General features: G+C 37.0%; 1 protein-coding gene and 2 long non-coding RNA genes across 3 annotated transcripts; all 3 read right to left on the bottom strand.

Annotated features, from left to right (window-relative positions):
* Positions 1–23,302: 23,302 nt before the first annotated feature.
* Positions 23,303–32,497, bottom strand: LOC149783139 (uncharacterized). Its single transcript, XR_016413558.1, has 2 exons — positions 31,019–32,497; positions 23,303–24,134 (listed from the first exon to the last, which is right to left on the bottom strand). It is a non-coding gene; the product is annotated as an uncharacterized LOC149783139 (long non-coding RNA).
* A 24,450-nt stretch (positions 32,498–56,947) lies between these two features.
* LOC149783138 (uncharacterized) lies at positions 56,948–61,180 on the bottom strand. Its single transcript, XM_089933076.1, has 2 exons — positions 60,829–61,180; positions 56,948–59,554 (listed from the first exon to the last, which is right to left on the bottom strand). The coding sequence occupies exon 2, from the start codon at positions 59,550–59,552 to the stop codon at positions 59,163–59,165; it is 390 nt and encodes a 129-aa protein (XP_089789202.1). The 5' UTR covers positions 59,553–59,554; positions 60,829–61,180; the 3' UTR covers positions 56,948–59,162.
* A 4,029-nt stretch (positions 61,181–65,209) lies between these two features.
* On the bottom strand, positions 65,210–68,144 carry LOC149783137 (uncharacterized). The gene is made up of 2 exons (XR_016413556.1): positions 67,944–68,144; positions 65,210–65,868 (listed from the first exon to the last, which is right to left on the bottom strand). It is a non-coding gene; the product is annotated as an uncharacterized LOC149783137 (long non-coding RNA).
* Positions 68,145–72,089: the final 3,945 nt, after the last annotated feature.

Raw genomic sequence — 72,089 nt, 5'->3', positions numbered from 1 at the left:
CCGATGGTAAAGCCACACTGAAAATGGCCCACGTCTCTCCTCCTCAAGGGACTGGACGCAAAAAGATGTTATTGGTGGACGACCTTCGCAACACCAAAACAAGTCTCGTCCGAATTAATAACCCTCAAGACCAGATGTGCTTAGCCCGTGCCATCGTGGTGGGACGAACCTATGCCAACAAGAACGACACGGTAGAATGGAAAAGAACCTGGGAGAACATTCGAAAATCGAACCGAACCAAACAACGAAACGAAGCAGAACTTCTCTTGCAACAAGCTGGCCTGTCCAAAGGCACACCCTGTGGCATTCCTGAGATGCAAAAATTGCAAGATGCCCTAGCTCCACGCTACACCTTGAAAGTGCACCCTCAAGAAATGCGCGGGCCTCTGTTGTTTCGAGGCCAAGATTTTAAGGACGGAAAATACATTCATGAATATTATCACGATGAACATTTCGATACCATTACCAGTATCACTGGATTCCTGGGATACGGTTATTATTGTGAGAAATGTGACTATGGTTATAATAATCGAGAGCAACACAAACATTGTGGATGGAAATGCTCAGGATGTTTGGCCTCTCCACCCTGTCTGAGCGAAGAACCAGTACCTTGTTCAACTTGTCTGCGCACGTTTGTCAGCCCTACCTGTTACCAACAACACTTGAAGACGCAAAGCTCACAGAAGAAATGCGCTTGTCAACTGCTGAGATTGTGCCACGCGTGTAGACAAGGCATACGTACCAATAGTACCAAGGAACACGTATGTTCAGGAAAGAAAAAATGTCACATTTGTCACCACATCGTGGACTTGGAACACCAATGTTACGTGCAAAAATACCAACCCCCACCAGAGAAAGAGGACGGTCACAAGAAGAAAGGCAATTTCATCTTTCTCGATTTCGAATGCATGCAAGAGACCGGCATTCACATTCCTAATTTCTGCGTGGCTCATCGAGCGTGCGAGAAGTGCATTCAAGAACCTATCTTCAGTCATTGCCCTTACTGCAGCAAGATTCCTGGAAAGCGTGAAAAAATCTTTCGGGGACCGAACACGTTAGCCGATTTTGCCCAATGGGTCTTAGACCCCATCGACAAGACGTGGAGCCAAGAGGACATCGAACGTTACGGAGATTGTCATCGTCATGCCACGGTGATGGCTCACAATTTCTCCGGATACGATGGACAGTTTCTTTTGAGGTACTATGCGGAACAAGGCACCGAACGTCCTAAAGTGACTTTGAACGGAGCCAAAATCATTTTCATGCAAGTGGGACAAGTACAGTTCAAAGATTCGATGAGTTATTTGGCCATGCCTTTTAGTCGAATGCCTAAAACGTTTGGAATGACAGAAATGGCTAAAGGGTACTTTCCACACTTTTTCAATACGGAAGCCAATCAACACGCCGTTCTACCCCATTTGCCTGAGGCTCACTATTACGACCCCGACAACATGCGTACCGAACAACGAGAAGCTTTCTACGCTTGGTACCAGGCTCACGCTTCGGACCCCTTCGACTTTCAGGAAGAAATGCTAAAGTATTGTCGTTCCGACGTGGACATTTTACGACGTTGCTGTGGAAAATTTCGAGAACTGTTCATGGAACACGGAGGGGTCGATCCTTTGAAAGAAGCTTGCACCATTGCCAAAGCGTGTTCCTTAGTGTACCGACAACGATTCATGCCTGAAAACACTGTAGCTGTCATCAGCCCACAAACGACCCACTATGTCAAGCGTCAATACTCGGTCAAAGCCCTACGTTGGTTACATTACTTGTGCGACAAGGAAGACAAATGGATTCAGCATGCCCGCAACGGAGGAGGCGAAAAGACCATCGGAACGTATTCGGTAGATGGCTGGGACTTAGAAAACCCCAAGATCGTGTACGAGTTTAACGGTTGCTTATGTCACGGATGTCCCGTCTGTTACCCTGACCGTGGCACTAGAAATCAGTTTTTGCAACGAACCATGGAAGACTTGTACCAGGACACTTGTCAGCGACGCCTAAAGTTGGAACAGCAAGGATACCAAGTGGTGGAAATATGGGAACACGAGTACGATCACCGTATGAAAACCGATCCCGAGTTTAAACGCCTCGTGGAAAGTTACCAGTTCATGGACCCACTGAACCCGAGGGATAGTTTGTACGGAGGAAAAACCAATGCCACCTGTTTGCTGTACCAAGCCGACGAAGAGAAAGGAGAAGAAATGAAATACTTAGACGTGTGTTCGCTGTATCCCTACGTGTGCAAATATTGTCGCTTTCCTGTAGGGCACCCACAATTGCTGATGGAACACATCGACCTGAAAAACATTCGACAATACGAAGGCTTGATCAAGTGCAAAGTTTTGCCTCCCACGAACCTATACCATCCCGTCTTACCTAACCATTGTCAAGGCAAACTGATGTTTCCCTTGTGTCGTACTTGTGCCGAAACGTGCAACCAAGACCAACCTTGTCAGCACACCCAGGAAGAACGGGCCTTGACGGGAACCTGGGTCAGCGTAGAATTGTTCAAAGCTCTGGACATGGGATACCAACTGTTAGAAGTGTACGAAATTTGCCACTTTCCCAAGACACAACAGTACCACAAGGGTGATCCCAGTCAGAAAGGCATTTTCGCCGACTACGTGGATGCCTTTTTGAAATTGAAGCAAGAAGCCAGCGGCTATCCTTCCTGGTGTCACACTCCCGAAGACCAAATACAATTCAAAGAGAAATACTACGAACAAGAAGGCATCACTTTAGACCACATCGAGAAAAACGAAGGCAGACGGTCGTTTCCCAAAGTGATGTTAAATTGCTTGTGGGGTAAAATGGCACAACGACCGTGTTTACCCAAGACGGAATATTTGACAGAACCTTCCCGCTACTTCCAGATGATTCACGACAAAACCAAATACATGAAACACGTGGACGTCGTTCGAGAGGATTTGATCTTGGTCAATTACGAAGAAGATCTGCACTTTGTACAAGACGACCCTTTTGGAAATGTCATCATTGCGGCTTACGTGACAGCCCATGCTCGCTTAAAATTGTACGAAGCTTTAGAACTGTTAGAAGAACGCGTCCTGTACTTTGACACGGACAGTTGCATTTACATCCATCACCCGATTCAACATCACCCTGACATCGAAGGAGACCGTTTAGGAGCCTGGACACACGAGCATCCCGACGACAATATTCTAAGTTTCGTCAGTGGTGGTCCCAAAAATTACGGCTACGAATACCGGGACAAACAAGGAGAAGTGCACACGACGTGCAAAGTGAAAGGACTGACTCTGAATTATCGTACCAGTCGAGTGGTCAACTTTGGGGTATTGAAAGAAGCCTTGCAATCGGGAGAGGATGGAAATTTTAAAGTGACCACCTATCAACCGAACAAGATTGTACGTTTACCCACTCACCACATCGTCAGTCGGCCCCTGGAAAAAGTCTATCAAATCGTATACCAGAAGCGAGTGCGACTTCCCAATCATTTCACCTTACCGTATGGACACGTCGGTATTGGTCTGTATATAAAAAGGAACCCTAGGCAAGATCGATAGTTCATTGGGACTACCAAGACCGAGCGAACAAGATGAATACTTTCAGAGAAACACGAAACATGTTGTTTCGAAAGGCACAATTCAAGTGAGAGGCTTCGGAAGTGGAATGCGATTGTGAGCCTTGCGATGGATACGATGCTGTACCTTGTGACCTGAGCGATGGCGTAAAGCATCATGGGAACTTTAGTGTCCCTACCCCTATCATGGAAAGTGATGCTGTGCGTGTCAAACCTGTGGGATGCGAAAGTGATGCCGCTCGTCCTCTTGGACATTTTACTGAGTTTCGTTTTAAAGGGGAATGTTCACCTTCACGTCTACCCCCCTACGGATGTCATCCAGCCCTGAGCAAACTCCTGTTCATGTCACCCAACCCTCATCGAAACGAACCTGTGAAAGACGAATATTCGTTTCCTGTGCGTTTGTCGGAATACTGCGACTTTGAAAATCGTCTTCAATCGTTCAAAGGAAAAAGGCCTAAGTATCTGGGAGGACCGACTCCCGAAGAATTAGCCAGAGCCGGATTTTTCTACTTGGGCGAAGGAGATAAAGTCAAGTGCTTCAGTTGCGGTGTGTCACTTCACCACTGGGAACCGCAAGATTCGGCCTACGTAGAACATGCTCGATGGTCACCGAATTGTCATTACTTACCCTTAGTGGGACCGAGACATTGAAGTAACTTCTTACCATAATCTGTTCATGGATACTTTACAAGAGAACATTCGTGCTTTGCCTGTGGAGTTGAGAGAACGCATTTACAGAGAGCTGGTCAAAATATAAGTGAAACGTAAAGAACAATTGCATCCGTTACGTCACCGGTGTTTGAACCACTGGTACCTGAAGGCTATACAAGGACTGATTCAATTGAAAGTGTTCCATTGGACAGACATTGATCAACGACCCCTGGTTATAAAAAGGAATGGTTCGGTATTGACGATTCTATCTACTACATCATTGTAAACTTACTGCATCGAATTCCAGAGGAAGAGTTAACGAATTACCAACATCTTGAACACAATGTCAACTTAGTGAAAGAGGAAACTTCTGAACGAATTGTAATGTGCAGCTTAGTGACTAAACGATTTAAATTCGGCACTGAAGTAAAACCATGTTTGTGTAAAGAGTACATTTCTTGTGTCAGACCAAAGAGGATTTAGTATGACCTATTCATGGATACTTTGCTAGAGAACATTCGTGCTTTGCCTGTGGAGTTGAGAGAACGCATTTACCGAGAACTGATCAAAATACAAGTGAAACGCAAACTCAAAGTGATTCATCCGTTTTTAAATTATGCTCTGTTCCAAAGTACAAGAAGACTGATTATGAGTGGATATTACATTAGGCACAAAGTTAAACCAGGCTATTGGACACCACCCAACGATTCCAAAAACAGTGTATATACTTATGGATACTTTACAAGAGAACATTTTGGACTTGCCTGAGGAGTTGAGAGAAAGGATTTACCGAGAGTTGGTGAAAATCCAAGTGAAACGTAAAGAACAATTGCATCCGTTACGCCACCAGATCTTTAACCACTGGTACCTGAATGGTATAAGAGGACTGATTCGTCAGAAATTTTGTCAGTGGTCAGACCTTGTTGAACACTTTCAGTTTGTGAATGATGATGGACCAGACGTTCGTAATTTTGGTTACTTCGAGATTCACTTACTGCAACGTATTGAGGAAGACGAGTTAAAGGATTACCAACATTTGTTACATGGAATCAGCTTAGAAAAAGACGAAACATCTAGACAAACTCTGACGTTTCAGTTACAGTATGTAACATTTAAATTCCCTACTGGAGAACGAACGTGTTTGGTTAGAAATTACCCTTATTGCTTCCGAAACAAAGACACTATAAAATCAAGTTGCCATGCCACGGATTATGTCACATATCATTCAACAGATTCCGTGGAAGGTACTCAATGACCATATTCAAACCGTGGATCATTACCATCGATTATTACAAGAATTTTATCCATTCAATTTGGGACGACAAGTGGTGTGTGTCTTAGTGACTTGTTTTCTGGGATTTCGTTTACCAGCCGATTCTTTGTGGACTCTTTACGATCAGTACTTACCACCTCAATGGCCTTAAATGGTCACGAAAAACTCCTTTTGCTCAAAGCCTTGCGTTTTCATCTGGATACTTCTCGACCTCAACAGGAAAAAAAGATTCGTCAACTTTTAGCTACCCAAGACGTGTATGACGATGTGTGTGTAGCTTGTGACTTACATCCCCATTGGACAGATGTCCGTGCCTGGAAAGAATGGGGTTTTGAGGCTTGGACCCAAGAAGTGGCCCAGTATGCACGAGAGTTGTTCAAGGAAAAAAGTTACTTTTCAACCCGTGTTAGTGACGGTGCCAGAAGAACCCGTCACCCAGGACAGGACTGTCGTAGACAGGCCTGAAAGACCCTTTCGGGAGGACACTTGTGTGACCTTACCCCCTACTATAGAACTGGTTATAACATTACCCAAAACATGTTCTTGTACAGACACTTGTTTTTATTCCACGTTAATAGTTATCATGTGCCTTTTATCCTTGTACTTAAGCCTTTGGCTTTTATGTATTTTTGTCTTTCGTATTCATGTTTGAAAAAAAACATTCAATAAACGTGTTCTGAAAAAGTATAGAAACACTTGTCTTGTTTGTTTTCGTGTCACAAGTGACATTTCTCACACAATGGCTACCTCTGCTGTCTCTGCTCCCTCTTCCTCTACTGTCAAAGTCATCGACGAACACTTAGATCGTGCCAGTTGGGAGGCTTTGTATCTTCTCCATCCCTTTAACATGCTCATTGCCGGACCTAGCGGTTCAGGCAAAACCGAATTCGTCAAACGTTTGATCGAACATAAACATCATTTGATCGATCGGCCACCTCAACGGATCGTGTGGTGTTACAAAGAGTGGCAATCGGCGTACAACTTCTTGCGAGAAAGTCAAGGCGATTCCATCGTGTTTGTGGTAGGCATTCCTAAAGAAGACGACAGCATCGTCTCTGACTCCCGTCAAACCCATTTGGTCATTTTCGACGACATGTTAGGAGAAGACGAAGAAGAAATTAAACTGTGGTTCACGCGCAAAGGGCATCACCGTAATGCCAGTGTCGTTTACATCACCCAAAATTTGTTTCAACAAAGTAAAGCCCATCGCACCATCAGTCTCAATGCGCATTACGTGGTCTTGTTTAAAAGCCCTCGAGATAAATCGCAAGTGCAAGTCTTAGCCAAACAGTTAGGAACGCCTTGGCTGACTCAGGCGTACGACGATGCCACTCAAACACCACACGCCTATTTACTCGTCGATTTGAAACCTACGACTCCCGAGGATTTGCGATTTCGTACCCACTTGTTTCACCACTGGTGCCAAGACGGAGGGCCTGTCCTGTACACGTCTCCGTCCTCGACTTCATTTCACTCCCCATAAAAAAATCTATAAAAACCTAAGACCCTTTTTCGTCTGTCTCACACAGTGTGAACATGACGTCCCTTCAGTCGCATCTTCCCGTCAAATTGATTCGTGCCTTGTATGGCATCAGTCGAGAAAAAAATCCACAAACACGAGCTCGTGTCTTAGAAGCTAGTCTCAAAGAAATCTTACGATGGTTCACGGTGACGGCTCGTCAATTACTCCAAGGAATCATTCAGATTCCTCATCAAACCAAACGCTTTTTCGATCGAAACAAAGTCGCTTTGGTCCAACTGGCCGATCCCCGCATCGACACTCAAACCAAAAAACAAATCATTTTGAAGCCTGGATGGAGCGGTACTCTAGGAGGGGTCATCATTCGCTCACTCTTAAGATGGGATCCTAATGCCCCCAAAGTTATCCCCAAGAAAAAAGTCCAACGAAGCCCCAAGAAGAAAAAGAAAAAGACCAGGTCCCCACGAAGAACTTCTCCAGTGGCGGGACCCTCCTCTTACCAGACACCACCCCGGAAAAAGAAAAGAAGCCCCCAGAAAAAGAAACAGAGAAAAAGTCACCAGAAAAAGAAAAGTCCACAGAAGAAAACTAGTCGCAAGAGAGGCACTTCGGCCAGGACGCAACCTTACACTCTAAAACCACGACCTGCCTCAGCGGTGACTGCGTCTCCGGCAGCCTCACGTTTATCCACTTCTCCGTTAATGACACCCAGAAATGAAAAGTACTTGCAGACGTTGATCACACCAAGAACTTCTCCGTTGATGACCCCCAAAAGAACTTCCCCAGTGGCAGGACCCTCCAATTTAGCGGCAGTGGCTGCTGCTCACAAAGTACCTTCTCCCAAAATCAAAGTCCATGAAAGATCGGGCATGTTACAAAGTTTACTAGATTTGTCCAACCAAGAACTGGCTCGATTTAGTCCGTTACGTACCCCTGCACGACGTGTCATGCCTGTCCTCAAACTGATACGATGTAAAGACAATCAGTGGCGACGCGTTCCAGTATAAAAAAGGCCTGTGACCAAGTAGGGTATCAGTGTTTTTTTGGTGCTCCTGAAGACTCAAAGATGTCACCCTCCAGAAAACCCCAAGGAAAGAAAAGGAAAGGACTGCCACCACGTTTAGTCAAACATGGGGATCTGTTATCTGTCCTGTCCAAAGCTTCTCCACCCCTACGAAAAAACTCATTCATACGGCCTCCAAAGAGGTCATCGATACCGTGTGCGAATGTTGTTTGAACGTTTTGAAAGGCACGATCCCTTTGTCCAAACACCAGAAACATTGCTTACGTAAACATCGTCACGTTCTTCGGAAAATGGTTCAAAAGAAAATTCCCATTCGTCAAAAAAAGAAGATGTTAGTGCAACGTGGAGGCATTTTACCTCTCTTGTTAGGCCCCATACTGAAAGGAGTCTTGGGAACCATGTTGGGAGGACTGGTGGGAGCAAGATAAAAAGGCCCTCGGAAGTCCCAAGATCTCAGAATCGACCGCTGACAACCCCATGGAAGGACGAAAACTAGCTTTAGTGCCTTACAAACGATGGATGGAATACCATCGGTGGCAAGAACAACGCACCCCGCATTTACCTCCCAATCCCAATTTGAGCGAGATGTCCCAGTTACAACACGAATTGCAGTCCTTGATGGATCGCCAAGATTTGTCCGAAACAGAAAAATCGCAAAAGTACGGTCAACTTTTGCAACGACTGCAACTCTTTCACCAGAAAGCTTTAGACGAAACAGCTCTACCCACTCTGAAAGATTTTAAGACCTTGATGAAAAGTCCAGTACCATCACCAGTACCAGTACCAGTACCACCAGTACCAGTGACCAAGACAGAAAAAGGAGAAGAAGAAGAAGGGTTTCAAACTCCACCAGAAAAAGTACGCAAGTAACAACACCACCTACCTCCAGAATTGGATGGATTAAAAAGATGATGGCCACCCCTTCTTCATCACAAGAGAAAAAGAAAGTGAAGACAGAAGTGAAGACAGAAGTGAAACAAGAACCGATATCCCCCGCTCAGACATCCTCCACCTCTTCAACACCTATTGCCGGTCGCACACGCAAAGCATTACAATCCAAGAAAGTACCCCAAGAGAAAAAGAGTAGCATCATCCAAGAGTGGGTGCCTTATTAACACATAAACACACACAAAAAAAAAACATGGAAAAAGTCTTAGCCAGCATTTACTACGATCCCTCGCATCCTGCAGGTTACGCTGGAGTTCAAAAATTGTATCGTGCTGCCAAAACGCGACTGAAAAGTCTCCGTTTACCTCAAGTGCAACGATGGTTACAAGAACAAGCTACCTACACTTTACACAAACCCATTCGACGCAAGTTTGCCAGAAGTCGCACCGGAGTGGAAGGCATCGATCATCAATGGCAAGCCGATTTAGCCGATGTCTCTCATTTGGCCAGTTACAATCGTGGCTACAAATATTTGTTTTGTGTCATCGACGTCTTTTCCAAATTTGCCTGGGTCGTGCCCTTGACTTCCAAATCCAGCAGCGAGTTAGTGCGAGCCCTGCAACGAGTGCTGAAACAAAGCGGTCGTCACCCTCTTCGATGGCAAACGGACAAAGGCACCAAATTTCTGAACCAAGCTTTCCAAAAAGAATTGAAGAAACGTGACATTCACTTTTTTACCACCGAGAATCCCGAAACCAAAGCCAGCATCGTGGAACGTTTTCAACGCACTTTGAAAGAACGCATGTGGAAATATTTTACGCATCACCACACTCTGAAGTACATCGACATCTTACTGCACCTGGTGCAAGCGTACAACCAATCTTACCATCGAAGCATCGGACGTGCCCCGCAAGACGTGACTCCCGACAACGAAGTGCTGGTGGTCGAGCGTCTGTTTGGTACGTCCCCGACGAGGGCTGTCCCCAAGAAAAGTGGAGAGTTGGCCGTAGGAGATTGGGTGCGCATTGGCAAAACCAAACGTACTTTTGACAAAGGTTACTTACCTAACTGGACGACCGAATTGTTTCGCGTCACTGGACGAGTGCATGGCCGTCATTCTGCCGTCTATAAATTGGAAGACATGAACGGAGAAGTGCTCAAAGGAACGTTTTATTTGCCCGAGTTACAACGTGTCACCAAAAAAGAAAACGACGTGTACGACATCGAAAGCATTCTCGAACGCAGAACCCGTAAAGTCGGCAAACGACGTGTCAAAGAAGTCAAAGTACGTTGGAAAGGATATCCACCCAGTTTTGATTCTTGGATCGACGCTTCGCAAGTCATCGACTATAAAAAGAAGTGACCATCATGCCCTTTCACACAGACGCAGCTACGTCGACCACTCCTTCACCTAGTTCTTCTGTGCAAGATTTACAAAAACAACCCTTGTGGGTGTGGTGTGGAGAACGTGTGCCTAAAACGCAAATCGTCTTTTTCTGCCAAATCTTCGTGATGTATTGTGTCATCGGGGCAGCCATTGCCAATTTGAGTTTGCAACAAGGAGACAAACAATTGTGGACCATTTTATTGAGCAGTTGCATCGGTTACCTACTTCCCAATCCCTCCCTGAAATTCTCCTCGAACGGGAACCACGGGAACTTTGTGTCCAGTGCCAGTGCCAGTCACCAGTCCAACCACAACCAGAACCCCATTTTGGGCGGAGACACGCCTCTGACGTCCAGTAACCCCTTGGACAGCCACAGAACTCTGGAATTATGAGTTACCAAAACCAATTTTACTTAACCTTACCCAGTGACAGTTCCATGGAGGTGTTTCCCCACAACACGTTGTGTTGTTACACGGCCAAATTACCTCAGGCCATCCCCTTAGATCACGAAGCCCATTGGGAAGTGGCTTTGGTAGAAATGATTCACCCAATGCAAATCAAAAACATCACTGAAACTCAAAACACTTTTGACGTCGAAATTCTGGACCCAACAGTGCAGCAAGCCATGACGGCCACTCCTCAACATAAATCACTTCCCAAGGCCCCAATACTCAGCAGTTACACTTCTCCTCCTCTTTACGTGTATCACTTTAAAATTAACCCAGGCCATTATTTTAGTGGTCAACATCTGGTGGAGGCCATCGCTGACAAATTCTATGCAGCCTTTGACAAAGTTCTGACCAAAGTAGGTAAACGTGTCACCATGGAGTACCACAAACAGTCTCACCGTCTACTCATCAAATTTGATAGTGAGAAAAAAAGTATACGTATTAAATTTTACCCTGGATTGTATGACATTTTGGGTGGAGACCTCAATTTGGTCACGGATAAGCAGACCAAAACGATTAAAATGGCAGAGATTGACAACGACGGGCATTTTGCGAGGTATTTTCGTTACCAGGTAGAACTGAACCAAGGACTGAATTTGATCTTCGTGTACTCCGATGTGGTGGAGTACAACGTGGTGGGACACACCTCCGTACCGTTACTGCGTGTCATTCCTTTCAAAGTAAATTCTGCCACGGTCACTGACGAGGAAGGTGGAAACACTTACCACGTCCACCGCGAATTTGTCCATCCTCACTATTTGCCTGTCAGCAAGTCGTATTTGGACACGGTCAACATTGCTATAAAAGGAGATTTGGGACAAAATATTCCATTCACCAAAGGAAAAGTCACGGTGAAACTCCATTTTCGAAAACGGTTCTCTCACGACTCGTAAGTCATGTATCCAGTGTACCGAGGAGTTGCTCGACAGCGATTACATGGTTAGGAGATATGTTGAAATCGGCCTTTCGTTCGGTGGCTCCGGTGTTGAAACCGATGGTGACACGCGGATTGCACGCCTTGAAAGATGCGGCACTGACGCAAGGCAAAGAATTTCTCCAAAATTTCATCATCGACAAACAAAACCCTAAAGAAGCCTTCATGAGGGCAGGCAAAAATGTCTTGCTACAAACGGGCAAAGACATTTTAGGCCGACGAGACACACCTATAAATGCCCTGCACGCTACCGAGTCAGGCATTCAGCAAGGACAAGGCAGAAAGAGACGACGAAGAAAACACCCTTTCACCAGACTTCAAGCTAGAAAGATCAAGAAAAGAAGAAGAACCGTTCGAGACATAGACGTTTTCGATTATTGAGACACAGCAACAAAAAAAAATGATGCACCGAGAGTCTTGCGCCTGTTCCAAGACGGAACTGGATCTGTTTACCATGCCCCCCACCATGATGACCATGCAAGAATCCCAGTGGGTGGAATTTCACCCCGTCTCCTCATTGGCCGATTCCGCTCCCATCGAGTTTGAAATCAAGGGACAGCCCGAAGATTATATCGATCTGAATAGCAGTTACTTATACTTGAAAGTCCAAGTTCTAGATAAGGATAATGATAAAGTAGATGACGCTGATAATATAGCTCCCGTCAACAATTTCATGCATTCCTTGTTCAGCTCAGTGGACTTGTAGTTGAATAACAAACTGGTCAGCAGCAGCATGGATACTTACCCTTACCGTGCCTACCTGGAAAATCTCTTGACGTACGGAATAGATGCCAAGGATACTCATCTCAATGCCTGTGTGCTGTGGGAACCTGACGAAGAGGGCAAGCTCGACCTTGTAGATGGAACCAATAGCGGCTTTGAGGAAAGAGAAAGCAAAATCTTAAATAAGAAGAGTTTAGAACTGATGGATCGTTTGCATTTGGACATGTGGTTGCAAGAGAAATATTTGCTGAACGGGGTCAATGTCCGCTTGAGACTGAATCGTAGCAGTACCGCTTTCCATTTGTTGGCCGATAAAACTGCTGGCAATCCCAAAAGCAAAATCGAGGAGGCCAAACTCTACGTACGACGCGTGGAAGTGTTACCTAAAGTGGGAAACGACATCAGTCAAACATTGAGCAGAACGACCGCCAAGTATCCCATACGACACGTGGAAGTGAAAACGTTCACCATTCCCGCTAATCATCATTCCATGATCGAAGATCATCTGTTCCAAGGACAGTTACCCAAGCGTTTAATCCTTGGTATGGTCGAGAATGAAGCCTTCAACGGAGCCTTCCCTAAAAATCCTTTCAACTTTCAACACTTCAAGGTGAAGAAAATCGAAGTCAGTCGCGATGGCAAGACCTTGTGTACCCGACCTTTCGAACCTGACTTTGCCAAGAACAATTACTTGAGATCGTACTTCTCCTTGTACGAAGCCACGGGACAGTTAGGAACCAACACCAGTCACGGGATTACGTACGACGATTACGCAGGAGGCTATGCTTTGTGGGCTTTTGATTTCACTCCAGACCAAGGCAGCGACGAGGGACATTTCCACCCTATAAAATCCGGCCAGATTCGTGAGGAACTTCAGTTTGCAGAACCACTGGACAAGACAGTGAACGTCATCCTGTATGCAGAATTCGATAATACCATAGAAATCAACAGTTTGAGAGAAGTCATTCTAGACTATTAGAAGCTATGGAAGACTGTTATCACTCTTTACCTAGTGGAGAAACTTTAGATATGAAACGTGAGGAGACTGTGGAAGAAGAAGAAGAAGTGATCATGATGAAGTCGAGATGGCCAGAACAAGAAGCCCATTTAGTCTCCTGTTTTGCCAAACACTTGGTCGAAAAAATGACGGAATTGATCAAGAAAAATTGCTGTGGATGTCAAAACGATCATCCCAGTCAAATTCAACACGATAAATGCCTGATTTTGAGTCAAGAAGAAAAATTGGACGAGTATCTGGACGAAGCTTGGAGTCTCATCTCGGACAAAGACGTGTTGCACCAGTGGTATAAAGACTTGCGTGAACATTCTTGTCCGCCATTAACCACTCAAGAGATCCATCGTATCGAAGCTCTCCTGAATCAGAGTGAGGAAACAGAACGAATAACCGTTTATTCGTCAGACATTTTCAAGCAAAAAGTCAGGATCGAATTGACAACTTATTATTACCTGTGAAGAAGAAGAAAAAAGCACACACAAAACATGGATACCTGGGAACTTTATTACCTTTTGAACCACAGTTCGTATACGGCTTCTTGGAATCCTGTCGTCTGTGCTAAAGATGAACTCCCTCATCGCAAACCTAAAGACCATCAAGCTTACGTGATCAACACGGACGAAAGTCATCTCCCAGGAACCCACTGGGTAGCCGTTTACTTTCCTCAAGAAGGATGTGTGGAATATTTCGATTCGTACGGATTGCCCCCTGTGGAAGACGATATCATCGACTTTATGAGAAGAAATGCTCAAACCACCCGATTCAATAATGTGAAATTACAAGGCACAGATTCCTTGGTGTGTGGACAGTACTGTGTGTATTTTCTGCATCATCGCAGCCTGGGCTATTCCTTAGAACATTTAGTGACTCATTTTGATCCTCGTTCTTCTACTAGAAACGATGTGAAAGTAGATCGATGGTTTTGTGACCATTATGCTTATCTTTTGTCTCAAGCTAGGAAACGTAGTGTCCATCAATGGCCTAATGATTTCCAACAGTGGAAATCACAATTTCATTCACAACGTTGTCAGCCCTGTTTAAAGTAGATTGTCAATTGAGAAAAAAATGTTTGTGATTTGAAAAAAATTGTTTGATGTTATCATGTTGGATTATTGTTAAAAATGTTAGAGTTGTTGTTTAGTGTTAAGTGATTTTTGAATAAAAAATGTTGTGTTTTGAAACAAATGCCTTTGTCTTTTGTTTAGCTAGAAGAATGTTGGATTGATGCTCTTTCATTTCTTACTATCCCTCTCATGACACTCACTGAACGTTGCGGCTCGAAAACCGTGTGGGGGATGTTTTCCTTCACGTCCGCGCTTTGACTTTAAGAACCGGGGTTGTTTCCAGTCTAACCATCCGTTGTCGACTCATCCTCCTAAGAAGATGTGCTCCAAACTAGCTAAGCTCAACGAAGCCTACGTGAATTTGCATAGGGTCAGACACAGTCTGATACCGAAGCCAGAAGAAATAGAGAATGTGAGAATGTTAAATGTCACTGAAGACCTGATAGAAGAGCTCTTCAGAGAAGAAGTGAATAGGGAGAAAGAAGAATGGACAGAGAAGTACAGACTTCAGAGACAGCAGCAACAGCAGCAACAACAACAACAACAGCAGCAGCAACCTGAAGCTGACAGAGGCTTTGTCGATTGTCGTATCAACACCAAAGAGTTCTTCTTCTCTTTCCGAAGAAGCAGACCTATCGCCAGAAAGTCTATCCTCAGAGGACATCGCATTCTTAGAAACTAAAAAAGATTGCCATAGCAAACAAGAAACAGCCCTTTTCAGGGCTACCCCAATACTCTAGAAAAGAAATAACTATTAATTTGCCAATGTGTGTAGGTAGAGTAGTGTGAATATAAACACTAACTCTTTTATAAAAAATGTGAGGGTATGTGTTAGAGTGTTTGTAAGTGTTAACGTAAGCTGGTGTGGATAGTAGATTAATATGATGTTTTTTTGGTGTTTGAGGTGTATATTTGGGGTTAGATTGGATTGCTTTGCGTATGTAAATAGACTATTGAAGTGATTCATGAAAAAATTTTTACCATAGTAATGGGTAGTATAAAAAAGTGAGTGAGTGTTTCTTTTAGGTCCGCGCGTTGTTGGGTCATTATCTAGGTAAGATCAATTTTATGTTCTTAGGGGGATGTTTTCCTTCACGTCCGCGCTTTCAGTATAAATTGAAACTCGCTCGGCAGTCTAGCTACCCTTGTTGATTGATCAACACAAGAATGAATAGCAGAATAAGCAAACTTCTTGAACTCCAGATACATCTGGAATATGTCAGGCGCCTGTTAAATGAACTGGCTGCGGAGGCTATAGTAGAAGAGGAAAGAATAAAGAAGGAAGAAGAGGAGAGATGACAGAGGGAAGAGGAGGAAAAGAAAATAGAAGAGAGGATGTCGTACAATATTCCCGAAACAGAGGATTGGGGTGTTGAAGCGAATCATCCTCCCTCTGCGCTCCCCAGAAGAAAGGTGAAAGGAGACTGGGGAAGAAGATGCGTGTGTGGCGCCAGGCCAGGAAGGTGCCATCATTAGATAGGTGTATCTGGAGTTAAAAAAAACAGCCCTTTTAAGGGCTACCCAATACTCAAGAAAAGAAATAACAATCAATTTGCCAATATGTGTAGGTAGAGTAGTGTGATTATAAACACTAACTCTTTTTGAAAAAAAATGTGAGGGTATGTGTTTGTAAGAGCTCAGGTATGGTTGTGTAAATAGTAGATTATGGGTTTCTTAGAGTATGTGGAGAGTATAGTTTGGGTTTTATTATATGAAATGAGAAAAGTGAGGGGATGTTTTCCTTCACGTCCGCGCTTTGTTGGGTCATGATCTAGGTAAGATCAATTTTGTTTTAGGGGGAAGTTTTCCTTCATGTCCGCACTTTCAGTATAAAATTAACAGTGTTGGCCATTGGAGCCCATTCTACGGAAAAGGCAAACAAGAAGATGCCAGCAGCTTCAGCTTTATACAACTATCTTATGGAAAGTTGGTATTGGATGGTGGATGGATTGAGTGCAGCAGAAAGGGTTGAAAAGGAATGGAGGTATGCAGTGACAAAAGACTTCGTCTCAAAACAAGTAACCAGCCTCCACTTATCCGTCAATATTGTGAAAGAAATGATAGAGGATGAGGAGAAGAGAATCAGAGGTTTAATTAACCCACCGTATGTGAAAGTGGGTAAGTTAAAAGAAGCGATAGTTCATGTCACGAGTGCAAGGTGCTTTCTAGAAGACATTGTAGAATGGACAGATTGGTGTTTCGCGAAGTGGGGGTTAGAAAAACTTAAGAAAGCGGAAGAAGTAATGAGGAATGTGCTGACCGAAGAGGTCAAGAAGATCAAAGAAAAGTGGTCAAAGGAAAGAAAAGAAGAAGAAAATAGAAAAAAAAAGGATGAACTAGAAAAACTTAACACAAACTGGATGAAAATCCAAGAGAAGTTCCGGGCCATGGGCCACCCGGACTGGCTGCCGAAAACAGAAAAGAAGAAGAAAGGAATGATGAACAAAATAAGAGGATGGTGGAAGAAGTTAAGAAGTTAAAGGAAGAAGAAGAAAAACCCAAAAGCCCTTTTCAGGGCCACCCATATTTCTCGAAGAGAGATAGCCTTTCAATTGCCTACCCCTTTTTTAAATTTAAATTTAAATTTAAATTTAAAAATTTTTTTTTTAAAAAAATCCCATGTTCAATTCCCCTTGTCCCTAGACAAACCCAAACTCTATGTTAAATTCCCATTGTCCCTAGAGTGACCCACGATTTTTCTCCATGGTAAATTTCCATTGTCCCTAGAGTGACCCACGATTTTTCTCCATGTTAAATTTTCATTTTCCCTAGATTGTCCCAGGGGTGTTTTTAATTCTAAATCCCATTGTCCCTAGGGTATCCCCATTCACTACTTACATTGAATTGTAAAAACTAATTAATTGAACAGACTACCTACTTGTTACAGAAACCAGCGAGAAACGATTTCTATATGGAACAGTTCATGTCAGTCACCTTGATGATCCGTGGCAAACAGATATTGTTGCCATGCAACCATATACACAAGACAATGACTGATATAAATATAGTTAGGCAGTGATATATACTTTATAAAATTAATCATCAGCTATGTAAGTAGTATCCATCCTCCTTTGAAAAACATTCCATGATTCAAAACCAGAAATAATTGGTTGATGGAGGAAACAGAACGTTATATAATATAAGTAGAGGAGCTTCATTTATAATTAACCTAAAATTCTTGTTTACGTTTGATCGAATTTTGTTGATGGCTACAGTAATGCACATCGCCGTTAATTAGACTCGACTCCGATTACAGCAAGAAAGGCAAAAGACATACCAAAGTTATGGGCCACCCTACTCTGTTACACGAAATTATTATTTATAATAACTAAATTTAAAACATGCGAAATAAGCTAAAATTGCAATGTACCGTGTATGTTTGGAAACATACACTTAATTTGGGGTGATCCAAACGTTTACAAACAAGAGAACATGAATTAAGACGATACAGAGAGCACATTTTGCAAACGAGAGCGGCCTTTGACTTATATAATGACATCCATAAAATGATTTATTTAAACCGTCGAAAGTTAAACAGCATGTACGCGAGAAATGGAAAATATATGATGAACCGTTGAACAGTAGAGAAACAGATAAAATATTATGTCACTCAGGCAAGTAATGTGCCAGTATCACATATCTGAAACCGAGATTGCGGAAGAAATCTACACAGATGTAAGTAAAACGAAGCATAAAAGATTTCGAGCTTTTGAAAGATAACGAGTTTCTGAGACGTAAAAAATGTGGAGAAAAAACAGCGAATTACAGCAAGAAACTATTCAAACATAGTTTTACGTGAATTTATGTATATTACAATCCTCTATGAAATAAGAAAGTGTACCGAAACTCATCACTTCTGCAAATCAAAACGACTATGTAGTCAATAGCGGTATTTCGAAACCTGTTTAATAATCTCTAATGTTGCGAAAAATACTGAGAACAAAGGAAAGAAATTATGTGTACATATATATATGCACAGAAGAATGATTATGCTTATGAAGTTCCTGCTGTCAGATCTGCCAGTGTGATCCAATGATCTGACGTTCAGGTAATGCATCATAACTTGTAAATCTCAGTAACAATATTGGCCATACAATATAAAATAAGGAAACAATAATTTCTATTTGCGTTAACTGTATCAGAAGCCATTCACTTCCCTTTTTGAAATTTTGCAAAATCACTTTATCAATTCTACTTCGACGACTACCCTTTCGAAGTAATACCTGACCTGCAGTGATAAGCTTCGCGAAAACTAGTTCTGCTAGATACTTTCTTTACGCTATTAATCAACAAATTATCATCTTCTTCTTCATCATCATCATCATCATCATCATCATCATCATCATCATCATCAACCCCTTGACCCAAGACGTCGTTGGGGCACCACTGTTGACTTTATAACCAATTTACGCCATCTTTCCCAGTTCCCTACTGCATTTTGGGAGTCTCAAAATCACATGCCTGTCCACATCTTAATGTTGTCTTCACATTTCTTTTTCTGTCTGCCTCTTTTTCTGCACACTCGCACTGTATCAAGCAAGATTGTTTTTACCACTCCAGATGATCTTGAGACATGACCGTACCACTTCATTTTACGCTTTTTTACAGTGGTCAAGAGGTCTTCATATTATCCGATGGCTCGTTGGATCCTGTTGTGGACTTCTTCGTTGGTTATATGGTCAATGTATGAGATGCCCAAGATCTTGCGGTAGCATCTCATTTCGAATGTTTGAATCGTTCTTTGTAGATCTGATATGAACGTCCATGTTTCACAAGCATACAGAAAGATGGATATGACAATCTAGTGCATCAGCCTTATTTTGGAACCAAGAGCAATGTTGGTATCTGTCCATATTGGTCTCAACCCTTTTATTGCTGATGTCGTCCATCAACAAAAGGAAACCCCATAAATGCTAAACAAATAACATAACATTTTCTGCAATGATAACAATAACCTGTCAAATTGTTTTCAAAAGACAGCCTTTACACTGCAAACAGCACCGCATCTACCTGATATTGCCTTTAGGCTAACCGAATTAAATGATTACCAATATTTATTAGACCTTTTTATCTTATCATCTACCTAATCATTTCTGCCACCTAATGAAGTATTTTGGCCTCTCAGATTACCGCATCCCCTCCTAAACTTTGTACAAAATTTGATATCGATGGTAATGCAGTAAATAATGTTATACCACCATCAATGACTAATAATGTTATTTTATTTTTCAAATAGTTCATATTATCTCAATCCTATGGTTATTGTTTCTAACTACTTCATTAATTATTTCAATGTTGACTGTGAAAACTCCCTCCAACCGCGTTAAATATCTAGTACGTGAGCTTTAACGCTTTCAAGACTTTCCATTCTCTTCGAATTCTTCCAAGGTATTATTTAACTAAATTCACAGCTTCACCTACCTGCAGGTACAAGGACTCGATTTTTCTAATTGTTTAAATTTATATTTCAATAGGTACTTTCACAGTTTGTGTTTATACACCAATGTGTTAAATTGGATATTAGGCTTGGTACCTTAACAATGTGTCCTCTTCGGTAGTTTTCAAAAATATCCTTTCCAGTCTGGCATTATTTAAAGCTAGGCTCTAATATGATCTTATTTCGAACATTTAATTACCATGGTCTTGCAATCAGAATCATATTCTTCACAGTATAGTCTTTTGTTTTAAAATTTTTGTGTCATTTCGTCCAATTCCAATTCTGATTCATTTCAATTAAATCGTCTCAATCTGCATTCTGAACACAAATCATTAATCAACGCTGTCTAAGTTTGTTCAACCTGTTCGAAGAACCTGCCTCATATCGTTTCGGCAAGATATATTACTTTATTTGTACTTTTTAATACGAAGTCGAATTATATCGCAATTTACTCCAAACCTACTAATATCTTTTAAAATTGTCGAGTTCATTTTATCCGACTATGGACTTGAAGCATTACCGGAATGAACTAAACATCGTCACCGTTTGTACTTATACAGTATTTACAGGTGAAGATATAATGATTGCGGGAAAGAAAGTGACAAATTATTCCTTGAAAGAGTGCTAATAAGAAGAAATCATCAGTAGTCATACCTTGAAGAAATTTACAAACCGTGATTTACAAAAAAGTGATCTGTACAAGAATTTCGGCTTCCGTTACTTTCTGCTATAAATTATACTTCTAACAGAAATTGACATTAATTTACTCGATCACGATTACAGATCTTTTAGGGTACTTAGGGTTTGAAATGAACTTTTCTAATCTTCTTAGGTATTCTTTTTCTCAGAATATATATGGGTACACCAACCAGAATTGCTTCATTTTACTGTAATCGAATATTCTTTGTTATATTTTTTAAAGCAACAATTATTTTTCACATAACACAAAAAATTAAAATGTGATTATGTGTAATTGACGTTCCGTATATATGGTGGTTAGAAGCGTACTTGACGTTCCGTGTCTATGGCGGTTAGAAGCAATATTGACGTTCCGTGTCTATGACGGTTAGAAGCATAATTAACGTTCCTTGTCTATGGCGTTTAGAAGCATACTTGACGTTCCGTGTCTATGGCGGTTAGAAGCATAATTGACGTTACATATCTATAGCGGTTAAAAGCATAATTGACCTTCCGTGTCTATGGCGATTAGAAGCATACCTGACATTCCGTGTCTATGGCGTTTAGAAACATACTTGAGGTTTCGTGTCTATGGTGGTTAGAAGCCTATTTGACTTTCCGTGTCTATGGCTGCTAGAAGCATATTTGGCGTTCCGTGTCTATGGCGGTTTGAAGCATAATTGACGTTCCGTGTCTATGAAAGTTAGAAGAATACTTGACGTTCCGTGTCTATGGCGGTTAGAAGCATAATTGACGTTACATATCTATAGCGGTTAAAAGCATAATTGACCTTCCGTGTCTATGGCGATTAGAAGCATACCTGACATTCCGTGTCTATGGCGTTTAGAAACATACTTGAGGTTTCGTGTCTATGGCTGCTAGAAGCATATTTGGCGTTCCGTGTCTATGGCGGTTTGAAGCATAATTGACGTTCCGTGTCTATGAAAGTTAGAAGAATACTTGACGTTCCGTGTCTATGGTGGTTAGAAATATACTTGACGTTCCGAATCTATGGCGGTTAGAAGCATATTTGACTTTCCTTGTCTATGGCTGCTAGAAGTATACTTGCCGTTCCGTGTCTATGGCGTTTAGAAGCATACTTAACGTTCCGTGTCTATGGCGGTTAGAAGCATAATTGACGTTACATATCTATAGCGGTTGAAAGCATAATTGACATTCCGTGTCTATGGCGATTAGAAGCATACCTGACATTCCGTGTCTATGGTGTTTAGAAGCATACTTGAGGCTTCATGTCTATGGTGGTTAGAAGCATATTTGACTTTCCGTGTCTATGGCTGCTAGAAGCATATTTGGCGCTCCGTGTCTATGGCGGTTAGAAGCATAATTGACGTTCCGTGTCTATAGCGATTAAAAGCTTAATTGACCTTCCGTGTCGTTGGTGGTTAGAAGCATAATTGACGTTCCGTGTCTATGAAAGTTAGAAGAATACTTGACGTTCCGTGTCTATGGTGGTTAGAAATATACTTGACGTTCCGAATCTATGGCGGTTAGAGGCATATTTGACTTTCCTTGTCTATGGCTGCTAGAAGTATACTTGGCGTTCCGTGTCTATGGTGGTTAGAAGCGTACTTAACGTTCCGTGTCTATGGCGGTTATAAGCATACTTGACGTTCGTGTCTAAAGCAGTTAGAAGCATACTGGACGTTCCGTGTCTATGGTAGTTAGAGGCATAGCTTTTTAATCAGATCACCTTTCGACATCTCGACTTCTTGTCATATGATCTATTTCTGGACTGATTCCAACATGTGGTGTTATTATTGAATGTTTATCCGAAGGGAAAGCTGTGTTAGAGATAAAGGTGAGTGGAGAGCCAAGAGAATGATTTTGTCTATATCGAACATAGTCGTATGAATGCAGTCAGTGCAGTTATAAATGGTGATGGTGATGAATTTAATAATAATGATCACGTCACTAGATGCTAATAATGGGGGGGGGGGGCATTTGATGTCATAATTAATAGCTTAATACATATGATAAGGTAAGTGGCAGACAGAACTCTAATTTGCTATATATCGAATTTGGAAAGTAAATACTCATCATTAATCTTGTAATTTTCTTTTATCGAAAGGTGTAGATAATAACTTTCAAATTTATTTTTTTTAAACTTATTTACTATGCATCACGTGTTAAGATTGCAATGGTCTACCTGCCTATGCGACGGCAACTGGTTGTTGTAACGATTTTCCTTATTGTTGTAATACGACTGTTCCCATTCCAACAAATTTTTAAATCGTCTCAAGGCTAAAATTGTTTCATGTTGCAATGGTAGTGTCACCGTTGTAACGGTAATTTTAATCGTCAGCGATATATTTTCATCTTTAAAATTAGTGTCACTGCTGTAACAGAAATGTGTATCGTCAGCGATAAATATTAAATCGATAAAATATTGCATTGCACCTCCATGTGCATCACTTTGCGACTATACTTGAATATCGTTAAAACGTTGTTTTTGGATTCCGTTACAACAATTATAAATTCCATTGCAATGACACTAGTGTTTGTGATACCATTATATCAACACCATGCAGCGTTGTAAACATGATGCGGTACGATTGCAATGGTACCAACAGTTGTAACTCGTTTGGTACATCATATAGGCAAATTACTACCTTTCAGCAAACAGTAAAAGCATTTATTGCATTTTATATGACTTGTATGAAGTGCACAAGCCGACGATACACACAGATGCACACAGATAAGACGGCTCATATCAACTTTAATTATTTATTTATAAAAGTAAAATGTTTAGTGTAGAACTTGATTTGCAAACACTATGGTTCGACCAGTCGTGTGAAAGAGGTCAACATTATCGCCAAATATGTTAATTTAATGAAGGGCATCTGCAAGTCCCATCTGACCATTAGTTAAAATGCACAAGCACACATACAAAAACATATACACACACCAAACAGAAAGTGGACAAAGGGAACAAAATTCTATTCAAGGACTTTACTAAATTGTGAAGTCCAAGATGAAACGATCTTTCTTGCATTATCTGTGATAGGAAGGAAAATAAGAAGGCTTAGAAGCTTTATCATCTCTGTGGCAATATTTTTTGCAATAAATACAAAGTCATGCCTGTTATGCCATTTGAACTCGGTTTACTTTGCATTTGAAACGCACAAAATTTTACTGCCAATAAACTATACGGTCACTGATCTAATAATGTTCTATTTTCTGTTACAATTTGTAAATAAAAATGGCAAATGTTTCCATTGCAATAAAACCTAAATAGTGATCGAAAAGAAGTAATTCTTATTTATTGTTTCTTTTCTCTTGTTTTTTAATTCTCAGCCACTGTTGTCGCTTTAAGTATTTGGAACCTGCTCTGCGCCTATACGATTGAGACGAAGGTTGCATCTGCATGCCAACATGCCTGTAATTTGAAAACAGCTGCCGCCGAAATCCCTACATTTCCCCCTTACGTCCCCAATGTCATGACAATGGCCAGACCGGTATCTGCACATCTATCCGTCAGTCTCTGCCACGAGGATCCAGAGAAGAATGGCAATCAAGGAAGCTGTATGCATCTTAACCAGGACCTGAAATTAATACACTTTGTTCACTCAGTCGCAAACAATTTCTAACTATAGTTTATAATTCCCAACCAAGTGCCACCAGAGTTAAAAACAAAACAAATGGTCAAAACGATCGAAATTTCAAAGACCCAATTTTAATTCGCTTTTAAGCTTCACTTTGAGATCAACAAGATTATTCATTCCTCCTTTCAATATAATTCCTCGATCGTTTACTGTTGTTACCATACATAATTAAGAGGAATCATTTATTTAAATTATTCATTAGAATTACAAATTGGCCATTGACTGTTTTGATTCAAACATTATATTGGAATATTGTGAATTCATTCAAAGAAATTCAGGATTATTTTATAATGATTCACCAAGAAAGGTGGCATATCAACATTCAAAGCTAAAGGTACATCACCACAATGAACACCTGGAATTCATTTGGGAAACTAAACATTAGGGCTTGTGGCAGAACTTTTAGGATCATTTGGGATTTACTTCCAGTACTTTAAGTTATTCTGAAATTCTCACGCTGTATTTGAGGCGAAAAATATTTGCTAAATTTCATTAAACTTGCTGTTGTTGTTGCTTTTCTCTTACTTAATTTAAGACCATAAAGTCAAAACAAAAACTATTTGACCATTTGAGTTAAACGTTGATTCCGAAACAGAAGACATTTGGTATACTTATATCTCCAGTAGTATTGGTTATGTTTCTCCGAAGTTTTACTAATACCTTTTGACATTGACATTAAACCTTTTCACTACCCAACTTCAAATGATAACCAATTTACATATAAATCAAATCGCTTGAAATAATTAAACCTGATATGTTTCCAGCAATTCAGCCCTTAATCTTGAAAATGGACCATTGACCTGCCCTTGCTTATGCTTTTACACGTCTCGGCGAGCTTTGATAAAGACATACCTAAGAAATAGTTTGCTAGACTACTACCTTAACTTTATCAGTTGACCCAGACTGGTCTTCATATTTGGCTCCTTGTCCTTGAAATAACCAGTAATCTTTCCACTCACCTTTATAAAAGTTATATATACAGTCTGATCACAGTTTGTACACTAAAAAATACAGATATCGTATTCACTTTAAAATCATCTTTACCCAAATGATGACTTGAAATAATTTCAAGAACAAATAAACAAAATAAACAACATCCACTTTATCAGCTGAAGTTCGCTTTTTGCGACAGATTTTGTTGAGTAAGACAACACTTTTTTATGATCATTCTCCGATGAAAAACTAATACTTTCCTAAAACTGAATTTGGTAATTTTCCTTAAACTCTCGACAATATTATCAACAGGCTTAAAATACTTTATCCCTTGACCTTGAGTATTGACTCCTTAATCCATCATACCTATTCCATTTCATGCCAACCGAAAAACGTTTATGTAATATCAAATGACGAGTTATTCATGAAAATATAAAAAGGAAAACCTAACATATTTTGATCACCTGATTTTTAATATTGCTCACCAAATGCTTAAGAGAACTATTTATTTCCTGTTCTGCTGTAAATCCCTGTGCAGTGTCTGATGCCAATGAATCACATCCAGTAGAACTCAAGATCTTGTCAAACGTAACCCAAATTATTTCATTCTCGTCGTATTTTCTTGTTTACAAATTATTAATGGGAACCGAAAGGAAGAAAGACTGAATATTCTAACAAATGACTTATTTTGTAATGCCCGGACCACCCATTTCTAACCCATATTCTAGATCGCGTGCTTTGGAATTGAGCTTCAGACCCTTCGTCTCTTAGAATATTAAGTTATAATCTTCAGCGGATGCCATAGCCGTGCCGGCTGCGAGATGTGCAGTTGTGACTTCAATCTAGACGATCAGATGATTCAAATAAAAGAAAAACCCTTACGAAAAAACAACGGACTAAAATTTACTAAAAATTAACATTAGATGTATGAAAGGACTACAGAAGGGGGACTTAGTCGACATAACAATATATACATATCGTTTTAATTGAGCGCGTTTTCTTGTGTTTGAATGAACGTAAACAGCCACTTCAAACTGATCAATACATTCTGCGGACTTCTTTTAGTTCCCTGTGTTTTGGTTATTTTATGTGACATTTTTTCTATATCAACTCCTTACATCATAATAATAACAACAATAACAGCGTAAAACAGCCACCCCTGTGATTTATGATCGAAATTTTAACCCCCAGACTGAAATTGTCAATTAGATGTTAAAACCATGTAACTGCACAGACCTTCCTGCACTCCAACAATCACCAGTTTTGCAGAAGAACGTATATGGCAGACTTTAGAAGCCAATCTTCAGAAGTTTTGCATTTCATTTCCAAAATATGTTCCAGCAGATGTTATTAAAGGTTATGGTCATATGGCTATCAAGGGATTTCACTAAAAATGAACACGATTTTGCGTTTGAAAGATCAAAATGCACAGGACGCAAGAACACGGAAGAACAACGATTCCCATAACAGCACGTGTCATTCACAAGCGTAATGTTAAAAAAAGGAATAGCCTGGTTTAAACGGTATCAACCATTTTTAAATTAATAAAACTTATTATCACAAGCTCTTAGACAACTGTCATAACCCGCTCTGACACTCTGCTCTGTATTACTTCATAAAAGTCGACCATTGTAGGTTAACGAAGATTGGGCTATCTATTCTGTCGCAGTGAATAGGCTAATGAAGCAAAGTTTCGAGCTACTACGAGTGAACGCTTTTTTAATAAAATATGCCGATACGATGACAGAAAGTAAATTGGAATTATAAGGGTTAAATGATCATATTTTGGTATTAATCGATGCGGAAAATATTGACTAAACATTCACAGAATTAACATAAAGTCCATCGAAACTCTGTTTCATTAGGACTTTTTAAACTAGGACTTAAATATTTTAATTCTTGGATTATTTATGGATTATTTTTTGATTTGATTCGTAAAACCGTAAATTCTTTTTCTCATTTTACCTTGTTTTTCTAGGGAAATAAATTATTTGTTAACTTTTACAAGTCTTTTTGTCTTCTTTTTAATGAAAAACCCTAAACACGTAACAATGTATGTATGTATGGATAGATAGATAGATAGATAGATAGATAGATAGATAGGTAGGTAGGTAGGTAGGTAGGTAGGTAGGTAGTAGGTAGGTAGACAGATAGATAAATAGATAAGCTATTCTTTATTGCCGATTCCTACTTTAGGATCATTTTATGGAAATGAAAGTATTCTTAATAGTTTCTACATTGTACGTAAATATACATGGTTATTATTGCAAGATTGTCCTCTCGTTTGTTCAGTTCTGTTCTTTTATTTTTCCCGTACAGCAGCCATGGTTACTTTCTCAATCAGTCTCACACCAGAATGCCTTTGAATATTCAAAATCCGATCGATAAATGAAGAGATCAGTGGACGGACGGACTGATGGACGGTATAATTGATGAAGTTACATACTTATATTAATAGATACAGATATATATTTGCACATACGTAGATAAATAAATGCATGGACGCAAGCATACAAAAATACAGGCATACATGAATATGTACGTGTATATACATTCATGCATGTGAACAACATTTTGAAAACATAATGCCAATACAAATACCAGTATCAACCTTCTCCTAAATGTATTAAAATGTTGGCGGTGTTTAATCGTCATGATTGAATCATCAAACCTTATTTACTACGGACTAAAATTGCAAAGCCTGCTTTTTATTTGTTTCATCTAGTGATGGCATACATTCTTGAGACAATAATAATGATTCTAAATGTTTAATAAATGACTCTAAATGTTTAATAAATGACTCTAAATGTTTAATAATGATTCCAAATGTTTAGTAAATGACTCTGAATGTTTAATAAATGACTCTAAATGTTTAATAAATGACTCTAAATGTTTATTTAACGCAGGAATGCAGCATTTATATTTGATCACCTTTACATATCGCTGACACCTGATCTTTTTTCTAGACGTCTTGGTTCGGACAATGTGGGTATGTGAGAAAGCTTGCTGGCACTTTCCCGTGGGATATTAGTTCTTCCCGGGGCTGTTCTGGGTTTATCCTTCAATAGATATACTGGTTGCAATGTACGGACTAGAGTGTGCCGAGAAAAGGGGTCAAACCAACAAATCCAAATCATGATACTGATATTTACTAACAAATCTGTATTCATCACGCTTTGCCTGTTTGAATAGATGACACATTCTAGGACAGGGGGCACGTGGTCGCTATGGCCTCGTAAGTGTATATATATATATATATATATATATATATATATATATATATATATATATATATATATATATATATATATATATATATATATAGTTACTTAAACCATACAACTTTCCACGATCTATCTGCGAAATATGTTCAGTTTCATCTACTTTAAGTCACTTGAAATGACCTGAGCAGTGAGGTTCCAACATTTATGATCATGAACTCGACGGTGGACCTTTGACCCGCAATTCATTACGATTTTACACATATGTGCCAGCCGCTATGTACACCTTAGAAGGTATATCTGTACCAATTGCGCAAGTCCAGGTGGATGGAGCTTAATGTGCAGGAAACATTGCATTCAGAAAAAAAGAACAACACTAGCTGTGATTTGTGCGTTATGTAAGAGTTGTACTTTCCGTTAGGCTTAAAAAAAAAAAGTTCAGCCTCTTGACAACATGTGAGATTATGTTAATTCCTATCTAGATCATATTTTGTATTTTTTATGATTTTTTTTAAAATGTGGTACACATGGCTGGAACTGAGTCTGTTGTGACTAGATAACTCTTACCCCTGTCTAGTTTCAGCAGAGTTATCTCTCTTCAATGCAATGGAGTACCTGGCTTTGTCCTTGTCAAATTGACAATCTAGCATTGTTCTCTATGACAGTGTGTGACATGCATGCTGAGGTAGGATGGAAAGTATACTTATTTCACAAAGCATTAGCATTGAGGTATATGGAAAAACAATTGGTACCGTGATACCAGAAACCTGGTTAGGTTACTCCTAAATTTCACAAGATGCCCCAGCTGTCTCTCACACTTGTGTCCTTGAAATTAGTAGAGATATGTCAGTTCCTCTTTAAAGGTAGTATGCAAAATCTGTTGAAAACTTACTGACATTTACCGAATATGACAGAGAATCGAAATGTTTGAGAGACAACGACAGACAATAGTAAGGTATGAGAGACACTTAAATTGCTATATCTCGCATTTTCGAAAATTTTCTCGGGTAATACCAAACAACTTTATGATTATTTATCCGTGGAAAATTAATACTTTTCTAAACCTGAAGTTCGTAAAGTTCGTAAAACGTTCGACTAAATACGCAACAGGATAAAAAAATAGTGTATCCACTACCTGATGACATTTAAGATCCTATCCATTGAAGGGGTACGGTAAGGGCGGAAGTTCTGAATTTCTTAGTTAAATTTTGATAGTAGCATCAACATAACTATCGCTATATCTCATTTTTCATACTATTTAAGTTAAGTGTAAACAAAAATATTTTAAATAATTACGACATTGCGATATAAATATGAGTGCAAGAATGTCCTCTCATCTTTTCAGTTTTTGCTGGTATAACTTCGAGACTACCTCCATCACGGTTCTTCTTTTCACTATTATCACACCATATCGCCTCATGAAAAATTAACCACAGTTCTGAATCCAGAAAGTAAACAGATGGAGGGAGGGACAAAAGGTTTGAATAATGGATGGACAGATGAACAGTGAAATGTGTGGATACAATTGTAGGTGTACAAGCATACATACATACATACATACAACATTTTAAACACATACTGCCTCGTGAATACAAATTTTAATTTTATCTCACATTTTAAAATTTTGTAGCTATCTTATGAAATGACAAATGGAAAATTAGTTATAATGAAAATAAACAAGGGAGCACGGTGGGACACTAAAACACGAACGTAACGCGGGATACTTACTAAAATAAACAAGGTTACAACTTGGTATTTTAAAATAAACAAGTGAAGAACCGGATATACTAAAAAAGGTGGAACAACGTAGAACACTAAAACACCCAAATAAAGTGGGATACTAAAATAAAATAAGGGAACAGCGTGGGACTGTAAAATAGTGGACAACGTGGGATGCTAACATAAACAAGTGAACAACGTGGGATACTAAAATAAACAAGGGAACAATGTATGATACTTAAACACTACATTATAAGGATCATTATATTTTATCTTAGGGAAACATGGAGGAAAAGATAATATTTGGATGAAGAAGGGACAATGGCGGATTCATAATCCACTGGAGCGGCTATTACATATTTGAGTGCGGCAATAACGACAATCCTATAGAATGAAAGATGTAAAATTATTAGTACTGAATAATTGTTGTCATTAGGTATACATTCAAAATTTTAATAATGTTCCTATTACTGAAAGCAGCAACGTTAGACTGAATAAGAATAAGATTATAATGTGATAATTGGTGATAGTCTTTGTAGTTACGATGAAGTTGTTAGTGTCTCTGCCTGAGACTACGCTGTAGACGACAACGACGACTGCAGAGAAGTAATATTGATAATGGTGCTTATAAATATTATTTCACTCAATCAGATAGAACAAAACACAGACCGTATAGCTACAATAGCAAACTATCAAATGCAAAATGATCGGATATGAGTGTCACAATTAAGGCGAAACAAAAATTACTAATTCTCCTACACGCATGCCTGATATGTCAATTAATATACAAATAGCTTCCTCCATGTGTGCCCTCGTAAGTGTACAGTGCATAGTAAATGAACTGATTCAACGCATGTATCGTAGAAGGCTTGTATTATAAAGATAAAAAAAAAGGTTAATAGAAAAAATATGTACAGCATGGATAGAGAGAGAACGATAGGAAAAGATTACCTGATGATATTCGAAGTAGGTTTCCTATTCAATGGCGGCAATATAGGCTTTGTACTGAACAGCTATGAGCTATATAAACTCTGTGACCTAAATACGTATTTCCCGTTTTGCGTCTGATATTTGATGCTACTTGGTTAAATAAGAGCTCTGTGTGTTCAAGGCACAGCTTGTATAAACAGAACAGAACTGATGCAGCTTTCATCTGCCTTCCATAACAAACTTCAGAAACAGCAGCGGATGCTATTGAGATTTAAAAGTTACATATTTTTGGATGCCTATAAATTAATCCAAATATACGAGTATCATTCGTCTTACTTGACAAGTCGATTAAAGCTCATAGCAAAATGTGGGTTTGCTCCAAGCCGCAAATTCATATATACATTGTTCATGCCCAAAGTTCATTTGTGACACAATAATGTTCACGGTGTAAATGCAAACTCTTTCCATATTTGCCAGTAGCCTGAACCCATCTTGTCCACTACTGTTAGTGGTTAGTTCTTTTTTAGCCGACTATTGGTACATCACTTTTAAGATTCTATAATGCACCACCTACCTCATATCAATTTCAGAACAGAACATAATGTTTATTCAGTGCTGTAGACCTCAGGCCCATAATACAAAACCATTATAAAACAGAGTATATTACACAGAGCGCCATGAACAGTGTAGTCCAATACATTTGTTTAAGTGCCGATCATGATACTTTTAACAGCTTATTTCATCGTAATTAGGCTTATTGTCTGATTGGACATTAACTTTAAACGTTTATCTATTGAAGTGCTGATACGGTACATCCCGTCGGAATAATTCAGTCTTAAATTGGCATAAGAAATGATACTCATTTTCAACGTACTTAATGTTCCTTTAAAACATTATTTACAAACTATTTCATCTCTTTCAATTTTAGCGTGTCTTCTTCGTTCAATCTTTATATCATGTTTAGAACATCGAAAAGATGCAAATGCTTTACTGAAACTGAAAGGTACATCTAATGTTACAAATTTCTCAATACCCAATAACAACTTGCATTCACTATAATAAACATGTTTTTCAGAGAAGCCAATTCTACTGCCAAGGTCTGTAACCAGCAAACTAATGGATGTTGTCTGAATATAGCTAGAGCACTATTTCATTCATCCATTTTTGGCAAAGCAATGCATACCCAAAACAATTAGAAAATGAAAGATTTGCGACTTTACTGACCCATGTGCTTTTGCCTGCATCATCCATATTTTTTTTCTAAAAATATTGTAACATAGGAGAGAATTTATGCTTGTCGGCATATGTATAATTTTCGTCCAGCACTTTTTAGTTCTGAAACATGTAAGTTGTACTCGGAACAATTTCAAGAACAGCACTAGTCCTAAACACACAGTTCGCAAATACATTAACATGTTTAATTAGTGAACGCTAATAGCTGAAACGTCACGTAATAACTTTAAGTTAATATGTATGATAAGAGCGAAACTATTCTGTTTTCCGTACCTTCTAATCGTGTAATTAATTCCCTTTGTAGTCTGATGAATGCACAGCTGCTTCCGTACGTGAGTTGTTCACGTGGTTTTGTCAGGGAAGTATTTGATGTAAGACTGTGACGCATTACTGTTCTCGTGGACATGTAGTTAGTACGTTGTACGTGTAAGAATATCCTAGATTACAGATCCACGATCAATCGATTTCATCTTGTCTAAGCATGCAATCATGTTTGCAATTTAGAACTTTGTTCCAGAGAAGATGCAAGAGTTTGTGTAGAGAATCATCCTGATATCTGTATAAAGAATATTCTCGACATGTTCATAATTTGCGAAGACAAATATTATCCCCTTTGTTTCTATCTGTTTAATGGGCCATTCAAATTCTGAGTTTATATCCATCTCTTTACTGGGACATTTAATATTCAAATTATTAATTTCCATCCATCTCTTAACTGGGCCATGTCATCTTCAAATTTTGAGGTTAAATCCACCTGTTTACTGGGCCATTTAATTTTCAAATTATAAATTTGTATCCATCTGTTTAATGGACCATTTAATATTCAAATAATGCTTTGTATATATCAGTTTACTGAGTCATTCAATATTATAATATTGGCGTTGTGTCCATCTGTTTACTGGATCATTTAATATTCAAATTATGGCTTTGTATCCATCTATTTACTTGTCGTTAAAAATGCAGTTTATAATTTTTACTCAGCAAAGTAAAGTACGTTATCTTGTATGTAATTATATTTACATCTGCAATCATTGCGATAACAATCAAATTTTCATTCTCAATTAAATGGAAGGGGAACAACCTTTAATAATTGAGAAATAAGTCACCAGATAAAGAAATTGTAGAAAAAGCAAATATAAATGAACTTGGCAGATCATTTAGAAATATTCACATACATTTTGGTATAATCTTAACATGTAATTACACCTATATTTTACACCTAACAAATTACACATTTTTGCCAAGCTTTCTGTAACAGTCATGCAGAGTAATTAAGTTCGCATAATGTGATATGGGCAAAATTGCAAAATATTAGTGTTACAACAGAGGTATGGACTTACTTATACACTGGTACATCTTTTATTAAGACAACATAGAAAGTTCAAGAAAAAAGAAAAAAATGAGTGCATAGCCATTAATGCATCAGTTATAAGTTTACAAACTTACTTGCGTGCATATTACAAAGCTACATAAAGTCGGTGTTCATATATATAAAAAAAATTTTGTATCAAATCTCAAACTGTATCTCGGAAATGTTCAAATTTTTCCTAGCAACAAGCTGCAAATCGATATTAAAAAAGAAATCGGTATAATACATAATTTGTTTCCCCTTATATTATTCACGGAATACACACAAGAAGATTGTTTACGTAGAAGCATCTGGATACATCAAAACTCTTATTGTTCTAGTCGTCGTACACCGTATGTGCTTTATGAGTTTGGAACCTAGTCCGGGCCTATTGCATGGTACACATTTTAGTCAAGCAAGAAGTCGTTTCAGGAAGTAATACAAACATTGATTATGTATAACCGTGTTATCAAGTCCTCATCACTCTTGTCTTTCCAATCCCGGTACACCCTGGTACGCCTTGGTACACCCTGTCCATTCTTCTTTAAGTACCTCGAAACTCGTCGAGACCTAAAGCATTCTGAGGAGAGCTGCACTTGCATTCCAGCATGCCTGTAACTCGAAAGCACGTGCCGCCCCAATCACCACATTTCCCCCTTAAGTCCCCCTTGTCATAACAACGTCCAAACCTGTACCAGCACTGCCGCCCGTCCGTTCGAGATATCAGGATACAGAGGAGAATAACAGCCATGGATGCTAATCTCATCTTGACTGATCTGAAATAAATATATTTTCTACTATCCATCTTATAGAATGCCTCTTTACTGTATAATTCTATCAAAAATAACCAGAATATACCCCCTCCCTTTCAAGACCGCTCCTCTAGAACGACATAAATTTCAAAAAACCTGAGTTTGCAACAATTGCCATTTAGTAATTATTATTGCTCAGACCCCTACGGGTAAAAGCACATTTTCCTAAGTCCCAAGATGGGTTTTCTGTGTTGGAATTAGTTTTTAACACCTGGCAATATTTCTGGTAAATCAAGAAAAGAGCGGTCGATCAAATTATGTGTGGCATCTATCATTTAAATCAACTGTTCACAAGCGTCCTGTTATAGGAGGAGTTTTCAAATTATTATTTACCTCTTTTCACGTAGCCATACGATATGCATTCAAAAATGATAATTGGGGTTAGAACAGTAGCGAAGGACAAGAAGCTAAATATGACTATGAACTTGGGTTCTTAAATGAGGTCTGGTATTGAAAACTCTGCCCTCAAACACGCTTCGCCATCGGCTAGCATTAATCGTACATGATTTGTATGTATCAATCTCAGTTTTGAATAAAACATGGATTCCAAAGCAGCGGGAATCCTATGATTGATATTAGCTCTGTTTTTCAAACATTTAGCTGATACCTTGTGGCAGTGACCTTGACTATTTTCGCGGTTCATCTTTTAAAGATATTCAACCAATATCTACCTAAACAACTTAATCCGAAAGGTTTCAGCAACTCAACACTTAGCCTATACTTATAAGGTGGATTTTATGACCCAACATTCCTTACGATTATGAAGTCCAATTGTAACAAACACCTGTTTAAAAAACGTAATTTTGTCACCAACCAAGTGTCCACGTTTTACATCGCGACCTTAAAATATGTGGAGATTTTCAATACTCCGTAATTCGAGTAACATCCAAAGTGTGTTGGCTTTGAAACGATCCTTGCCCTAAAGACGACAACAGGGACGGGCAAGTGGAGTAATCACTATAATCATAATTACTTTAACCGATACATTTCGCTTTTCAGACCGTTTTCTCAGGCACACCCAAAAATCGCATCATCATTCACTCACAGGCAACTGAACGTTTCCTAAAATTGCGGTTTCGAAGTTCCTCAAACCGTCGACAACCAGACCAGCTGTTTGAATGATGCATCCAGTGACATATACCATTTACGTTTTTATCCGTCGTCTTTTTAGATATTTCATACAAACTAGAGAAAATGTGTGCAAATTATGATAACAACTAATTGAAGAAACTATGTAATAGAAAACATAAAATATCTATGGTCACCTGTTTTCTGTTAACTTTGTGTTTAACTTTTCTCATCAAATGCTAATGAGATATATGTATTACAAGTTCCGTTTAAACGTATCTTACGTGGCAATAGACTCGAGCTGGTTACCGAGAACACGATATATCTGAACATACCGCGATTGAACGTACCACGATACTTACCATGGAATACCGCGGCAATTCTGAATGTACCGGGATACTTACCTCTATATACCGCAATTTTATTAGAATCAACAATTATACGTTCGATGAAAGGGGCCTGACACATTTTTATTTAATTTTTGTCTAATGGAACTGGCAATAATAAATTCTATGACAAACTGAATGTAAACGGCGATGATGTATTCAAAGTAATATTAATGCTAGTTTTCACGAAACGGAAAGATAAATAAATACAAGCCATAATGCTCGACAAATATGACAAATATAAAGGCAAAGAGATCAGCTATGATTGCCACAAATTGGGTAACATAAAATACTAGGACATAGTCTTCTACAGGCATGCTAGCATAATGATTCAATTCTAAATTCTTCGTAACTATTTCTCGAAACATCAAGAAATGCTTGACATTAAAAATGGTTGTCTGCAATTATCACAAAGATTCGCATTGTAGAGATGCAAAAACGTTCACACGCTATTCACAGACAAGATACATACCAAATGGCAGTCAGAAGCAGAAATTACCGGAGAAATCTGCGAAGTAGTTTCCCTCTTGAATGGTAGCAACATACACTCTGTACTGAACAACACTTCCAAAGCTCGTGACCTAACAACACATTTCATGCATTCTTCGTGATATTTGATGTTAATTGGCTTAGATTAGAGCTTGGTTTAGATATCAGATCTGATAGGCTGTGTTCAGTAACAGATGTTTGTCTTGTTTTGATTTCCTTTTACAGTTTGGATTTGACGCGGGTATGGCAACAGTTTAAAGTGGTGATTCCACAGGTCTTCCTCTAGGAACAGCATTGTATAAAACTGTTTTGTTACCGTTCCCTAATGGAAATCGCGCGCGTGCGTGTGTGTCTATGTGTGTGTGTGTGATTTGAATTTATAACGTAACTTTACAATCTTTCAGTCATATTGCTACGATGTCAGCAGTGTGGCAGTTTACAGGGATGTCCAGCACTGGGGCATCATGCCGCAGACATGTAGCGTGATGTCTCATCCAATTTTATTATCCAGACACCATCCCAATAGTCCTAACACTAACCTGTTAATGCTGAGCGCCAAGCGAGGCAGCTGCATATACCAATTTGTATAAGTATTAGGTATGACTCGGCCAGGGTTCGAACCTGAGACCTCTCGCATCCTAGGCGGACGCTCTAACCACTGAGGCTAACAGAGCGGTAAGGGAAATCTAGAATGTTAGTAGGTAGTTATTTGGATCCAAAGCAACTCAATTTAAACTTTTATGATCCCGTTTGTAGCCAAACTGTCACGCTTGTATTGTTCAATGCAAACGTTATTGTCGTATTAAAACACACATATTCCCTCCACCAAAACTATCTGGACTTACGTATAAATCATTGCCGTCTGTGTCATTTTCCAATTTGTAATCTCTTTTTTGAGAATGTGTTAAGAGTTGTTGAAGACCACCATTAGCTTATCATCTATACGGGAACACTTGTGGACCACTCATATTTAAAATATTTCGAAATACCACAGGCATAAATCGAACACTTATTTATAATTAGTACCGATTATATGTTTCTTTGAGTGGTTTTTATTTTTTGTGGGGTTTTTCGTTTCGTTTGGAGTTTTCTTTTCATAAACTCCATGAAACAAGTAAAGCTTATTATACACTTGTATATCCGACCAGTACCAAACCATATTTAATCTGTTTTGAAAAGAACAACAGCTAAAGACGAAAATATAAAGTCTGGCCGTATGCACTTAAGCTCAAGCCACCACATAAAGTATCAAGCTCTACTGCCGTCTCACCTGGAAGTATGCCACGAATACCACACAGATCTGTTTATGATTAAAACCATGAACTAGAGTAATTGACAGATTGTATTTGCCACCAGCTCTGGGGTTATGAGTTGAAATATAAGGATCAAAAGTTGTTAAGTAGTACCTCTTGCCAAGCCTTTATTTTCTACCGTCATATCAAGAGTTGTGTTTTATGATACTTATTGCTGTAACTCATTATATATTGTTACACCGCTCTCAATAAACAGCTCTTTCCGTCACACTAACGACTGATTCAAGGTTATTAATATATAATCTCAACATGTAAATCTGTTAAACGTCCAACTAGTTATTATTGAACAGCTTCCAACACCTTTTTTTCACGTCACAACTTTAACAGCTACCATAAATATAGTTTTTGAATTATACTTCGTACATCTACATAACCATACTCGTTCTTAGATCTGATTGCATGCGATCAATCTCCTGACCTGGACCTGTTTGGAAGATGACTACAATCTATCGATCAATATGTTAGTCATCACTACACAAATATACATAAGAAGATATGCCACCAAACTACAAGGGCCAGAGCAGAAGAGGAAGTTAAACAATACAGACTGGAAAATGGTTCAGTTCCTCTTAGAATCAAATTCCATAGCTGATAGTTTTACAATGTAGCTGATCATATCGCCTTATTTACAAATAAATCCTTGATGATCCTGGGTATACTAGCAAGTTTCGTATATTCCTAGACGTGTCAACAACCATTATGATCATCCTTGCAAAGACGGCACCAGGAAACGGAGAAAGGTCCTGTAATATTTTAGTGCCGATCCAGTAACTGAAAAATCTCAACAAATACCGTATATACCGCAATAAACACATCGGGAGGAAAACTAGGATATAATAATAATAATGATAATAATAATAATAATAATAATAATCATTTAGTACAGCGCCAAAATTATATAACACATAAAACATATATAATGACAATATTACAAAAAGAAACACCATCAAATTACAACAAAAAAAAAACCATACTGACAATAATCAAAGGCGGAAACATTATTAAGTCTTTAAGTCTGTTCTTGCAGACAAAATACATGCTTTTTAAGTGCGCTCTTTAATGAGATCACATTTACCTTGTGTTTAACATCTATTTGCAATTCTTTCCTCATAGCTGGGCCCTGGTTCCCGGTCTCTCAAATTCTTCCAGACTGCATATCTTGGACGACTTATTTAACGAGACAAATGTCTTGTTAATTTCCAAGAAGTGCCTCAGACTTACCGTCTCGCAGATAGAACTGGGCTGCCGAATTTCGCAAGGGGAATTACTTAAATCTTTGAATTTCCTCTTGAAAACGCACCATCACAGTTAGCTTTGCCAGTCAGGATTAATTTTCTCTAAACGAAAATATTATAACACTCCCATCCTATTCGCAGAGTGGAAAGGTTCCAAAGCAACAGAAACAAATCAATCTTATGGAACCAGGTCACCTATTTGTGGTTGAAAGATTTGTAAAATACACGGCCAATCAAATGTGTAACAGATCTATTTACAAGCTTCCAACTAGTAACTTGTCAACTAGGATTCATCCTCCTTCAAATTTTAAATAATTTTTCAATAAGTAATATCTATGCACGTGTCAACCATATGCAACATCTCATCCATGTAAGTATAAAAATATGAATTGCAACACACACACACATATATATATATATATATATATATATATATATATATATATATATATATATATATATATTAAAAACTGATAAAAAAGAGGCAACTAAATTTGTTTCATTAAATTATTATCAATTATTTCATAAGTACATTTGGTACTTATTTAATTTATTGTATACGAGAGGGATAGGAGGGGAGAGAGAGAAAAGAGATTTACAATTAATAATGAATGTTCAGTTACCACTTTAAATCAACTGAGGTTAATAAGGTATTATTGTACTGCAAGAAAGAAAGAAGCAACATTTAATATTCAGCTAAATGTTAAATTAATATGTAATATACCGAATTCTAAATTTCCCTCACGCATGAGAGAAGGGGGGGGGGGGTGAAGAAGCAACGTTATTACTGAGCCTAGCACTGCCTAAACGTTCTAAACCGTACTTATGGTTTGCATATTTAACCAGTTTTACATTTATAAATACGGAAGAGTTTAGTGTATTGTATGTGCATTTAAAGGCAAAGAGATATACCTTTGTGAATATTTTCAGATGTATGTGAAATAAAGCTAAGGAAAACAATAATGGGAATCCATTTAGGGGGATTTTCGTGTGCACAAGTAGAAAAAGTAAACATAATTTGCCGTGCCTAATTGTCATTATCGTTTTATTTGCATAATTAACATGAACATATTTGACATTTTAATGTCAAACATAATCTCGCATGTAGTAGCATAGACCGATATTATTTTCCCATAATTAAACTAAATAAACGTAATATATATTTAGTGTGTTTGTGTGTGTGTGAGAGAGAGAGAGAGAGAGAGAGAGAGAGAGAGAGAGAGAGAGATTGCATGTCCATGTGTACTAGTTTTACATATTGGTACACAAATATATAAATAAAATAAATATTCAAATAATAGTGTGTGTATGTTTGTGAAAACTTAGAGCATTTTTATATATCAATGACAGAAAGACAAAATGGCAGACAAACGTGACAAGGCGTTTAGATTAATGATTTTGTGATCTTCGATTTGATTAAAAGAGGTACGTGACTGAACATGACCTTTTCAAGAGAAACAGATGAGGAAAACGGAGGAAAGGAATGAACCAGCGAGGTAGGTTGCCTAACAGCTATCTCGAGATCCCGAGCAACCTTTTGTCTTCAAATGCACATCACATAAACTATACAAGACACGAAAGAAAAATGTGCACAGTTTCATGAATATGTGTGAAAGTTTAAGAAGTTATTGAACAAACAAAACAATGTGACAGATCGACATGCGGACTCTAATAATACATAACCAGTTTCGTTTAATACATCACACTAAAGTCATATCTATGTTACAGAAAACAACGGGACTGTAACGATTCATAGACACACCAATAATCATGACATTTTGACAACGATACGATACACGATACGCCATTCCCGTACGAAGATAATTCCACAGATATACAAAACTTCACAAAGTACATTTAACGGTCGATGTCTTTAAGCGAACGCAAGACCATTAGAGACCACACACAAAGACGGACAGACAATATGTATGATCGACCGCAATATATTCATAGAAGAGCATCTATACGGACACATAGATATAAATCAGCCTTGCAATGTTAATATTAAAAACAATATGTGTTCAGGTGCAGTATTAGCACTAAATGACACAACGATGACAAATATCACAATTTATTCCTTTCATTGGCAACAGTGATTTCAGATTGGGTTTTACTAGTGGAAATAGAGCCGGTAAATGTAGTGAACGCCAGCAAAGGTCATTTCGTGGCATTTACTTGTGTTTGTGGTGTTATGTACGCTTTAGGTCAACACGTGGAATCTAATTCCTTCCATAGTCAATAATTCAACCATTATCCATTATGTTTTAACGTTCCGACCGGGAGACGGTAATATGTAGTGAAATATACAATGTTACCTCCCCTGTACGCAGAATTTTCTAATTTTCAACATTCATCTTATCTCTTGCCGCGTGTGATCCCGTATCTGTAACGAATGTATATTTTATTTTACGTACCTGGTTCTGTTTTGTATTGTGTGCATGTGCGAAGTATGTGTGTATACTTTATGTTGTGAGTGTATATGACTCTGATAGGACTGTATAGTTGTCTGACACAAATTGCATTTTCATGAGCATGATATTTCTTATCTTGCAATATCCAATTCATGTAAATATGTCGAAGTAGACGTTATACAATGGTCATTTCCCACTCTATCGCGTCAATAAAAGTCATTTAAACAAATAAATTAATTGAGAAAAAAAAACTGACATGGTTGCCACAGCTTTCAAGTTGTTTAAATTATTCGATACAAGTCTGCTTTAAATACTTCCTAAGTGAAATTCTTTTGAACCAGTATCAATACTTTTGATTAGTGTTTATTTCTAGTACCTAGAAACAAGAATGTAAAAAGGGAAATGATGATGCATTAAATGCAAGTCATAATCAAAATGAAATTTGATTGCACAACGTTTATTTAGGTTTCAAAACTAAACTATGTCCTGTCATACTTTTCGTTGAACAAAACAACCTTTCCGCCATCTTGTAATAATCTATTTCTTTGTTAAATTTGTCCAAACTTCGTGCCATAAAAATTCTAATTTTGAATTGCAAAAGAAAGCAAACAGATATAACCAAAAAGAGAGCATCATCTAATGTTTTCTATTCATTTTGACGACTGTCTTCATTTCCGGAAGGGAAATAAACGTCGACATTGCATATAGTTACGACGTTATCACTTTTGTTCTCCTAGTCTTTGGACCCTTTGCGTCCATGACGTTTAGGGGTCCGGTAAAAGGCATATGAAGAAGAACTGCATTTGCATTCCAGCTTACCTGGAAGAAGAAGGCAGATGTCGCCTGAATCGCCATATTTGCCCCTCATGTCCCCCTTGTCATAACAACCCGATACTAGCACTTTAGTCCATCCGTTTCAGCTATGAGAGTACACAGTCTCACACAAATCAGGACTGTCACAGAATTGGACATAATTTTAACTGAGATCTAAAATGGATATTTTAATTAGAAAAATCAGTAAATTCATTTTTCTTGGATAGCGCCTTCTATCAGCTGTTATAAAATTCGTGATGTTTTGAGCTTCTCGAAAAAGAGTCAACATTTACGATCAATTAAGAAATATACATTATACGTTATCTATTAGTTCTGAAGACCAAAGAAAACACTGGTTGATATTAATTATTTGAAATTACAAAGATTTTTAACAAGAATCCACACCAGTCACTGTGAAGCAGAATGATTGAAAAATCCATTTTATGTGCCTGGTTGCGTCTCACGCTCTAAATCAATAGATTGTGTTTGGGAAAGAGGGATTTGACTTACCTCTCTAATCGGGAAAGAATCATTTCTTTTGTTGTGGGATATCGTCTTAGTTTTAACATTTTTGTTGTGTTATTATATATCAGTCCTCTAAGGTAAGGTATTCTACCTTGTCAAATGTTTTATTTGCTATCTTGTACATGGTATTTGAAAAATGAAAACATCTTCTTTGAATATTTCTCATTCTCAGACAAATCAAGAAAGGCGCAAGATATGTCGTGATCAGTATGAATGCCGTCATCATTATCAATGTCAACATCATTGACGCATTTAGATTTGCCATCTTCAGTAGAAATCAACAGATAGTATACCTAATATTTTCAATGCAGTGCCTAATGTGATGTCCCATAATGTAGATCAAATTGACAGTAATCAGACGTTATATGCTGTCTTATGTTTTTACCTTATCATGCCTAAATATAAAAACAATGGCGGATAGTTGCCATCTTGTTACCTCTCGGTAAAATCATTACGAAAATTATTTGTTGCAATCCTGTCACCCATCCTTCTAAAACTTTTTCTTATTTTCTATCCACATTTTATAAATGTTCAAATAAATGTTCAGTGATATTGATTCAATATATTTCGTATGCTTGCTCGGCGAAGAGAAAATAGATTTTCATCTTCTTCTCCGTCTAAAATTGGTCGATTTATAATAGTTAAGTCCGCCCGTACCTCGAAGTCTCTTTATATACGGCACTATGTTTCCATTTTATGGACATGTCATAGCTAACAAATGAGTCAAAAGCTCTGTTAAAAACCACCGCTCACCGGAGGTACACGTTCATTTTCGCGTTTTTGTTGTTTATGGCATATATCTTTTCTCACAATTGCAAAGCATAACATATATGTATTTTGAACAGACTACATTAAAGATTTGCAGCGTGTGTGTGTGTGTGTATATATATATATATATATATATATATATATATATATATATATATATATATATATATAACATGCAATACAGACATACAATTAGTTGTCATCTTGCTTGTCATAGTATAACTTTCATTGCATGCGGTTTACATTCTTAGATATGCAATCTTATGGTGTGTTTACTTTCGATTAAAATGTTTGTCAGAAGGGATTTCAGCTAGATTGGCGCACGTTGTCTCTGAAATCATAGATTTCACATTCAATAACCAGAACGTTTTACACCTTTACTTTCTCGAGAAATTTGTTATAATGCCATATACTGGTTACCTCATAGAAATATCAAACACAAAGAGCTAGTGTCATTGAATTCGATATGCAACGCTTTCAGCATTCCACATGATCATGAGTGGAGATCGTTAAAGGAAAAACTAAGGATTTGATCTTTTATGAACCAGAATAACGTAAAGATGTACACCGTGATTTTGTTAACCCTACGCGTGACTTGCGTTAACTGTATACAAACGTAAATATGGCTATGGGGCAGTTAATGTTGTGCACAGCAGACGTAAATTAGCTGATGAAATTAGTTCTATGGCAGCAAAAGGATTACGAAACAGGTTGAACTTACTTCTCCAAGACAGCAATAGACTCACGAAATACTATCTAAATCAAATCAAATTATCATTATATATGCAGTCGGCATCTCATATGGACAGGTATGAGAGGAGCAAAGATGTCCGAGTCTGTTTCTACTATTAACGGTACAACTACAAAGAGCCCATTATGGTACAGTTTTGAATGATATAACACATTCAAAAGTAAAGTTGATCTGTACTGTTGTTAACGAAGGAGTCTTTATTTTATCAAGGGATATGGCTATAAACTTTAGTACTATCTTTAGATACATCAGCTTAAGAAATCGAATGGATACGTTAAATTAGGTTTAGGTCTAGCATAAATGTCAGTATTATCGATGACGGCATCTCCATTGATTAAAAAAAAATTCTGGCAAAATAATATAAAGGTTTAAAAAAAATCGTGTGTTAAAAATATACACAGAAGAAGAAATATGTTGGTGATGTTCGTATTCTCAGATCTACCAATGTGATTCGATACTCAGACGTTCGGGTAATGCATCACAATTTTGGCCATAAAATAAGCAAAGAAAATAGCTTATATTTGTTCTCAATGTAGCAAATTCTGACTGATTTCTTTCCTTCTTGAAATTGTATCAAAAAAATCAGTTTTTAAAGACTCCTGCGACAATGACCTTTGGAAGAAATATCTTCAGTACTATGATAGACCTTTTCTAGTCAATAAATAGGAAACACAAAAATACTAATGATGTAACACATCATTTTTCTGCAATGAAAACAATAACCTGTTCAATTCTTTTCAAACGGCAGCTTTTTAGTGCAAAAACCACAGCATCTACTTCATACAGCCTTTTTTGCTAACAGGAGCAAATGATTGCCAGTACTGATTAGGACTTTTTTTTATCATCGACCTAATCAACAGTATCTCAAAATGGAGCTACATAACAGTGTCTAATAGGATATTAAGTTAGGCTTCCTTAACAGGGTGATGTCTCCTTCGGTATTTGTCAATCAGTTTAAGCTATCCAAAGGTTTCTAAAACGGATTCATTCCAATTTGGCATGTTACTAAGCTAGCCGCTATCATCCTCTTGATGTTATCTTTTCTCGAAATTTCAGTTACCAATGTCCTGCAATCAGAATCACGTTTCTACACAATACTTTTTTATGTCAATTCCTATTCAGCTTAATGTTTTAAAGTCTTTTTCTAGTCTGCTCTTTAAACACTAGCCAGTAATCAACGCTATCGAATTTGTTTATCCTGCTCGCAAAACCTGTCGCTTTTCACTGTGGCAAGACAAATTATGCTGATACGTTAGGCAAACTCACAATTTCATAAAGATACGTAATACATTATGAGATGATACTTACTTGTACATTTTAATACGAAGTCAAATTATATCGTAATTAAATCAAAACCCACTAACATCTTTTTAAACCTTCGATTTCATTTCCATCCAACTGTCAACTTAGATTATCGGAAAAACTAATCAATGTCACCGTAAGCACTGTTACTGTATTTAAATGTGAGGAGCTTATAGATATGACGGCAGTGTCTATTGCGTGAAAGAAAGTTAGATATTATTCCTTGAAAGATTGCTGATAAGTAGAAATCATTAGTAATAATACCTTGAAGAACTTTACAAACCACGATTTACAAGATCTAGACTTTTCATGATATGATCTGTTTTGGAATTGATTCCAAGATGTGGTGTTATTGCAGGATGTTTATCGGTTTCGGGAGCTGTGTGCGAGATAATGGGGAATTGGGTGCCAACTTGTAGAAATGGTTATTTTGTCTATATGGAAAAAATCGCAGACAATGAGATGAACAGTGGTGATGGTGATACATTTAACGATAATGATCACGCCAGTATACACTGATATTTTGGGGAGGAGGAATTTCATATCATAACTACATTCTTAATACATATAATAACGTACGTGTTAAATAGGATGCGAATTTGCTACGTATGGCATTTGGAACATAAATATATTGGAAAGTAAATACTCATAATCAATCTCACGATGTTCTTGTATCAAAAAGTGTAGAAAATAATTTTAAAATTATTTTTTTAAACCTTTTATTTACTCTGCAACCAGAGTTAAAGTTGCAATGGTCGACCTACATATGCGAAGGCAATGGGGTGTTGGAACAATTTACCTTATCGTTTAAATACTAATATCATCATCGATAAATTATACAGTTTCAATGACAAAAAATACCATTGCATCTGTGGATACATCATATTGCGACTGTACCTGAATGTCGTTGCAACGGGTTATGGAGGTCGTTAAAAAAATTATAAATTCCATTGCAATGACACTAGTGTTTGTAATTCCGTTACATCAACAAAATGTAGCGTTGCAAACATTATGTGATACCGATGCAATGGTGCCACACTTTTGACTCGTTTGGAAGACTGTATCGGCAATTTACTTACCTTTGTGACAAGACGTTATTGCATTTCCTCAAAAATGATGATTGGTCTCTATCAGGTATGATGTGGATAAAGTGCATAAGCCACTGATGAACAGAGATAAGATATCACACATCACTAATGATTAGTTATCTATAAATGAACAAAATGCTTAACGTGAAGCTTGATTTGCAAACACTATGGTTCGACCATTCGTATGAAATAGGTGGAATTTATTCTTCAAATATGTTAAAGTAATGTAGGGTATCTACAAGTCCGTCGTGTCCGCTAGTGAAAATGCACACAAACACACACACACACACACTAAAAGGAAAGTGGGAAAGGGAACAAAAGTCCAAGATGAAACGATCCTTTTAGCTTTATCTACAATAGGAAGGACACTAAAAACGATTAGAAACGTTATCATCTATCTAGCGATGCTGCAATAAATACAAAACCATACATGTCATGACAGTTTGGATTCAGTTTATTTTGCATTAGAGACGCACAAATTCTGACTGCGTAACATTATGCAATTAGTGATTCAATAATGCTATATTTTATGTTATAATTTGTAAATAAATAGCAGAAATTTTCCATAGCAATAAAATCGAAATAGTTATTTTGCATTTGAAACGCACATATTCTGACTGCGCAACATTGTTTGATCACCGATTTAATAATGCTATATTTTATGTTATAATTTGTAAATAAATATGAGGAATCTTCGATAGCAATGAAATTGAAATAGTTATCCGAAAGCAGCGATTATAATTGATTCTTTCTTTCTCTATGTTTTAATCAATAAAATAAATACAAATATTCATTATATTTAAGCATCTTGCTAACAACTCTTGTCCTTCTAACTCTAAGACACACCATGTGTATTTGTGTATTTGGAATGTAGTCTGCATCAATAGCTATCGGATGTGTGCTGCATCTGCATAACGACATGCCTGATATTCGAAGACACCTGCCACCCAGATCACTACATTTCCACCTTACGTCCCCAATGTCGAGATAATGGCCAGAACGGAACCTGCACACTTCTCCGTCAGGTCCTGCCAGAGGATCCAGAGGAGAATGACAGTCAAGGAAGCTGGCCTGATCTTTAACAGGACCTGAAATTAATATATTTTACTCTCTCCGTCGAAAGCAATTTATCGATTTAGTGCATAACTCCTATCCATGTCCCAGCAGGGTGTAAATATCACAAGGTAAAAACGATCGAAACTTCAAAGAACCAATTTTATTTTGCGGTAAAACAGACAGCATTGCTATGATATCTCAGTCTAAGAGATAAAGTTCCTTAATGCCGTTGATTAATTTGTGTAAGTCTTAGAAATCCGTTTTTAAAATTTAGTCATTTATCTGCTTAACCATAGCAGAATGGTGTATATAAATGACGAGTGGAAACCATGTGCAATTTACCGGCAGGATCTTTTAACAACTTCCGTATATGTTTTCTCGAATCTAAATATCAACTACATAATTAACTTTAACATCCGCTTTCACTCAAGACGCATTATATCCCTAGCAAGTTACCAGGAGAGACGGATATATGTATGCAATATTTCATTTATGAAATAGCTAAAATATTTTAAACATTCTTGCCTTCAAAACATCGTTAAAATTGCAAAAGATTTCTGCACATATTTTTATATATCGCTGTAATGTATGTTTAATTTATTTCGTGTGCTTGTCCTTATGTCTATGACTGATGATAGAGTTTTGGTGCGTACCTAGATCATAGAAACGAATTTGATAACATACTGCTGCAATTTTCTATTAAGATCATGTTTCTGGAAACGGTTATTCAGTTATTGCGACATAGGTTCAGTGGGTATGTATATCAGTCAGAGATGGACAAGATTGTTAATTCCTGCTTCTAATATCACTCTGAAATTATGTGTTGTTGTGTTCATACATAATTGAGAGAAATCATTTATTTATATTGTTCATTGGAATTAAAAATTTGTCATTGAGTGTTTAGAATAAAACAGTTTATTTGGATTATTGTGAATTCATTCAAAGACATTCAGGATTATATTAGTGTGATTCATCAATACTATTGGCACATCAACTCATTAATTGATATGTGTACATCATCTGATTCAAGACCTGGAATTCCTTCGGAAAACTCTATACACTAGAACATGTGAAAGAATTTTTAGGATTATTCGGGATTTACTTCACACTACCTTAAGCTCTTTTGAAATTTGTATTGGAGGAAACTATATTTGCTGAATTTCACTAAACCTTTTCGGGTTCGCTTTTCTGTTACTGTGTGTAAGACGCTAGATCAAATCAAATGACAATTTTTTGAGTTAAAAGGTGATTCCGAAAGAGGGGACGTTTGGTATTCTTATGTCTCATAGAATGTATCTTTTGCTATGTTTATCTGAAGCTTCGCTAATACTTTGTGAAATTGACCTGAAACTTTTCACGACCCAGCTTCAAATCATGATAATTTACGTCGACTTCAGATCGCTTGAAATAACTGAACATGAGATTTTCCAACAATTCAGCCCTTGACCTTGACGGTCAACCATTTGACCTGCCATAGTTTATGCTTTTATACATATGTGCAAGCTTTGATATAGATATATCTAAGACAAATTGCGCTAGATTGACATCCTGTCCTTGAAATAAGCAGTGATCTATCCGCTCATTCTTTTAAACGTAATACCTACAGTCTGATCAGTTTGAACACAGTAGAAATGGTAGATATCGTATTGACTTAAAAATCATATTTACCCAAATAATGACGTGAAATAATTGGAAGGGCAAACAGGAAGAGGAAATGACTTGATCTGCTACACCTAGCTTTTTGCGGCAGGTTTTATCGAGTGGAACAACACATGTTTATGACCATTCACCAAAGAAAACCTAATATTCCCTAAAATCGTTTTTGATAACGTTCCTAAACTTTAAGACAATGTTATCAAAGCAGGCTTAAACCAATTTATCCCCTGACATTGAGCAGCGACATCTTCATTCCTATTTATATTTCATGCACAAACTGAGAAAATGTTATGTAATATCATTCGACGCGTCATTCATAGAAACAGAAAAATGGAACACCTAACATATTTTTGATCACATGACCTTTAGGTGTCTTCACCAAATGCTTAAGATTTCTGTTTATTTCATGTTCTGTTGTAAACATATGTGCAGTGTCTGATGACAATGAATCATAGCCAGTATAACTCAGAACGCTGCAAAAAGGAACCCCAATTTACTTCACTCTCTTCATATTTTCTTTGTTTTACAAATGACTACTGGGAACTGAAAGGCAGAGAGACTGAATATTCTTCTAACAAATGACTTTTTTTGTAATGTCCAGACCACACACCACTAGCCCAAATACTAGATCGCGTGTTTTGGGAATATCGCTTCTGACTTTCCTCTCTTTAAATTATAAGTCCTAATCTGCATCTGAATGTGGGGTTGTGCAGGTTGTGAACCGTTCCAGTTGTGATTTCAGTCTAGACGATCAAATGATGCAAAAGGACAACACATCTGCATCTGAATGTGGGGGTGTGCAGGTTGTGAACCGTTCCAGTTGTGATTTCAGTCTAGACGATCAAATGATGCAAAAGGACAACACATCGGCATCTGAATGTGGGGGTGTGCAGGTTGTGAACCGTTCCAGTTGAGATTTCAGTCTAGACGATGAAATGATACAAAAGGACAACACATCATAGACGATGGAAATAATGGACTAAAACTTTGTTTTTTATAAAAAGGCACCAGAGGTATGAAAGGACTACAGAAGGGGGCGTAGCATAAGAAGATATATATTTCAAATGACTGCGTTTTCTAAAATTTGATAGGATGTAAACGGTCACGTGATACTGAACTGGAATTGCTTACACATCGAGCTACTTTTAGTTCCTTGATTCTTGATCATGTTCTGTGAAGTTTTATCAATATCAACGCCGTACACCATAATAACAACAACAACAACCCCACAAATACCCATCCCTGTGATTTCCGATTAAAATTTACAAACGCCAGATTAAAATCACCTATTAGAAATTAAAACAATGTAATTGCACAAACCAGCCTGCACCCCTTTTGCTGAAGAACGCATATTGCAGACTTAAGGAGCCAATCTATAGAAATTATTGCATTTCTCTTCGATCACATGTTTCAGCAGACGTATTTAAAGGTCATGATCATATGATCATATGACTATTAAGGGATCTCAATAAAATGGATACGAGTTTGCTTTTGAAAGATCAGAATGCGCAGAACGCAAGAACAGTGAAGAATAAGAAATGTTGAAACAAATGTCCTATAATCAAGCATTAATTTAAAATCAATAACAGCCTGGCTTAAATGGCATTAACCATTTTTTTAAGTTTACACACATGATCATAATAAGCTCCTTAGACAACTGACATGACCCGCTCTGACACTCTATCCAGTATTACTTCATAAAGAATCAACCACTCTAGGCTAACCATTCTTGAACTTTGTAGTCTGAAATAAAGAATTCTTATCTTATCTTATCTTATCTTCTTATCTTATCTTAACGAAGACGGGACTGTACATGATGTCCCACTGAAGGAGTTAATGAACGAAAACTTCCAGTTACCTAAACGTGAACGCTTTATGAATGAAATCTGTGTTTTCGATGACATGGAAATAGAGTGGCAAATAGAAATCGTAAGGATTAAATTATCATGGTTGGGAATGTATTGATGGGTAAATTGTTATATAATCATTCGCAAAGTTATCCTAAAGTCCTTTGGACTTCATTTACTTTGTGATAGATCAGGTAGAATTGACACATGGATAAATACCAAACCATGATCATATATATATATATATATATATATATATATATATATATATATAGAGAGAGAGAGAGAGAGAGAGAGAGAGAGAGAGAGAGAATTATAAATATACACCAGACAGAACGGAAAGTACTATCCCTGGATTCTATAGGAGAATGCTTGATAATGGTAGGCAACTTTAATATTTAATACAAAAAATACTATCATAACTTATTCTTCATTGCCGAGATATACTTCATAATTATTACAATTTAATTAAAATGAAACCATTCTTAATAAATGCAACATGATACGTAAATTGACATCGTTACGAGTGTAACATATTTCCTCTTGTCTGTTCAGTTATGTTCTTTTGTTTTTCCCGGACAGCAGCCACATTTCCTTTCTAATTCAGTCTCACACCAGACCGCCTCTAAATGTTCAAACCCCGATCGATAGATGGAAAGATCGATAGACGGTTGGAGGACTGATGGACAGTACAGTTGATGAAGTTACATGTTTACATTAATGCATGCATACATATGTTTACAAACATATATAAATAACTGCATAGAGGCATGTATACAAAAGAAACGTACATACATCATCATGTACATGAATATACAGTGAATTGCAGATGCGACAGCGTTCCTTTGTCATGAAACAATCTCTTGGGGATTCTTCATTTACATTCATGCATATGAACAACCTTTAAAAAAATAATGCGTATTGATAATGATAATACCATTATCAACCTTCACCAAAATACAACATATACACCTGTTATCTAATATGTGTGTCATATCACATCTACACCTGTTGTCTAATATGTGTGCCATACAACATCTACGCCTCTTATCTAATATGGGTGACATATCATATCTACACCTCGTATTTAATATGTCTGCCATACAACATCTACACCTCTTATTTAATATGTGTGCCATATTACATCTACACCTCTTATTTAATATGTGTGCCATACAACATATGCACCTCTTGTTTAATATGTGTGCAATACAAAATCTACACCTCTTGTCTAATATATATATATATATATATATATATATATATATATATATATATATATATATATATATATATATGCCATTTCATTGAGATATTATGAACTATTTGATAGGTACACTCTGGAAACGAAAATGTCGATAATGCATTTAACAGAAACAAACAAAAACATAAATTAGTGACGAAAGGGGAAACTGATTACCATAAAATGACACATATTGACCTTTTATTCTAACACGTGTACAAGGTTCAATAAAGATACATTAAACGGTATGAGAGATGTTTTCCAGAAACGAAAGGGTGAGAGTCATACCGCCAAAAGAAAGTGTGATAATGGACGGATGGATGAATCGAGAAAAAATCAATATTGAAAGAGAATATTTTTGTGCTATAAAAAGCATATTTTGACCACCAGTCCAATATGAGTACCATGTTTCATACGATACAACGGATGATTCAACCGCTATACTTCGAAAACGATGTGGATAAATAATGGAATGAAAATAAATATATGGGTAAAACCACTGAAACCAAGGATTTGTGACTGGTAAAAGACACACAGGGAACACTAGTACAACATCTGCTGCAAGATTCATATCTATACCTTAAACTACTAAAGCCGAATCATTGCGAATGGCAACAATCACATCTACGACAAACGTTAAATTGTGTAAAATATTTATAGAAATGCCTTGAACGGTTTGAGCGTTCCGTTCCTGAAATGAATATCTTTACAGACATGTCAAAAGACAAATCATAGATATACCTCTGATTCACATACTGGTGGGAGATAAAATGTGCAAACAGTGACTCTCTTTAGGCAACTCCCATCTCTAACTATGACCAAAAACCATTGAACAATTTTAGGCTCCATTCAACCCAACCGAAAGGGAGTCTTCAGGTGTAATTGTGAGTGAAATCGTGTTGTTACTGCATGCAGACATGAGAAAAGCCATTAACGAAAACGAAAAAAAACGAATCATTCGCTAAGTGTTTGCACAAGTGGATGCGTCTCGAATTCATTTGTGTGTTCAAACAAATAATATTTCAGCAACATCTCTCAGTGCAGTAGACTACACCAATAAATGATGTTCGATAGATATATTTTATAAAGTCAGAAATGTACACATCGAGTTAAATTTGCATGAAATTCAACTGTGACCTTTTATTGCGAACAAGCACTAAAGTTTTCGACGATTCGTAACCGAGTATAGTAACAACATGTTAGTGTTATCGAAGGAGCTATCAAACGAAAACATAAAGATGTTCATGGAAATCGGCAGAAATATTAAAATCATCGGTTTTATATTTCCCTTCAGCATCAGAAATGTATGATTAGTACGTGAATATCTTGTTATGTTCGACAAGTACTGTAATTAGGAGTTTCTAGGGACAGTTTTACACACAAATGTAATTTTAAAAGATCATAAAAAATAAACAATTGAGGCCAAAAAGGTCATATTTTTGAATAGTTATATTAAAACAAAGCATAATACGATAAGAACTATAGCTGTCAAAGGAATTGTTGATACACCGCCTTGAGGAAGTCAAGGTTTTAGTACAAAGAAAACCTGTGTCAAAAGAAGCGAATGCTTAGGAAATTATATGCAAAATATATGTTAAAAATCTACGCAAATTCATTTAGTAGGACTGATGAACCACTGCTGAACCATAAAAAATTAATGAATATGCATATGGCACAAGCCTAACATAATATTTACCTCGCATGATACATTTAGCTCAACCACTGTGTCCAACAGATTCTGCCACTTTATTTTAAGCTTTCACCTCTTTGTTAACTGAACCTAGAATTTTAAGATATGTGTATAAACATTGACATATTTCTTGCCACATTCATCTTCCTGGTTTAAAACAAAATCAGCAATGAAAATGAAATACATAAGTGTGAAAAAGGCCATATTGTTATAGCTTTATTAAAACAAAGTATAAGAATAATATTCACTTTACAACATAAATCAATGAGTCATAGCAACTTAAGTTTATGCACCCATACCATAAATATATACCTGCATTTGTTAGTTTCCGAGGGTCATTTGGGGCAAATGTGACGGTCACGGAGCAAACACAAGCCCTTCTGCTATTGATAGTTTTGAATAACATTGTGTAGTAAAATGTTGATGCAATTCAAAATAATTGCCATCCATGTCGTTTTGTAGAAAATTTACTTGACCTGCACACACGTTATCTACTGTTATGGGTGGCTAACACATCTTCCTAGCTGACCATTGGTATTGCACTGTCTACATATTGTCATGAAAATCTTGGAGGTGAACACATGCCTGACATTAATTTCAAGAACAAGATAAGCCCGAAATAACCTAATTCCCATATATATCCACACATTTAATTATGAAACAATAATAACTGAAACTGTCATAATGAGGCCTTAGGTTACGAAATTTGACAGGGGACAATTCACGAAAATATCCACTGCCACCTATATGTGCCAATGTAAATACAAACAGACTTTGTGGCATCACGGAATTTTCTAATTGCGGCCGTCAGTGACAGCGGTATCGTGCTACTTCCGAACGATTTATTTTCTGCTGGTGTAGAGATTATATATAACATCTCCTGCATCCTACATGTAATACATTAAAATTAAATAGGACTTTCTTTTTAATTTTGAATTAGTGTATCTAAGTCCGATAAAAGCGAACTTAAGGTAATATATGATCGTGAACATGATGATGATAAATGTGATGTTTGTGGTGACATTTGCGGCGGCGATGGATACGACAATGAGGACTAGTGCAACAATGTTAATAATGACAAAAATGTGGGTTGGTTAGTTTCCTCCAGTACTTGCAAAAATGTTCGCTATATAACGCAGAGGAACATGGGCGCAATGACATAGTATAAATCAATGAAGCCAATCAGGGCTGGCATGGACTGGTTTTGTACCCAAGACGCTGAACCAGCTAAGCTACCGGGGCTGCTGACATGATAATTTCATTAAGAAATAGGCGCAAGACAATAATTGTAAAACGTGGAAAGTATTGACGCAAAGAGATAAACTACGACAGGAAAAACAAAGAGCAAATGGTCTACATGAATACCTGAATTAACGAATGCAATGTAAAATAATTTCTCCTTTTTCTCAACACGCCTTAGACAGGATTTGACTGACCAGGACTGATCTCTAATTTCAGTTATTCTAAGTATCCCAAAATTATGACAGCAAACATGAGTAGACACACAGACAAAAAGAGATATAACCTGAGATATCTGCGAAATATTTTGTTACTAAAGGGCAGACAAATATATATGTACTGATGTACAGCTATTCCAAAGCACTTGACCTACAACCCGTTTTCAGGTTTTACATCAGACGTCGAAAGAGAGTGGATTATATTTCATTCTTACGAACAGGTTCCTTCTAGTTCAGCCTTATGTAGTTCCGCCTTATGTTTGCAGTGTGGTACGTTATCAGTGGTGCGTCATTAAGTATTTCTTTATTAACACGGATCTGTGTTTTATGTCTGTTGGGGGGGGGGCAACAAAGGTTAATACAGATGGGGAGGGGTGGGGAATTTCATTTCGGTTTCTTGGGATGGTGCGTATTAGTGGTGGTTGGTCAACCATTTTGGTACATAGTGTTCAGTATGTCTTGAAAATATGCTATATTCGACGCTCAAATCGCTATTAAAAATGAATCTGATAACTCTCTTACTTTAGCATGGTAACCGACCTTACTAGCTATTTATATTGTTTACTATTAATATTATATTTTAGTACGAGCGCTTTAACTATTCCAAACGTGCATCGAAAATGTGACTGTTCGTAACAGGATTCAGTCATGGGTACATTTTCCAAATTACACAATAACTTTAGCTAGTCTTTTTGGAATAACCCTCAGTCACATGCCAGGTTTTTATGTTATGATTCCGTCAAACACTATTTCTTCTGTTTAAATCACTATATGCTGTACAATGTTATATTTGGGGATATAAAAGCAAGCCATTATCTTGTTATTTTTCAAATTAACCTGTTACACGTTCCCCCTGGTCCGTCATATGGCAAAGGTAGTTCAATCGACTCAAACTGACCAGCCTGTTCAGGTTATAAACACCTTTTCAAACAGCTTACTCAGTTCTACTAATATCAGCATGCATATCATTATAATAAGTAGACTTTCAGGTATATGTACTGTAAAGGTAGCCACGGCTGCTGCAGCTTGTGTATCCGTTCTCAAATAGATGGATCTTCCGCCATTGTGGTTAATATATGGACGGATGCTAGAGAAGTGCAGATTGTTTTTTTTTTTTATTGCAAATATGTTGCTAAATTTACCATGTATTTCGAACATCTGCATTTAGTGCTCATTTGTCTCTCAGTGATTCTCATTTGTTTGAAATATTGCAAACTGACTGACTTTCTATTTTAATTTCTATCCATCTTGCATTTACTGTATCTGAGAACTAACTATCCCCATTTACATATAAGACCTTATTAAATGTATATGAGACCTATCTACCCCTTCTTCACTCTATTATATATATATATATATATATATATATATATATATATATATATATATATATATATATATATATATATATATATACATATATATATATAGTAATGGGACAACATTTTGTAGAATGATTTCTGTATTAAGATTTATCAGAGCTCACGTTGTCAGCGTGACACGTAATCATTAAGACTGATGTATTGGCTAGGTCCATTATTACATGGCATGTGGTAATAATTACCCTCTCCTGCTTGGAGGCATAAACTACATTGTAATCAGAGTCCATTCGATATTGGTCTGACATATATGTCAGTGTATGTTCATGTAAAGATAAAGACCAGAGTTCAGACAAACCAGGGAAGTCGGGGGCATTTAAGACAGGCGTCATCAAGTGAAATTTTCAAGAATAGTTATTAATAAAGGCGGATTTGAGACGATTTTTCTAACTTCAATGGGAGTGATACAAAATTTCAAGTAGTATTCAGACGGAGTTCGGGGTTTTAAAATAATCTACCTCGCAATATTAGGCAGTCCATAAGATTTTACCGAGAGAAAAAGTCTGAGGGACGCCGAAAAAAAAATATTTAGAAATTTCTTTCTTTAAATAAATTATGCAAAGGACAAGGGGGTCTGAGAATTTGTTCGAACCGTATCCAGAGAAGAGACAGAGGAAATTATCTGATGATAATCGAACGGTGGCACGCGAGGGCAAGCCTAGTCTCAATTACATAAAATGTGTTCACTGATGTAAGTTTGTAATTATTGTTCAATATATTCGTTGGTAAATTAATACTTTAATTTCCTTGAGTTCAGAAATAATCGTACATGTTTTATTTTAAGAATATTATATTATATTGTATTTCATGAATGGGCTCGATGCAGTTGTTTTGAATGTAACATAAATTATGTATTGTAAGATTTCATGAATTTTTTCTGATGCAAATTGCCTGAATATGCAAATGACCTGTTGTGAATGATTGTATCATTTATGCTGAGGATTGATCTTTCCTTTGTCTGGAAATATGTGTCAGTGAATTGCTAATTAGCACAGCAACATAGTTAAGGCAAGGAATGAAGTCCATTTATTCGTGTACGTGTGTGTGTTTGTGTTTGCGTGTGTGATTTGGATTTTTAACGTAGCTTTCACTATGACGCAGACAAGTAGCATGTTGTACAATCCATCATTCTTGTTTCCGATTAACTGAACATTTAATTTTGAGTTAGAGTGCTTAGTTTTTCATTGCTATCAACTAATTGTTTTATTATGATCAATGATTGGCCCATCGCTATGTGCCATGTAAGTAATAAATGTGCAAGGTTTCACAGAAGTTTGTGTACCAACTCCGTGCAAGTTATACACATGCATGGTTTCACACAAGTTCTGTGTGTACCAGCTTCATGTAAGTCATACATGTGCATAGTTTCACACAAGCTTTGTGTATACCTGCTTCACGTAAGTCAAACACGTGCATGGTTTCACACAATTTATGTGTTCCAGTGTCATGCAAGTTACACACCTGCATGGTTTCACACAAGATTTGTGTATACCAGCTTCATGTAAGTCATACATGTGCATGGTTTCACACAAGTTCTGTGTGTAACAGCTTCATGTAATTTATACACGTGCATGGTTTCACACAAGTTCTGTGTGTAACAGCTTCATGTAATTTATACGCGTGCATGGTTTCACGCAAGCTTTGTGTGTACCAGCTTCATGTAAGTTATACGCGTGCATGGTTTCACGCAAGCTTTGTGTGTAGCAGCTTCATGTAAGTTATACATGTGCATGGTTTCACACAAGTTTTGTGTGTGTACCAGTTCCATAAAAGTAATGCATGCGTATGGTTTCACGCAAAGAGACCAATGAGCCAGTATCATTGATGATCTATAACTCCTTCCATCTTTAGTACCTAATATACTACCATATATCGATACCTGTCTAAGAGATCTGTATGAACTGCACACAGACTCTGCAGAAATCACACTGTTTGGATACAGTACACCATACATTATTAATAGATACTTAACTTTTACCTCATTTAGAGTTCCACAATCTAGTGACTCATCTAAGCCAAACAGTTTATTAAATTCTGATCCAAAGTCATTCAATGTAAACAATATCCACTGTATGCAAGTTTTTGATGAATTTTCTCATTAACTGAATTTCAATATTTCTTCTATTTGTGGGCATTGAGCCCAATACACAATTTTCTCTCTCAAAACTGATCAACCAAAGGAATATATGGGTCCAAAACCAATAATACACTGATCTAAGTGTGCATGCATATGCATGTTAGGTGTTACTCTGTCTTCCCCGTATAGCCTTTCAAATCTCTCACATGATGAAAATGTCAGATCTTCGTGATCTGTACTGCATACCTATATGTTTCAATTACTCCAATACCACTGTATATTCGGACATCTTTTCTAGCTTTCTGCCATTTTCGCAAGCTAATCACAACTGGATCCTGCTCTATTTCATCTGTGACAGAACAGGTTGTATTGTCCTCATCACAAGTCTGTGAACCACGATCTGTTGTTGACGGTTCGTGTCTAGATTTATCTTTTACCTCATCATGTGGTGGTGTAAAGTTTGAAATGGATGCTGATTTTAATTCACTAATCTGCTGCTCAAAGCGTTTCTTCTTTAACAGTCTTCTTCTTTTGCTTCTTGATTTGACTGCTGATGCACTTCTCTTTCTGTGCCTATTTTCAAGGGGCATGTCTTCATGTGCATTCATCCCTATATGAGAAAAGCAGTTAAACCATATATTTTCATAAATTTACAATAAATGCTAATTATACCTAAGAAAATGAAACTTCTGGTAGTTAGATTCTTAAAACAGCAAGATGAAGGGTCTGCAGCAGTTGCCAGTCAATCGTTTTACTTTTCCAAAAGTCTACAACACAGTCTAGTATGTATACCGTTCAAGGTTCCTGAATACTTCAATTAAAAACCATAAATACAAATCTTGATATATTTTAAGCTGCTAAACAAAATTCAATTTCATTTAGTATTTATAACACATGGCAACAGGCACGGAAATTCCTGTACAACTCCGCCATTTTGCAGGTCACTGTGGGTAATTTTCTGCAAGGCATTGTGTGTGATACTAGTAAAATGTTACACTGTTGTCTTATCCACCCCTTACAGCAATTCAATTTTTTAAGAAAGGAGAACATAATACCAGTCAAACTTGTAATGCTTTCCTGAATTTCACCAGCAATGACTTGCAAAATGGCAGTATTTCAGCATCTAGCATCGTCTGCCATACATTTCATGCTTCTACTATAACTGACGTTAATTTATCTGCTCAAAATAACTGAGCTCTCATCTTCTCATCTGAGCTCTCATCACCCCCCGTACACATGCATACTTTTTTGCACACCACCTCCACCTTGGTATGTACGCTTGACCCTCCCCCCCCCCCTCAATTATATAGAATGACCAGTATTTATTCCACGCAGAAACGATCAAGGATTAATACTATTAACGTGTTTGATAAAAAAGATACTCCACCGACTTTGAATGTCTGGCTGCATCAAAGAAATAAGCTGCGCAACTTTAAAAAGTTTGTCTTGTGTCCGTTAAAATTCAAATGCTGACTGCTGTCGAACAGGTTACAAATCTGACAAATTATTATCGTGGTTTCACACACACACCCGTTTCCTAAGCGAAGGTACATTATCAGTAGACCCCCTCCCACTTACGCAAGCGTACGGATCTGGGTTAACTCCCCTTCCCCCTCCATGCGTACGTACTAAATGGACTGGATAACTGGCAAATAATGAGAAATATCATATTTTAAACAAATGTAAATATCATGTAAATGTAAATATCATTTTTAAATCCATAATGAAACCAGTTAGTATTTAAAATGGTACGAATCAGCTTGGCATTAGAACCGAATAAGTCCGTAATTTGAGCCTTATCAGCCAGCATTATCTCACTCTCACCCCACCCCTCGAAACTTGCGAAAGATTATATTTTGGTAAGGATACATAATGTCCGGTTACCTGGCTATGTTGTATGCAGCATCTGAACGTTGAACTGTGTTCTGTTTTTGTTTTGGCAGTAACGTTGTAAACAAACATTCGTAACGATGCGAATAAACTTGATTCTGGTGAAGCATATTTCATCATTGACTCTATCGTAACTGAACAGTAGCGAGGCAATATCTAGCTCATGCGCAGCGCAGCATCCGCAACACATGATTATAATCCAGCCAATCAATCCTCCTCGTGTAATTAGTACGGTATTTGGCGCAGATTTCAACCGCCATTTCAAACAACCTCGCCATAAAAAGCAGAATGTCTGACGATCTGAGCGACGACGATTTGCACCTTTTCATGAGCCAGTATCAGCAATCGGACGTTGATACTGAAAACAGAAGACCAGAAGCTGCAACTGGAAGGGCAACGAGTTACTCACCAACATGTCTCGTGTCAATTGATTCGTCGGAGTCCGATATCGATTTGGATGAGATGAGATAATATATTGACGCATATATTTTTGTTGTAACATTTGAAAGAAAGGTTAGAATACAATTTACCAGATATATATATATATATATATATATATATATATATATATATATATATATATATATATATATATATATGGTACATTTTGAGAGAATAAAAAACGGGCATTATTATTAGAATGTAATTGGATCCCATCCCCCACTTATTTTCTCTTCCCAACTATCTTTCTGCATTTATATTTTATTTTTATCGTTTTCATACGGAATTTTCAATTTTGGATTTCATCACCATATCAGATTGTTCTCTAACAATGTTCACCGTAAGGAAAAAAATAAAAATGTGTTTCCTCTTGGACAGCAAACTGACTTTCCATTAGCAAAGGTCCCTTTTGTAGTCGACAAAAGAGCCATGTACTTTTAAAAGGAAAGAAACAAGTAATAAATTGCATTTAGCTGGTGGCCGGTTGATAATGAGAAGGCTGTGTATGTATTCTTTTTGCATATTATGTTTTGTATGTGTATGGAAATGTCTCTGTGTGTGATATAGATGTATATTTGTTTTTCTAAAACACCCCTGTTCCTGTCTCTGTATCTGCTTGATTTCTTGCCGGATTAATAGCTCCTCAGAGCTAATGTTATTGGTTGTAATATCTAATGAAACCAGTAAAAATAAATTTCTGTCTTATGTCAGATTTAATAAAGGTGTCAGTTGTAGAGTAACTTTATCATGATATTATTTTTCTCATCAACTCTAGTCACAATCAGTCTCTCAAGCTCAGGACATCATTGCCTACACAAAGGATATCTGTATGTAGCACCCTTGTACATGTACTTGCAGGGTGTATATACTACTAGGGGTGACACGATTCATCGATATATCCATGTATTGATACTTTTTCCATACCAATACAAGAGGTGAAGAATCGATACAAAACAATATCTTAACTTTTATAAGTTATTTTAATCTTCAGCAGTCATGAATAATAATTAGTCATTTGTCTTCTTATTCTTTAAACAGATAACAGATATCTATCATATCGTTAATCTTATCGATACGTGGCACAGTTGTACTGTTTCAACCCTATATACTATACAGTCAGTGCAGAACCTGACTTCAAATTAAAGGCTGGGTCCACATTATAAAAGCCAGATTATGGCATTTGGTATCATTCTCACTCATTCTGCTGTGGAGTTATCACTTTTCACTATATGATTCATTGTTGCACTTTTGTTTTTCTTTCAAAATATATTGACAAGTGCAGCTTGAGAAATAAAAGGGCAATTCAGGTGTGATTTGCAATATAATTAGTCTGTGGTACCTACGATCAGCCAATAGCAGTTACTAAAAACGTTTCACATGTCAGTCAGTATATGATCTCAAACACATCATGATTGAGATTTTAAGGCTTTTCTCATGTTATTTTCTTGGTGTAATAATGAAACAACACCTGTGAATTCAGTGATGTTTAATTATGCATAAAAAATGCACACCCACACACGTGTTTGGCACCTGTCTGACGGAAATCTTGGTCTTTAAGATTTTCTTATTGTTGTAACATGCTTGCAGCATATGTGTAAACATCAATATCATAATTTTCTTTAAAGATTTACACACCGTTTAAATAATGAATGAAGTTTCTGTCAGTCACATTCAAGCGAGTTGGGATTAAATATATCAAGTAAAAATAAAAAATTATGTACAGCATCAGATCTAGCTAGGATAACCTGAATATTTGACATATATTAAAATTTGACATACTTGTATTGTTAATGCAACAGTACAATATGTTCGCAAAGTAATAACTTGGAAAAGGCTAAATTTAAAAAATGCTGGTAAGAGCTCAAGTTGAACATACTATAAATAGTAGTTTGGAATTTGTAATAGCAAGCCATAAGAATTCCTTATACTCTATCTTAATTTTGATTTCTTTTTTAGAATGCAGTCCACGAGGCATATGCCAGTGGACTTGACAGGGGTATGGCATGGCAGTTTGCCAAAAATAGGTAAATATGCAGGAGACAAATTCTTAAAACATCATTAGAATATAGCATTGCATTTAGAATGTCCACTAATTTCCATTCCATTTCAGAAATGTGCATGTAGCTGTTGTACCAGTTTCCTTTCACTGTACTTGCAGGGCCCTTGCTACTTTGTTAATTACATTAGTTTTTATAAGAAAAATATATATAACATATTTTTTATACTGCTATTGCAGAAGAACTTGATTTTCTCATGCCTGTCTATTGTTCCTGTAAGCTATTGAGCAAGATTGCGTAAAAGCATCTTAAAACAGAGAAATTTAGAAGGCATATTGGTTTCCATTTGATGATGACCTAATTCAATTTTCAGGTCATATAATAAAAACATTTTATTTATTCAAGTACATTCTTTTACTTGAACGTTTTCAAGAAAACCTTGTTAGCACAAATGGGCCAAAATCACTGAACATAGTCAAAGGAAATTCAGTAGTTATGTTTATATGTAGATGACCCAATTGATGATAAAGCATGAGAAAATAATATGATATATGTTATGTTACAAATATATGCATTCCATATTTACATCTGATTAAGGGTCCCTAGGTGGATGAGTGGTCTAAGGAGCGAAGCAGTAATTATTACTGCTACCGTTTCTTTGTGTGGGTTTGAGTCTTGGGCTCTGCCAATGTAGGAATGTGAGAAAGCTTGCCAGTAGCTTCCCGTGGGTCAGTGGTTCTTCAGGGTTTTTCCCAGATTCTTCCCCCACCAGTCATACTGGCCGCCATGTATATCCTATCATTTGCTGGAAAATGCCATTAAACTCACAAACCACATTAAATCTGATTGATGTTTAAACTTATATATATATATATATATATATATATATATATATATATATATATATATATATATATACAGAGAGAGAGAGAGACAGACAGACAGACAGACAGACAGAGTGAGAGTATCATTATATTTTGGCAACGATACGTCATTTCCCGTATAAAAATAATTCTACAGATATATCAAACTTTACAAAGTGCATATTTATTTCGATGTCTTTAAGCGTACGCAATACCGTTAGAGACCACACACAAAAACGGACAGAAACTGTACATAATCGACCGCAATATGTTAATAAAAGAGTAACTATACTAACTCAAAGCTTTAAATCAGACTTGCAATTTTAATATTAAAGCAAATATGTCTTTAGGCAAAGTATTGGCACTACATGCCGCAACGATGACAAATGTCACAATTTATTGGCAAGAATGATTTCAGTTTGGGTTTTGCAAGCGAAAATTGAACCAGTAAATGTAGCAAACGCCAGCAAATGTCGCTTTGTGGCATTTACTTGTGTTTGCGATCTTAGGTATGCAATAAGGTCAACACGTGGAGTATAATTCCTTCCATTGTTCAACATACAACCTTGATCCTTTTTTTTAACCTTCAGAGGGTAATATGGAGTGAAATATACAATGTCAATCCCCTGTACGCAAAAGTTTCTTCTTTTCGACGTTTTACTTATCTCTTTTCCCGTATGATCCAGCATTTGTATCAGATATGTTTTATTTTTACGTATTGGGTTATGTTTTGTATTGTGTGTGTATCCTATGTATTTGTGTATACTTTGTGTTGTGAGAGGGTATGCCTATAGTTGTATGACACACAACTGCATTTTCACGAGCATGATATTTCTAATTGTGACCAATATGCAATTCAAGTGAAATATGTCGAAGTCGACGTTATATAATGGTACATTTCCCACTGTATCGCCTGAATAAATATCATCAAATCAAATAAATAAATTCAAAATGAACCTGAGATGTTTGACGCTGCTTTCATTATTATCAATTTATTTTGACTGTCGTTCAAAACAAGTCTGCTGTAATTATTTCCTAAGTGAAATTCGTTTGTACCACCATAAAATAATATAATTAATTTTGATTAATATTTATTTCTAGTATTCTTGACTAAGTAAAAAGAAGCAAGAATATAAAAAGGGGAGTGAAGATGCATTAAATACAAGTCATATTCGAAATGACATTTGACTGCACAAAGATTATTTTGGTTTTCAAACTAACCAAAGTGATATCGTACCTTTCGTTAAAATATACGGTCTGCCATCATATAATGTTCTATTTCTGTATTAAACTTGGCAATACTTCGTGCCATAAAAATTTTAATTTTTAAATGCAAAAGAAAGTAAGCAGATATAACAAATATGTCAGCATCATCTAATGTTTTCTACTCATGTTGACGAATGTCTTCATTTCCGGAAGGAAAATAAAAGTCGACTATGCATATAGTTACGACTGTATCACTATTTTTCTCCTTGTCTTAAGTACCCTTTGCTTTCATGAATTTTACGGGTCCGGTCAAAGGCATGCGAAGAAGAACTGCATCTGCATTCCAGCTTGCTTGGAAGGAGAAGGCAAGTGCCGCCTGAATCACCACATTTGCCCCGCATGTCCCCCTTGTCATAACAACGGCCAAACCGATACCAGCACTGTCGTCCGTCCGTCTCAGCTATGATAATACACAGTGTCACACAAACGAGGACAGTCACGGAAGTGGACATCATGTTGACTGGGATCTGAAATGGACATCTTTATTAGAAAAATCAGTAAATTCATTTTCGTCATTGCGCTTCCATCTCAGCTGATGTAAACCTCATGATGTTTTAGCTTCTCGGAAGAGAACCAACATTTACGATCAGTCATGAAATAGATATTTTGATGTATCTATTAGTTCTGAAGAACAAAGAAAACACTGTTTGATAGGTAATTACGTGAAACTACAAAGATTATTAACAAGACTCCACACCAGTCGCTGTGAAGGAGAATGCTTGGAAAATCCACTTTATATGCATTGTTGGGTCAATCGCTCTGAATAAATAAGTTATGCATTAGGGAAGAAGGATATGACTTATCTCTCTAATCGGAAAATAACTCCAATGTAATTGGATATATTGCTTGTTTTAACATCTTTATTGTGTTATTTATGTCTTTGTCCTCTAAGGTAAGGTATTTTACCTTCTTTTCAAATGTTTCTATTTGCTATCTTCTACACGGTGTTTGAACAATTTTAGAAAATATTTATCATTCTGAGACAAATCAAGTAAGGCACAAGATATGACGTGATCAATATGAATGCCGTCATCAATATCAATGTCGACATCATTGACACCATCAGGCTTTGCCATCTTCGGTTGAAGTCAACAGACTGTACACCTAATATTTTCAATGCAGTGTCTGATGTGATGTCTCTTAACGTTACATGTTTTCTTACGTTTTTACCATGACATACCTCAATATCAAAACAATCGCTGAAAAACGCCATCGTGTTACCTCCCGGTAGAATAATTCCGAAAAATATTTGTTCCCTATGCAAAAGATTTTTTCGCCTTTTCGTCGATGTAGTCTCACAGGTTTTAATCCTATCTAACATCCTTCTTATACTTTTTCTTACCTACTATTCAAATTTCCTATGTAAAAAATGGTCAAATAAATGTTCAGTGATATTCTTCATTTTGTTTATATTCAGCATATTTGGTATGCGTGGTCGGCGAAAAGAAAATAGAGTTTGATTATCTACTCTCTAAAGTTGGTCGATTTATAATCGTTAGGTCTAGCAGAACCTCAAGTCTCTTTATATGGCACTATGTTTCCATTTCGGGGATATGTTATACCCAACGAATGAGTTAAAAAAACACTGTTTCAAACAACCGCACACTGGAGGTATATATTCTTTGTGTGTGTGTGTGTGTGTGTGTGTGTGTGTGTGTGCATATATATATATATAGTTGGTCAGCTTGAAGGAAATCGTGTCACCGCCTTGCAGATTAACAAATATGAAATGAAGGTAGCAGTTCTAACAATCGCGACAATAATTTATCTAGTACCTTTTAGATAAAATCTATATAAAAAATGGCCAGCATAATAAATATGGTAATGAATCAATTTCAGTAATTATTGAAATATTCATTTCAATATCTATCAGAGAGATGAAACAAAATCCTTGGTTCCATGCAAATTTATATACAAATTCCTGATATATATATATATATATATATATATATATATATATATATATATATATATATATATATATATATATATATATATATATAAAGTGATATTTTCATATATTAATGTTGAATCAACTGACACAAGTTCATAGATAGCGGACATAATTAGTGCATCAATTGTTTAAAAATACAGGTGTAATGGGAAAATATATCCCACCTATATTACATCTTTAGTGAGAAAAATCTTGTAACTAAAGCTTGAACAAACATGCTGAAAACCAATGCGAATAAATGATACGTGTTTAGTTGCTTGCACAAAATAGAATTCATGAACATCCGAATTATGTTTGATTCAAAATGTAATTTGTAACCAGGTCTAAAAAGGTAACTGTTATTTTCATTCCGTATAGCAACGTAAATGACATCTTAAGCCAATATAGCAATGTTCATGTGTTACAAGTATAATCAGTTTTTAATGGATTCTAGCATGCACATAATATATTCTTTCTTCTTGAAACTGTAAAATATACAGTATGTGCAATATTTTAATTCCTTTGAAAACTACTTTTCAAATAAAACTTTTTTCAATATTTGTACCAGAGAGACAGAGAGACAGACAAAGAGAGAAAGCGTACTCTTACAATTATCTGTTTATCTTTGTAGGTTCCCTTCGACAAGCAGTCAGTGATAGTTTAAAACAACAGAATCGAAATACTTATAATAAATACACTGACACAAACACTAATTATCTAATTAGACTTGTTTTTGGGCTGTTTGCTTCATTTAGAAAGCTCAGTCATACGTTAATTATCCCATCATTTTGGTTGAGTTTTCATCACTGCAGAGAGAGACAGCGAGAGAGAGAGAGAATGAGAGAGAGAAAGCATCGGCTATCATTTGTAAATGATTTTCTTAGGCATAAGAGACTTCGGGTGTAAGAATTTATCTGATTATCGTTGCTTCACTCCTGACATTTCAGTTTGCCTCTAAATGAGAAATTACAGAACGAAGTTATCTGCCAATCAAAGCTCTATGAGGAAATATCTATGAATTCAGACCGCACCATTGAATTTTAAATACCGCTTAATTGCAGTGGCCCTATTATACAAATATGTCCTGATTCCAAAGTTGGCAGCAGGCAGGAAAATAGCAAAGTTCTCAGTTAAATATTAGTATGGCCCTTCGATAAATATAGTTCAAGGGAAAACGTGATATTATGTGCAAATAAAGGGTAAACGTTTTATTATCTGCAATGTTTCTCAATTATTGAACTCGTTCATTATCTTTATTTTTTTGATTTTCAATGTATGAATCAAAATAGCAAAGAAGCTAGTCAAGCCGTATAATTCAATTTTACATCTGTAAAAAATTAGGAAATTATACAAAATTCTAGTAGATATCTACTTTCTAACCGCTGATTTATTTCCCTCTTATTTCTTTAACTGTGCATGAACACATGGAAATCATTATATGTAGTCTATATACAATCAATCGTGAAACGTGTAGCAGTTTCATGGCAACCTGCCAAAAATTTACCCTGATAGAATAATTAAGCCATTTTAATCAAATAAAATCCATTGTGGATCATACACAAATAGCTAAAAAGCAAACAATTTTTATAAATTCGTATAGGAATGTAGTAATACATCCATATAACAAAATTTAAGAGTATCGCGAACCACAGAAGCACACAACTTACCTTCCTTAAAAACAAGGGTGTGTGTATGTGTGTGTGTGTGTGAAAATGGAACATACTTAACAGCAACATTTCTTACACACCACTACAGAGACACAGAAGACACGGAAGAAATAAAGATTATAATTTACTTAATCGAATTGCGATGTAATAATTTTTTTGATGAAATTGATGGCACATCTCTGTAAAGGGCAAAGGAAGAGTTCTTGTGATAACAGTAAATAAATACTGTTTCCTTGGAGAACATAAGAGTTGGTTTTCAGAAATTCAGACATGAATAACTTCAGGATATGGCCAATCAAGGGAGCGCATAAAAAATCAAAATTACTTATTAAATATATTTTGACCACCAGCATCAATGAAAGATATGTGTGTCTGTCTGTATGTATGTTAGTCCGATAAAGCAAACTTTCAAATATGTCTTGATATTGATTCTTCTCACTGGTTTATTAAAATGTGATATTTAGTTGCGGGAAAACCTATTTAAACCTGCGTACAGTTCAGACAAATACCAGTATTTGGTAACATCCGTATATGTCGCGAAATTCAAAATGGCCACGGAAAGAGGGTTGTGTTATGACGCGTGGATTTACAAGTCACCAAACATGGTTTAATCGGAAAATGTTATTTACATATCGCCTTTCAGTCGACGGTGGCTAAATAACAACGGTTTGACTTGCTGTTTCTAAAAAACCGAATGAGCAGGTGTAAAAGAGAAATTCTAGAAACAGAGAGGGGGGCAGTCTTGGTCAGGAATGTGCAACGTCCTCCAGAGCGCGGGCCCGATAGTGGTATTTGAAGCCATGCCATATGATGTATTTGTAACCGAATAAAACTAGCTCGCAGGTTGTAGCTTATACATGCCTGGTCTAGGTCGTTTGGACCAATGTTAGCTCCAGGCGCTCTGTTCCCGCGTGTCTCTCGTTACACTATAGCATTATGGGCCGTAGATACTGTTTTTTATGACACCATTTTTGCACATCTAGCGATGTGCTTCAATGTCCTCCTCGTGGCATAAACGAAGTTATTCATTGGCATCTGGCACATATGTTGGATTGGCGTTGGTGCGTACCAAATATAAAACATCCTGTTAGAGGTGTAGGCAGCACAAATATAGTCTAGTACTAGACTAGTGTACATGTATGCTTTCACAACCTAGTCACACATATCCTTGTGGGCCGCACCTCTCCTACGCTGCACACCGACAGCGTATGTTCCCAAAGGAAAGGCAATTTGTACATCGGGCGAGCACAAGTCAGGCTATACGTGTCATTCCTGTGCACACAGAGGATAAATATAGGTGTTATTTTCTAAACCGTACACCGCATCGAGTCTTACACGGACACCTAGGAGATTAGAGTTTGGAACAAATTGCGGAACCGCAGGGGCAAACCCTTACCTTTCCTGTATTTGTGGCCAGGATCAACGTCTATTCTGGAGTTGCAATCTATCTACAAGCAATCGAGCCAATGATCCACCACAACAGCTATGGAATCAATCAGCCTTATACAGTCCAGGGATTTTCTTTGTTAACGGAAAGTTTCGGGATTCCTATGACAGACTGTCGAACTAAAAAAACAATATATAATGTCATTTTGTCTTGCTTGGTTCAACCTGCTTTTTCAACCGTGATCGCATGGGGAAGAAAAACTAAGTCAAATGGAAAAGAGGTGCTCGATTTTTTTTTGTCGTCTAAACGTGCTATGAACGTTGACAAAGGAGAAACTTAATAGTAAAAAAAAAGAATATCATTTCACATTTTCAAGGTAAACACAGTCAAATATATTTCAGTCAGGAAGAATACTTTAAAATCAATTTAGTTATTTCTTTGGTTAGCGTAATCTATGGCGTTATGTACTTTATAACTTTATATTGATGGCCAATATTTGCTCAGAGGAAGAGGGAAATTATTATCCCCCTGACGTAAACGATTCGCAATGTGGGCTACATCCCCGAAATTTATATATGCCAATAATCTACGATGCAGATGACGATCTTGGTAGTCCGTCACAACGTCTTATCTAACAATTTATTTTACCAGTGATTCTCAATGAAATGCATAAAAAGTGTCATTTGGTGGGTTTTTTTCAATTCTCACAGCTAGGAATCAAGCAAAATTTAAAATTCAACAAGCGGAAGCCAATCAGATCGCTAAACGCCATAAAGTGAACTTATGATTTCATTATTTAAGGTTCAAACATTTATATTTTCGAAGCTCCCAAACAGTCTAAACCGGAGAAAGAAAACGCAATGCAAACCATCAATCACACAGTTTTACGTTTTTGTTTTGTCGTTCCTTTCTTTCATTGGAATCACACTTCAATGAATTAAACAAAGATGGTAAATTATTATAATTAAAGTTTACATTTATTAATAACAAATGAAAGACACCTCCGTCCAAAATATATTAAATATTCCAATAAGTTAGAATCGTATTCTACACCATTATATGCCAAATTATATTAATATATTTGCAGCCAATCAGGAAACCAATTCCCTAGCAACACTGAACTGACCACTGGTCATTACATGATGGTAAGAAGAGCCATGTAGTCAAATTAGACCTACCCAAAATTAAATATATAGTGGATAAAAAAGCGATATTATGTTCTATTTGTTAATTATTTAAATCCACTTGAAAGGGAAAAAGAAAACAGACAGACAGAAAATGTCACTACTGTGTATGTATATACTGCATGAATGCATGACTTCATAAACATTACAAAAGAGATCAATTCTGGTTCATGAAAGTCACCACCAAAATTGTATCAAGCTAAAGAAGGACGTGTATGGGAAAATACACTGTGATTTGTATCAATGAACAATAGTTTCTTAATAAAGAAACCAGACAGTTTGTGTTGCTGCTGATCTTTTCGAAAGAGGTCAGGCATATGTCCCCTGAATAAATGCCTAATGAAATGGCCTAAGATCAAGACCGACGTATATTTTTCATCGACTGTATATATGAAAATGTACTTGGACTAAGTGAATGTGTATGTAAGCTAGACACACAAACAGCACATGCCACGTATTTTGGTTTAGGGTTAAATTAAAATCTTTAAACATCATTATAAAATAAACCTGTTGTTTA

Source organism: Sinohyriopsis cumingii, chromosome 14 (genome assembly GCF_028554795.1).
Source record: "Sinohyriopsis cumingii isolate HCF-2022 chromosome 14, ASM2855479v2, whole genome shotgun sequence".
Taxonomy (NCBI): Eukaryota; Metazoa; Mollusca; class Bivalvia; order Unionida; family Unionidae; genus Sinohyriopsis; species Sinohyriopsis cumingii.
Note: the sequence above shows the minus strand (reverse complement) of the source record. Positions and strands in the feature narration are given on the sequence as shown.

Excerpts from the sequence above, each read along its gene's own strand:
- LOC149783138 (XM_089933076.1), bottom strand. The coding sequence starts at position 59,552 with ATGAATGCACATGAAGACATGCCCCTTGAAAATAGGCACAGAAAGAGA.